General features: G+C 43.8%; 1 protein-coding gene across 1 annotated transcript; it reads right to left on the reverse strand.

Annotated features, from left to right (window-relative positions):
• Positions 1-6,891: 6,891 nt before the first annotated feature.
• On the reverse strand, positions 6,892-58,013 carry PTCHD1 (patched domain containing 1). The gene is made up of 3 exons (XM_052663762.1): positions 57,663-58,013; positions 20,562-21,222; positions 6,892-8,546 (listed from the first exon to the last, which is right to left on the reverse strand). The coding sequence occupies exons 1-3, from the start codon at positions 58,011-58,013 to the stop codon at positions 6,892-6,894; spliced, it is 2,667 nt and encodes an 888-aa protein (XP_052519722.1).
• Between the last annotated feature and the right edge of the window lie 14,076 nt (positions 58,014-72,089).

A 72,089-nucleotide genomic window follows, 5' to 3' on the forward strand; every position in this document is an offset into this window, starting at 1 on the left:
ATTGACCACCCCATATGTCCTTCTCCCTTCCTCTCCACTCCTTTTATCTGAATTGCAAAGGAGAAATTCTAGATAGATTTTCACAATTCCAGGCTTTGGGAGAGATCTCTATGGTGTTGGGTTACTGCTGTTCTCATCTGTGACTTAGAAAACTTCCATCAAATGCAGTTTTCCACTAGAAAGTTGTTAGTTAGCACTCTGTAAATTCCAAGAAACATTCACTTCCTTGGGTTTCTTTTTTTTTTAAGCTGTATTATCTGGCTGGTCTCAGACATGCTCATGTACAGGAAACATATAAAAGGAGAAGATAGTATTTTTTTATGGTTTCCTAAGATAGCTGAAGCCTTTGGCTTGCCAGACTCCACAGAACCACAGGACTGGGCCTGCTAAGGCATTTTAATGTGCCTCAAATGTGTCAGGTATGCTGTGAAAGGCAGTGTGCATGTGCAGGTATGTATCTATGCGTTTATGTTTGTACATGTGTTATAGTTGTGAGTGTACGTGCACTGTGTGTGTGTGTCTGGCAGCGCTAATGGGTCATTACCAATTTTGGCCAGTCACCTGTGGTCCTGGGAGGCAGGAGGAATCTGCCTTGGTGATTCTAGAAGTGGGCAAAGGAAATTTTGGCAGAATGTTAATTTGAAGGATAAAGATATGAAAATCTGCGCCAAACATGTTGAAGTTTCACCCTGGAAATTAAATACATTGTTTTGCCAAAGAGAATCCTATGGGTTTTCCCCAGGATGAACGTGGAATTGGTAATGGAAATGGGCTGAATCTTTGCCATTTTGTAGGAATTAAACAAAGCATTTTATAGACCTCAGTGAGCAAAGCCTTCAGGCTTCAAATAACATGCTACAAAGTGGGGCTCATACTCTTCCCCCTCATCAGAAGACTTCCCTCGTCATGGCTGGACAGAGGAATGTGTAAATGTCACCAGTGCCACCTCTCTGCTTCAGGGAGGGCCAAGCAGTGTTCCCTCAGCCTGGCCCTTTGGACAACCCAGCTGCATTCTGCTGTGCCTAAACTCGTTCCAGAAGAAGCACAACAAACAGTACGAGTAGAGTCATTTATTCTTCAGCTTGCTCCATCAATGGCCACTACATCTAACTTATGGCTGACAGTCAAGAGAACTGAGCTTCAATTTGCACATACACCTGTCCTTAAGTGGAATCATATGTCCATGGATATGATTTCCTGTTTGTTCACTGCAAATATCTCCAAGATGAATGAGACACATTCTCTCCCTATCTTGAATAGAGATCACTTGGGAGCAGCCCTTCAAGGCTGTGGCATGCTGCTGCCACAAGTGTAGACCTAGAAAGCTCAGAAATAAGTTGCTCAGCTCTTTCTTCTCTCACGTCCACGTGTATTCTTTCTGCCAATGAAAGCATGATGCAGAGGGGTCCTTTACCTGTCTTGCCCTTGAGTGTGTTTAACTGGTGCTGGAACATGAATTGGACAAGGAAAATGTATGCAGATTAAATGAATGAATGAATGAGGAAAAAAGAGTAGTGACAGGCACTTCACTGGGCATGAAGAGACCAATACCTAGAAGCAGTTCTGGCTCCTTGGAGAAAAGATGGTTGAGAAATTCTTGATTGCCCATTAGCCAAAATGAGGACACCAGGATGACATCCCCAATGAGGTCTTTATTAATTTAGGACAGTGGTTCTTCACTCCTTTTGGGTCGTAGACCTCTTTTGAAATCTGATGACAACTATGAACTCTCTTTAGGAAAATGCACATAGGGAACATATACACACATTTTTGCATATAATTTAATTTTAGGGAGTTCAGAGTCCACCCTCCCACCAACTCATCTATGTACCCAGGTGAAGACCCCATGATATAGACATATAGAATTTGGCAGTAAAGTGGCAGAGTGGAGAAAGGAGTGAGGCTAGGAACTAGGAGACTGCAGTCACAGCCCTGTATCTGCTTCTAACTAGCTCTGTGCATGTCATTTCACTTCTCCAGCTTTCCATTTTCTTAAGTGAGAAACAGGAGACTAAGCTTGATTCTCTCCAAAGGTTCATCTCATGTCAACATTTTGGAGGGAGGAGAGGCTGGTGCATCTCACAGCAACAGCATTCCATCCACCAAGGGCCCTTCATTGGTTGCCTCCTTGGTGGACATTGCTTTTTTTGTACTTTGCAAAGAAGCCTTCTTTCTCCAGATCAACTCCTCCAAACCTTTGCCATGCTAATTTTAATCTAACCTGAAAATTGACACACAGGCCAGAGCTCTCTGCTCCTTCACTTTGTCTTCCTTGCATGGCACCCTCACAGATATCAAAGAGGGCTTCAAACACATCACCTGGGCAGCAGTGGGGCAGGTGAGAAACAGGCTGGGGAGGACATCCTGACAACTGCCTATTCAGGTGAATGGATTTTAGCTCATTCACTTTCCTTTTTGCTTTTTCCTGGACTGGCATGAAACAGAAATAAACAGTTGTAACCACCACAGGGAGGAACTCTGCAATGTGTTGGCTGAAGCAATTCTCAGTTCTTTGCCAGAGAATCCAGTAGTACTAATTTAATGTTTTCCTTCCGTGTGGAAAATAGGAACTTTGTCTTCAAATACCTGATGCTTTTTATGTAGCTAAGACTCAAAAGCAAATTACCATAAAGGAGTGTCTTCAGACAAGCCAGGCACAGTAATGAAATATGTGCCGCCCCCAACTCCATCCCGGACTGCCTGTGCCTCTTTCTTTCAAGGATTACCATCCAACTCCACCATCTAGAGCCTGTGCCCTCTTCCCACTCGCCCCACTAAGTGATGATCTAGCCAAATTTTGAATGTCTTAAAATGACCAGGACAATTCATTGCATTTTTATATAGCCCTAATCCTGGGCTCAAGCCTACAGAAATCTGCTTCTCTGTAGCTTTACATCCTGAGCTCAAGTGCTACTGTGTGGGATGGACAAATTACAAATAATAATGTCTTGAGTTCCTTCTTTACACGAGGCCTTGCCACAAGTGCTTTCTGAACACCTTCTCATTTAATCCTTTCAGTAAATCTGCAACATCACTCAAATGTACACTCTCGAGAGCAGATTTTTTAACAGTCTCATTAGTTCACTGCTGTCTACAGTCTCCAGAACAGTACCTGGGTGATATTAGGCACTCAGTAAGTATTTGATGTATTGAAAGATAGTTACTGTATTATCGCCATTTTACAAATGAGAAAACAGATTCACAGAAATCAAACACTACTATAAGCTGCAGGGCTGCTTTAATAGGATCCGAAGGAATAAAAAGCCATTTGGAGGAGGATATCATTTGTGTCCAAGAGGCTCTGCCTCACACCACACCCCCCAGGGCAGCTGCCCAGTCCACCCGTTCTTGAGATAGACACAGCCACGCTTCATTGCTGGGGCTGGAGGAAAGTGATGTCATGGTCCCAGAATGCCACTTAGAACAATTGGGTGGTGGTTAGTTAAAATAAAAGAGTTATCAAGGGCCTTGTTCAGAGCAGCATATTGCATAAGTAACTGTAGCCATGGAGGATGGCATCAGATGGGATTATCTCACTTCTGCCTGAAAATTGAGGGAATAAAAATGGTAGGACAGACAGGAGGAAAACAAGCTAACACAAACATCACAGCCAAAGCAAAACAACCCCCCCAACCTTAAAATCCCCAAACCCCCAAACCCAAAACAAAACTTATGAGCTGGAACAGTGGAGAAGGAGTTGCATTGGCATTTATCTTATTTTTTGTTCCTGTGGAACAGACATACTCTTTTTAGCCTGAGGAGCCCTCATGCTGTTTGCTGGGCCATTGCTATAGGACTAACAATAACGCCCTATTTCAAGTATCATTTTCTTTCTTGCAAACCCCAAGTTTCTTGTGAATTTACACCTTCTGCTGTTTCACTCATTGAAAGAATATCACCCTTACCCTGATTTTTCTTTTTTTCCTTATGGATGGCCAAGAAAGCCCAAGTATCAGTTTTTTTCTTTTAGTTGAGCAGGAGAAATATTTCTGATGGATGGAATATTTTCTTTGGTAAACAAACAATAAATAGCAACTCAAAACCAACCAAATCAGTTTCTTTGGTAAAGTGAACATTAATGTCTTGGTTGGAATTAATTGAAAAAGAAAACTTTTGCAAGTGTTTGCTAGGATCGTTCCCTCCCTCTTGATAGCAATTGTAAAAGTAAAACTTCATGAAGTAAGGACTTAAATTTGCAGGAGATGTGATTCTGAGCTATTTCTAAAATGTCTTATCCATGGTGGGGCTAAACCAGTGTTATTAGAGCAATTATTAATAATCAATATTAACAAATAAATAATAATGATCTCACAATAAATAATAAGTAGTAAATCTTGGCATGCAGAGTCCCCCAGTAAAAATAATTCATTCTTTTCACAGTCAGAATTCCATAAGCTTTGATTTCAAGTGCTGAAAAGAGAAGTTGACAAGTTTTAAAATGCCCTTCATTTAAAAATACAATATCCCAAGGTATACAGAGACCCAGTCAAGCTGGAAAACTACTATCTGTCATAAAATAAAGTTCCACACTAAGTCATTCTGGTTGACCCAATTGAATGCTTAAATTCTCAACAAAATCCACTTAATTGGTGTGTGTGTTGTATCAATTTTATGGAGTCACTGTAACCCAAGGTACTCCACGTGGCCAACACTAAATCAATGGCTGATTTAGAACACATTTTTCAGAAAATGACTTAGCAACATATGATTTAGGAATAAAACCAATCCCCTCTTCAGCTGTGTTTTATCAGTAACCGCCTAGTTGCAGGCCCCTTGGAGAGAGAATTGATCGCAGATCTATTATGAGAACTTGCCCTTTCTCGAGGATTGCATTTGTCCTTAGATTAAAGCTCATTATCTTCTAGTAGAGTGCATAACACGTTGGTATGATCACTTAGTGTGTTTGCAGGAGAGATTGAACAAGTGTGTAATGCACTAGCTATGATCCCCTGCACATATATTTAGAACTGTGTGAACAACAGTACATGAAATAGAAAGCACAGGTTTGCACTTGGTGTAGTTACATCTGAATCATTTGGGCATTTTTGCTGTCTGGAAAGACAATGGTAAACCTAAATCCCAAACATTACCCAGACATTAAAAAAAAAAGTCTGCCTTGTGGCCAATAAGTCCTATGTTTCTTCCTTGGAAATGTACTTTGAAGGGAGTAATAGCCCTCTTATGAGAAGATCTAAAATTGGCCTGCCCTGTCTTAGGCATGCTGAAATGATGGAAACCCTCCAGTGGTGTGACCCTGGGTGAGTCGCTTTATTCTCCTAGGTCTCAGTTTCCTCCTCTGCAGGGATGGGGAAGTTGCACAGTACGTCCGCTAAGGTCCAGAAAGGCAAGGTGCTTTGGGGAAATGCTTATCACTACAGATGTCTAAATAAGCTACGTCTCTAAAAGGGAAAAATACTGTAGACATTTGCCTCAAGTGTGACCAGGTTTTAGCTTCATTTTTATAGACTGAAAGAAATGCAGGGATCTGGGGTGACATACACAGCCTCTTCAGATCAAACCATTTCTGTTTAGATCCTGTAGATACTGCAAGCCCACAGTATAAACATCTAGGCTTGATAATGTACAGAAAGGCCGTGCACGGAAGGAGAGGGGGGCACCAACGAAGGTGTAGGGGGGCCAGGAGGATTAAAGTGCAGCCGGGTGAGCAGGAAAGCTTGACTGTTATCATTGATAGATTTATATTGGTGATTACATCTTCCCATCAGTTCCATTTTTGTCATTTTCAGCCCTTTGTGTCTTTGCCTGAAGTTCTCAGTTTCAGGACTTACACAGTTTCAGGACTTTTCTTCTCTGTGTCTCTGAGCAGGCAGGTCTCCTGAGCAAAGGTGGACTGGCACTACAAGTGGCAAGCTGTGGCCGATAACTTTTCCTTCCTCAGCTCTGCGTGGGCAGATGTTGTTTCTGGGCATCCATGCAAAAATGCATGTAGGGCCAAACCACAAACAGCTGTACCAGCTGGCCATTTTTTGTTGTTAAAATGGAAACACTGTCTCTGGGTTCATTTAGACACCTGCTTTTTCTCCATCATGCCAGGTATTTGGGTTTGGCTCTGTGGTTCTGGGTACTCAGAGCCTCCTGCCAAAAGCTGCAATTACTATTGCAGATCCATTTGGTGACAAGCGACAAAATATTCCAAAATAGACTGGCCTTAACTTTGCATTACTGAAGCTGTCACTGGTTTAAAGGTATATTAACCAAATCATACAAACATTAAAAGTATATTGATGGTGGGTGCGTGGGGGGTATGATAAATTAACTCTTGACAAGAAAACTGCCTCACCCGGGTGACTTTAGAGGTGACTCAGTTTCAGCCCATAGGTGATGGCCATTCCACCGCGTGTCAGTTTCTGAGGTTCTGGCTGCTTTTTCTGGCCAGAACTTTTACAAGCATCTCCTTGGGGTGTTGGGGAGCTAGATGAGATGGTGAAGACCTTAAACCATAGACCCTGCTTGGAGTTACTGCTTTGCAAAAGTTCTGGAAGCCTTATTGTTTGAACAGTGCTCAAAGCTATTTCTGCCTTGGCAGCTGACCTTTCAATCAGAAGGGTTTTGTCACCATACCAGCAACATCTGCAGTGTGAATAAAATAGGATTCTGCTTGCTAATAAGCTTTCTCTTATTCAATCTTAGTTTAAGAGACTATGAGTCTCCTAGGGTGTGTGTGTGTGTGTGTGTAAGTAAATTTTCTCTGATGACAACCTTTTGTTTTAAAGGTTGACAATTTCCCCATTTCCCCTAGTCCTTTACTGTTTTTGGCAATGCCTGTTTCTTATCCTTAAAAACCAAAAAACAACTTTAAATGTGTTGCCATGAACATCATCCCTTTGCTCTTGATAAGACCTAGGGTGAAACTGTAACAGGCAGATGCCCTCACACTGTTGTAATCTGGTCAACCACTCGGGTGCTATCGATATCCACCATTTCGACACACTCAATTTCCTCCCGATTTTCAGGATTTTTCTTCTCTTTCCTTTTTTTCTTAGAGGGTGGCAGGAAAGTCAGTATCACAGGTAAAATGGCAAAGCAGTGAAAGAAGGTGACCAACGCTATTAAAAACAAGCACCTGAACAGTGTACAGGTCAGATTTGAAGGCACAGCTGCAAGAGGAATCAGACCAACAAGATAGCAGAGGTAACTCTGTAAAATCGCTACCCCATGCACTTCCAGGGCATTTTTTACCCACTTCGTTCTTGTGAAATCCTTGCCCAGAACAAAGGTGGATAAGAGTGGAGCACAGTTGTCAATTGTGTAGTTAATTCCATATATTAAGCATAGCACGGAAATGCAGTCCAGTTGCACTTTCCATAATGTCATGAAACCTATAACTCCAAACTCCACGGACACAACCGTTAGAGTGAGCCAGACGTTAATCAGAGAGTCTGCCACCAGGAATGCCGAGAAGAAGAGCAGGAACAAAGCACTGATGCAGGAGTTGTGCAGGGGGGCTCCCAGGGAGGAGGCGTATCGATCCATGTACACGAAGGACGGGTTGAAGACAATGAACTTCACCTTGGAGGTGACAGAAAGTCTCCTCAGGGTCTCCAGGAGATCATAGAGTTCTTCTCTGTTCGTTTCCATGGTCTTGGCCACCAAGAACATTCTGGAGGCCACTACGTCAACCTCATCATTATACTTTTTAGAGAAGATTATGTCCTCTTGAAAATGGGAAAATTGGGGGGCTTTCAGGAAGGAATTTCTCAACATGTCTGTGAAGTTTTTCTTAGGCAAGCCAGTGGACACATTGAGTTTCCGAAGGTAATTTAAGTAGCTCTCAAACCAGGATATTCGCACAAACCCCTTGGTGTATTCTAGCACGTCTTCTTGGACACTAGTGTTCCAGTATTCTATAGACTCATATATGTAAAATCCAATCACCGGACTGTAGTTGCTAAAGTACTTTTGCTGGGCAGTAGTGTACTCAATGGTTTGTGTCGCCGTCGCTACGATGTTACTAAGGTCTGACCCTTCACTGACCTGCAGATAGCCCATTAAGGCAAAGGAAATATAAATAAGGTAAAATAGAACTACAAAAGGCTTGACATAGGTGTTGGTTATCCAGTCACAGTAATAGCGTTTGAGGAAACATACCAATAGGTGACTCTCGTAAGTGTTCGCTTCCTCACCGTCTGCAGTGTCCTCGCTGAATCTGGCCGTTAGGAGAAACCTGTACCATGCCGGCTTCTCCTGCAATGCCTCAGGCTTTGGGACTTTCCTACAGAAGATACTATGCTGGTAATTGTTTTCTATGTAGCCAGTGAATACCAGGCTGGAACCATAAAACGAGAGTACATAGAGGTAGTTGAAGAAAATTGCGATACAAGAATTGCAGCAGAAAATCCTGGCTGCCTCAATGTTCGTGAAAGGGCTGGCCCCTATGCCGAAGGTGACCAGGTACATGGCAGTGGTGAGAGAAAAGGAGAGCATGGAGTCTGCATAGACTGCTGCAGTTCTCTCTTTAACATGTTGGTCTTCTCTAGTTTTCCTCCAGGAGGATAACATTTCAAAAGTCCCATATAATCCATGACCTGAGGGGGCAGAAAAAGACCAGATCAAAAGTTTAAAATACTAAGGTCTCTAAAGAGGGGAACCGACTTGGTCCTGGGGAACAACTGAGTCAAAGGACACGTAACCCATCCTAGCGGTGACAGGTCAATGTCAGTGCTTTCTCCTGTGGAGACCAGACTTGTGTTTTGGTGAGTCAGACATGTTAAGGGAGAGAGGGCAGATAGAGGAGCTAAGATCTTCATGCTTCCTTCTGGCTGAAGAAAGCTGGGTGGACTTTTGCCTAAGAGATCTGAGTAGACTTGCACCTGTGTCTCTTGGGGCTTATGCACATTGATGGTTTAGGACTCTGGTTGCAGTTTTCAGAGTATTTGGTTGGTCAACACTCCAGAGAGGATGCCTGGCCACTCAGCATTTGGCTTGTCATCCCCACAAGGCTGGAGGTTAGCACAGCAGAAGGCAGTGGGCAGGGGGTCTGAGTTAGTGTCTCATCACCTCATTTAAGTTTGGCCAAGTGGAAGGCTTTAGGGAGAAAGAAGCGCTGTATTTAATCTGAGCCTTGACAGGAACTAAATCACAGCCTCTTTTTTTTTTTTTTTCCTTCTTCTCCAAGAATCAATGCAGGATGCAATAAATCTGAGAAACAGAGGGGAACAAAATAAGTAGGGACAAGTTTGTGTGAACAGGAAGGATGGAAGAAGGAACAAGATTCACAGGAACTCTCCCTGCAGTGGATAAAAATGAATTCAGGTTGAAGGTTTATGGCTTGTCTCTGGTCTTCGGGGACCTGTCCAATCCATTTGGGTTGGATGATGTCTCAAGCTAGTGGTGACTGCTGGCTTCTTTACACTACTTGCCAATGGCCTCTGAGGGCCAGGGCCGGATCAGTAAACTCTCTCCTGAACTACTTAATGCCCTTCCTCCTTGGTTAGTATTCCAGTAACCCTGCAACAGCAGATTTACAGTAAGTGCTCCTGTTTGACTTTACTGCCTGCAACTAGATCTAGTTTAACTTCTCTCATCTCTCTTGGTGGGGGCCAGACATTTCCCAGAGGGGCTTCCCTGGGTTTCTAGGCCACCGTAACATTGAAACCCGCCCCCCCCCTCCCACAAGTGACCTGTTGTGGCTTTCTCTCACCCCTGTCTTGGCACTGGGATCTGCAGATCTCATTTTCTGCTTCTCTGCCTTGGCATATTCAATCCCATTATTGAGGATAATAAAATCTTTACCCTGTGGTACAATCGTCTTGTTTTTAAAAAGGAATTTAAAATCTCCAGCCAAGCGTAATGCTGAGTGAAGTGAGTCACTGTGCTCTTGTGTGTACAATAACTGAGTGCTCGTCTGCCCTCGTGCCCAGGCTGGTATTTATATACTGATTGTGAAGTCTTGGCCTCAAACCCACATACCCATTTCACAGTCATGATATAGGCCTGTTTCCTCAGAGGAATTTGGCATTTATCTTAATTTACTGGGCATCATTTTACAGCCACTTTTAGAGGTCAGGTCAAGACTGTCAATTTGATAACTAGCACCATGACCCCTATTAAAGTGAAGACACCTAAACTCCCTAGACAAGAAGTAAAAAGTCCACTTGTTGACTGGCATACTGTTTTTAATTATGTTTTAGATAGTTAACATCTAGTCTTAAGAGGGAAAACTGTTTATTAAGTTTGTTTCCACTGGGTTCTCTGGAAGGATCAGCCAACCTTTGATTAAAATAACTGATCCCTTGAAATGAGGGTAAAGAAAGTACCTCCGAGGCACCTGCCCCCTGGGGAAACAGTACTGACCATTTCATCTGGGGCCAGGGAGAATAAGTTCTGATAGGAAAACACACTTTAGAGTTTCACTGAAAAGGCAAATGGAATTGTATAAGTGTTTTCTTTCTAGAAAGAGAAAGAATTTTTAAAACAAGGCTTTGGTGCTGAGTCATTAAATGTGGTAAGAAAATAAAGATGCATAAAGCAGGATTAGAATTACTGGTATGGTAGGATTTAAATTAAATCTGTTTTGCAGCCCTTTTTACAGTGGGTATGTTTTATAATGACATTATCTGACCCTGACTCTTGTTGGAAAATACAATAAGAATTCCTTTATTACCTTGGTATTGAATAATCTTAGAAGCTAATTGAGAAAAGGATTTTGAATTAACAGAGCTATTAGGTAAAAAGAGTAAGACTTTTGAGGGTCCTGAATGAAAATAATCAAACTCAAGGAATGTGGAAGTAGGCTGTTAGTGTGTCTCTTGAGTTTTGTTGCTGCATTTTTTTGAATACTGCTACAAAATTTTAATATTATAGCAAAAAATTCAATACAATATTAAAAGAATATCATACCATATCAAAGATGTTTATATCAGGAAATCTCCTAATCAGCTGACTTTATTTTTTTTTAACTTTTTGGTTCATATTGGAGTATAACTGATTAACGGTGTTGTGATAGTATCAGGTGAACGGCAAAGGGACTCAGCCACATGGCTGCTGCATTTTAAATGCCTTGTCCTTCTGAGTCTGATCACTTTCCTTGCGCATGACATGTTCTTGGTTCTGGGGGCAGTTCCAGAAGATTCAGATTTTACTCATAGGGGCTTTTGGAAACTCTGCTTCTCCTTCATTCTTCTCAGGGGTGTGCCTGCATGACTTAGAGAGGCCAGAAGAGGAGGCCCTGAGAAAGAGTCTGTTTTACCTGATCATTCAGCCTTTGTTGCTAGTGGTTGTTGGCCCAGTGCCGAGGCCCCCACCATTACTTCTCTCTTGTTTCTCAAGCCCACCTTCCCACTAGCAGATGCCTACACCCTCAACTCCAAATTCTAGTTGTGCACTGTCTTTAGAGAACTCTTTGGATTTCAGGGACAACTGGTAACACTTTACCTGGGCCTCCTCACTGAAGCTCAGTCAGTCAAGGAGGGAAGGCATACCAACATGGCTGCCGGTGCCTCCCAGGGAAGAATAGCCTGGGGTGCCTAGCTAGCACCAGACCTGATTGACAGCTGGGCACTTGTGTTGAAGAGGTTAGCCTGTTACCATAATGGAAAGCTCAACTGTGGGGCTCCTGTTCTCTGGCCTGGACTCCAGGGAGACATGTTCCATAAGCTGTAGGACTTGAAGAATGCCCTGTTCCCCAAGAAGGCCTGCTCTGTCTGTCACCACAGCTGAATTCCCTTTGGTTTGACCTTCACGGGATTCTTTTAAATGCAACCCCCTGTGCAATAGTTGTCTATTGAAGCCACTTCCCTTTACTCAGGGGAGTGGGACAAAGAAGGGAGATGGGGAGGGAGGGCAGAGAACATCACAGGTAAGAGGATCTCACAGAGACTTAACTCCTTCACAGTGTTTCCTGCAGCCAGCCCTGGGCTTCATTTTGATATCCATGTCAGAAACTGGGACAGTGGAAACCAAGGAAAGGCAGGGAGGAAAGATTTGAGGAGATTCTGTTCCTCTCCACTTTCTTCTCTCAGCAGCTGCCTCCCAGCACCCAGGGATCCTCCTCTCTTTTGGTCACTGTACTTAAAGCTGAAGAGTTACCAGAGGGAACTGTTAAACTACACATACTGATGCTATCAAATTCTGAAGGTAAAGAAGACTTGAAAGCATTCAGTCTTTGAAAAGCACATTCAAGATGTTTGTTTCTGTTTTGGTTCAGTGCATGTCTGTATAGTTAAATGCATATGAACACGTCTATCAGTGTGCGTCAAGACATACACACACCAGTCCAAGTTCTAATTATTCACGAGTGACTGCTTTGTGGCAGCACAGGCTTTTAGCCAGGCCCTGGGTTAAGGACAGTAGAGCTCTTCGCTGGTGTTCAGACAGTTTGTACTAGGAATGCAATTTAAATTTTATTAGCAGTAGACTTTGGGATTTTCATCTAGTAAAATCAAATACTAAAGGGTTTAGGCTAATCAGTTTTATTCTTGTCCAAAGAATTTTCTATCTTTTTGTGCAGTTACGTTTCAGATTTTGGAGGCAATGAAAAGACAGCACAGATGATAAATAACACTAATGGTGGAAAATCCTCCAATCATTTAGAGTGAGTCTCAGGAACACTCACAAATTAAATAAAATCTCACTCTTACCCAGACTCTTTTCTGGGACCTGACTGAAGCCTTCAGGATTGTTTACAATCCACTGACCCAGGAATTGACAAATGAATAGTGTAGTGTTCACCTAACTTTACCCAGTAGATACACTTCTGGAAGGTTATTCATAAAGTCAATGATATTTTTAATGTATTTAATGGTTTTGCTATCAGAGGCAATCTGGGTGATTTGTTTATTTTTATTTTTTGTCAATGAATATCATAGGCAAATCAATCTACTTGGTACACTGGGATTTTGTAAGGCAGATTTTTCTTGAGGCCCGGAACCTCCTGCCTTCTCCAGCACACAGAGCCACAGCACAGAGGCTAATGCCTTTGGGCTCTCCTCGCATTTTAATCCTTTAATCCTAGCAGGATTTCCTCATCCTGAGTTCCTACAAGTAAGGAATAACTGAGAAGATGGGGAGGGGAAATGGGATGGCTCTAAGTTTCAATGTGAAAACATTTAATATCAGGAGATAATAAAGCCATTTATAGCATGCCTGGGCAGTGCCAGATTTCCTATATGAAAATAAAATTACTACATTCTTCTAGAAAATCCATAGAGTATAATGAATGCATGAGCAAAATCTGCTTAAAACATATTTTATTCTTAGACAAGCTCCACTAAGTAGCTCATGTTTATAAAAAGCTTTTCCTTCCATGACATCCACATAAATTCATGTTTTTTTTTTTTTTTAAAGAAATTTAAAGTGTGTATGTGTCTGGCTTGAGTAACATTTGTTTTTAGAGAGAAGTTCATTAATTGGGTTACATTTACACTTTTACTGTTATAAACATTTACTTTCTATGCTGAGTTGTTTGGTTTATCACAGCCTGTTTTGTCTCACAGTTAAGAGTGAGAGTAAAGGTGTACTTTGCTTAAGCTAAGACAGATGCTCACATCAGGGTGAATACATACAGCTAAACTCTTTCTACTAGAGGCTTGTCGCATTTTGGTAATTCTAATCACAGCATTGACTTTTAATCTGAGAAATGATTTCCTTCACTCAAGAGCTGCAAATAAGAGTCCAGGAAATGAATAGCTGTTTTGTGTTTAAAGATAAAGTATTTACATTCTCTGTGTGTGTGTGTGCGCGTGCACATGCACGCACTATATAAAATCAGTGTGTACAACTGAAGCTCATAATATACGCTACGGTCATTGTGTGATATCTCTTCATACAGAAGACATATGTAGTATTTATATATGTGGCATATCTTATTCAAATACATTTTATATATTTACATATAAAATGTGTGAATATATACTATATAATATAGAGAGAAATGTACTGAATTTCTCTTCAAACATTCAAACAATATGTATACATAATATGTTATAAACACATAAACTATATATACACAACATGAACTTATTATATAATATATCACATTACATATAATATAGGTAATGTGATGTATAATATATATTATACACCCAGATTATACACACACACACACAGATATATGCACAAAATGACTAGTAGGTTGATGTGCAATTTATTTTACTGGTGAGGAAGAGAAATGTTAGTGTTGTTCCATCTACATTTTGGTTCATGGCTGGTGATATAGTCTAGGTGAAATGCAGGGTTTCCTTGACAATGACTATGAATCTGCTTGCATCATGAGCTACTGCAAATCCATCTGGTCAATACTACCTGGCCCCAGCAATGACTTTCAGAGATGTTAATCCAAATGCAACAACCAACTAGGTGTCCCTCCTTCTGTTTTTTTTTTTTTTTTTTTTTTTTTTTACCAGCTCAGTGTCCTTGATTTCAGCTGTGATACCTTCATGGAATCGGCCACCCCCTATTCCCTAGACTAGCTGGCTAGACCATCCAGAGGATGCCCAGGAGACCTGGGTCAGAGACGAATAGCCTTGCATTCCTCTGCCTGATTGTTCTCTGCCTCCCTGGACTTATGCCCCTAGTCCCATTCTTGCCATCCTTTGTGGTTAAGGATAGAACAATAAAACGTGTCTGATCCATCCCCTCAGACCTATTTCTCCCCATCCACCTTGTACTGTAGTATGACTGGTGGAAGATAAGCATAAAAAGATGAGAACTAGACACAAAGTAACACAATATCCTTTTAAATTAGTCCCACAGTGATCATAGAGCATCACAAAAAGGATATTTGGGGGAAAAACACTTTGAAAATAGTATATGGAATTACTCTCTTATTTCAAATCAGATGTAAGCAACAATGGGAACAACAAAACACCTATAAATCAGTTTCTTTTTGCAGACACCATAGAACCTGTTAGTAATTTATACCTAAGCAGAGTATTTCCACAGCATTCTTAACATACTTTTACTCCATCATGTCGATTGTCATATTGTTGCAAGTAATGAACGTATACCATAATGTAGGAGATTGAATCTTAAGAAATTCCTGCTTTTGGACATCAAAAATAGCCAGATATTGGCACCAATTTTGTAGGTGAAGAATGGTTGAATATTGACAATTTTGTATTTGCTTTGAACTTTAAGAGTTCCAGTTTCTTAGAACTAAATTTCTTGTGCTGGACCTTTTACCTCTTTGTAAGCCTGAGCTCTGTATACTGCATCACATTCCAGTTGGCAGCAAATAAAAACAATTTCTCAGAGAACTGAACCTTATCTTCTGGTTTCTGCTAAATACAGATAATCTTAGGATGTATACCTGAAGGAAGCCAAACATCCTTGCTATTAGTCTCTTCCTAGCATTTAATCGGAGAAGGCAATGGCACCCCACTCCAGCACTCTTGCCTGGAAAATCCCATGGATGGAGGAGCCTGGTGGGCTGCAGTCCATGGGGTCGCTAAGAGTCGGACACGACTGAGCGACATCCCTTTCACTTTTCACTTTCATGCATTGGAGAAGGAAATGGCAACCCACTCCAGTGTTCTTGCCTGGAGAATCCCAGGGTGGGCTGCTGTCTGTGGGGTCGCACAGAGTCGGACATGACTGAAGTGACTTAGCAGCAGCAGCATTTAATCACATCCTTGCTTCTTTCCTATCCTTGAATTTGAATGGCCTGGCTGGGTAATTTAGAAGGAAGAGGGAACCTTGGATCTGACATTAGACCTTCTCAAAATCCCAAACATTTTAAAGGGCTTGAAGAACATTTTTCTTAAAGAATATTTTTCATCTCATCTGATCTTTGAGGCTCTTGTATCTTAATAAATGCAAAGCCACCCTTATAAATTAGATTACCACATATAAACTAATATTCAAAATACCTTTCAGCACGACTTCAATTTTCCCCTTTTAGCTGTACAGAATATACATGAAACACCAAACCTACCAGATGAAGAAGGAAGAAAACCTTCCTTCTGTTCCCTTCTATATTCCCCAACATTCCATTCCTTTCCTGATTTGTGTCTAATCAGCAAAGCTGTGGAAATATTAAGCCTGTAAGGAGAGCTGGCATGTACAAAACCTGTGCCAATTTCTTAAATCATACCCAGCTGCTGGGCAATGTTGTAAATCCTTATCCCTTAAAGGAAATTCCATAATAGATTAACATGATGAGTGTCAAATGTTTACAAATGGCAGTTCAAGTACCTCGATGCCTGGTGTTAATATAGTTTGGAAAGAAAAGATATTACTTTACACACAAAGGGTGTGGATGAAATAAGCTCCTCTCCAAAGTATAATAACTAAAAAATGTCAATGAGCATTTATGATACTGTAGACCTTTAAGAATTTCAGCTCTAAATAAACTGATCTGACTCATGGACAGGGGTTTTGGCAGAAGTAGGGCTGTCTAATATGCCTGACACTGATTAAAAACATTCTAAATCCTGATGTATCTATGCTTACATCATTGCCCAAATGATTCATCTGTGTAGGATATATTCTTATTGCCAGAGATGTCACGTATCGTCTTGGCTACAAACACACAGTCACATCCCATTATGGTGAACTCTCAAGAGTTTATCCAAATCCTTTCCTATTCTGGAATTTTGTCAGGTTAATACGGTTTGACACACGTGGTCTTAAAATTTTCCATTCTAAATCTGCTGCCATTTTGGCATTTGGCTGGGTCTGGCCTTAAGTGACCGGCATCACACTGAGAATGTTTAGTTTGTTGAATTTTAAATCTATAATTGTGTATCACATTATAGACCTATTGTCGGCCAAGGAAATTTCATCTGGAAAGGACTAAGAGATTTTTTTTCTAAGATACCTTTCCTTCTAAAAGAAGCCATATATTTTTTAGTTTTATTTGACTGTATATTAATACCACAGAAAATCAAGAAGTTTTGCTTAAATCTGCTTAGTTTAAGCATAACCATTTGATGCTATAGACGGGCAAATTTAGAAGCTGGACAAGTTTAGTGAGCCACACACTGCAAAACCCTTAGCACTGCATTTCTTCTTGGTCATTTGAAATATTTATTGGCATTTTAGGACTGGTCATCAAAAAAACAGAAACATTGGTACCGAACACAACATTTATGAACGTGCTCTTGCTTAGATTTCATTTTACAATCAAATCTGAGAATGATGAGTTTATCTGAGAAATACAGAAGGGCAGCCATCCTAAATCCAGGTGCTGCTGGCTTTACGAGCATATTAAGCACCCATTACATGGTGCAAAGTATTTATTGCAAATGGGCCTTAGCTACTAAAACACGTTGCTTCCTTTCATGTTGTGACTAAGTAATTTGAGATCTCTTTGAACTGAAAATGTACAGAAAGGTTGTCTACTGACTGTCAGCAGGGAAAACTGCCATCAAATCAATGCATGTGACATTCCTCACAAATTACAAACAAGGGTTTTTTGGGCACTGCAGCGCTTGGTCTCTTTCGCTACAGATGCTAGGTTTTTCTGAGTTGAATTAATGTGAAATTCACTGATACTAGGTCTTGGTGAAGTTGTGGGACTACTCTTTCTGAATTTGTCTTTCAAAGATGCTCCCTGGCTAGCAGCATCTTTCCATCTCTTCCATCCCATCCCTCCCCATACCAGTACTGTCTGGTGTATTCCTTTTTGCATTCAGTTTTGCTTACAATATTTAAAACTTCTTTAAAAAGGACAAAAATAAATTTTAAGAGATTTGAAATACTGTGATTTCTTTTACTTAATAAAATTCAAGACGTCTTGAATATTTAATTTCATTTTTACTTACAATGAAATTGATTTTTAGTGAAATTATGGGGAGAAGTTTTAATGTTACTATTGTATTTTGCGTAAAAATTAATTTTAAGAAGCTCTAAATATTGTAGTTTTACTGAATGCAATTAGTTTTTAGGAAGTTTTAAATATTGTACCCTTCTTTGAGCTCACGATAATTACTTAGTGAAGTTGCTCAGTCGTGTCTGACTCTTTGCGACCCCGTGGACTGTAGCCTACCAGGCTCCTCTGTCCATGGGATTTTCCAGGTGATAGTCCTGGAGTGGATTGCCATTGCCTTCTCCAGAGGATCTTCCCAACCCAGGGATCGAACCTGGGTCTCCCGCATTGTAGACAGACACTTTACCGTCTGAGCCACCAGGGAAGTCACTCAATAATTACTTAAGAGTGTCAAAAACCAGGAATGATACTTCTTTTTCTAGCCCTAACATCTTTTTTCCTCACCTAAGAACCTGTCTCCCTTCAGTTTCCTGTGAACCCTTATCCCTGTTTATCTTCCTCCCACAGAAACAATCACAGCAAAAAACGCTATTTTTAAAATAAAAAGCTAAAAAAAAAACAACCAAACACCCCAAGCATGTGACTAATCATGAGCAAAACATCTTAATTTAAATCTTGACTCAACCCTCTGTGGAAGCTACTCACAGCCACTCCTTACTCAGGCTGCAAGGAACCGCCCTGTATTCCACCATTGACCCACATCATCTTGAGGTTATTTTAAAGAGGCAAGTTATGCTGCCATCTTAGCAGACTGATTTCAGGAGGAAGTATAGCAGCCTCCTCTGCTGTGTTCGGCAGAGATGAGTAAACTGATCTGGTAAATTCACAGCTCTCTCAGTCTCCACACAGTGCCCCACTTTTCCACAAAAGCTACTAGTATATGTTTATTGCTTGGGTCTCAGTTCCTGCAGCAGCTGCTGCTGCTGCTAAGTCGCTTCAGTTGTGTCCGACTCTGTGTGACCCCATAGACGGCAGCCCACCAGGCTCCCCCGTCCCTGGGATTCTCCAGGCAAGAACACTGGAGTGGGTTGCCATTCCTTCTCCAATGCATGAAGGTGAAAAGTGAAAGTGAAGTTGCTCAGTCGTGTCTGACTCTTAGCGACCCCATGGACTACAGCCTACCAGGCTCCTCTGTCCATGGGATTTTCCAGGCAAGAGTACTAGAGTGCTTTGCCATTACCTTCTCCACAGTTCCTGCAGAGCATGGAGTAAAAGTGAAAGTGAAAGTGGCTCAGTTGTGTCCAACTCTTTGTGACCCCATGGACTGTAGTCTGCCAGGCATCTCCATCCATGGAATTCTCCAGGCCAGAATAACTCAGGGATCAAACCCAGGTTTCCCGCATTGCAGGCTGATTCTTTACTGGCTGAGCCACCAGGGAAGTCCAGAATACTGGAGTTGGTAGCCTATCCCTTCTCCAACAGATCTTCCCGACCCAGGCATTGAACTGAGGTCTCCTGCATTGCAGGCGAATTCTTTACCAGCTGAGCTACTAGAGCAGAGCATGGAGGGCAGCACATAATTCTGTGGCCCCACCAGCCCCTGTGTATTATCATTTAACCATCATGCAGTTAAGATGTCCTGAGTAAATTCCTTTTTTTCCTACTACCTCTAAACAGGGCATCAGGCATACTAATGAACTAAAGCAGAGTTATTTCTCAGCCAGTTAGAAATGCCACTTCATTTGTCATGTCAGTATCTGATTCCAAATGACATTTTAATTCTGCTAAAGGAATTGATGAGAAGTTGCCAAAGAAGAGGGAGAAGCTAAGTGTTCGGGTCCTTGGCCCATGAGAAACTCGGTACCAGGCTTGCTGGACCTCTGCCATCATCAATATCAGATCGACAGAGCAACTGACATTATATTATGAGCACTGTGGCTTTCCATATACCAGAATCTCCATGAGGAAATTTCTGCAGCCCCCAAGAGACTACATAATAGGATTCATTTTAAAATATTCTCCTAAGTTCATAGCAAAGACAAGAAAAAGTTACCTTCCTATTTATGTCTAGCTTGTTGCCTTCAGAGTTCTTGTCTACTGACCATATCCTTCCGTGTGATGTTCACATCCACCCTGCCCATTGGGTAGGGAAACCAAGGGCTCGTGGACACTGTTGGTGCCCCACTCGTGGCCCTCCAAGTCCTCGTTCTTGAGCTCACAGAAGCCTTCTTACTCCAAATACTGGTAACCTGAGAGATTTCTCCAGCTTCAGGAATGTGATCAGTCTTTCCCGGGAAGTGCTGGGGAGCTAATGACCCAGGGGAGAACCCTCAATGAATCATACATAGGGTTTCTGGGTCCATACTGCAGCTTAAAGAGTCCTCACCCCTCAAGGACACCTCAGGTCTCTCCAAGGTCCCCAGTGGGATTGAACCACAGATGCCCACAGTGGTAACCTGCTGATTAACATACCTCAGATCGTCTTCCTTCCCCGTCTCATGTCCCTGCTTCCAGGTTGTGGTCTCCTGGGCTAACCTCCCCAATAAACTTATTTGTATCCAGATCCTTGTCTCAGGGTCTGCTCCTGGGGAAGCCCGACCTAAAACACTGGTACACAGAGATTAATATCTGCTGAATTTAAATTAATATCTACAGCTACTTCATGGAGGTCCAGGACTAGAAGCCAGGGCTTTGGGCTTCTGGCACATCAACCAGATAAGGTTGCTTCTTGAGACCCAGCACCACCTTACAGAATTTGTCCCAGGGCTTCTGGACTAAAGGAAGATGCTATAAATGAAACAAAGTTGTTAGACAGCTGCTCCTAGCCTTTCAGGAACCCTGTCACCACCACAAGAAGGAGGAAATAGAAGGAAAAAAAAAGGACAATAATTACCTAGCATGACGAAAGGGACTCCCAGGAAGGTGGAATTGTATTTCCCACCAGTCAGATTGATGATCCCAGCCGCAGTGAGGGTGGCGAGGCTTATGGTCACCAGCCCGAGCAGGCCCAGCCAGGGTTTGCTGCGGACGCAGTCTTGCATGGAGCAGCAGAGGATGGCCATGGTGACCACCAGGATCAGGCTGGTGACCAGGTAACGTTCTGATACACGGCTGGTCTTCTGGAAGTCTTCCCTCAGCGAGGAGGATGTGTAAGGGTACATTTTGACTTTGCTGTTAGATTTCTGGAACAGTCGGACGGTGTCACAGAAGCTGGACTCCCACCTCTCCGCCACCATGTCGTTGAGACTGTTGATGGACTGCAGGTAGTAGGTGAGCTGGACGGCCTCTGCGGATTTCACTCGATCCTTGCTGTGCACAGTGACGCCTCCCAGCTGGTGCCCATTATAAACTGCCCTCCCATCTTTTAAGTGAGTGATCGGGTACGTGATAGCAAAATTGGTCCGGTTGGTGGCCCGAGCATTCTTTAGCTCCTCTAGGACATGCACGATGTCATCCACAATGCAAGTCTTATCGTTATTCAGGATACAGATGTGAGCAAATGTGTAATTAAATCCAGGCCTTGGAACCTGGATCCTGGTCACAGCAGCATGCAACTATGGGGAAAAAAATGAAAGTCAGTGTTGATGACCAAAAATAAGACATTCCTAACTGACAGCTCTGTGGACCCAAAGGTCTCTATTTTTTTTGTAGGGGAAGGGAAAGGGAGTCACTCATGCCATCTCCAAGCTAAAGAGTTCAAATGAAATGTTAGGACCTTACATCAGAACTGAGTAGTAAGGATGTAGGACACCCATCTGACTCGAGGGCCTCCTAGTGTGGTCCCTGGACCAGCAGCATCAGCACCACTTGGGGACTTGTCAGAAATGAAAATTCCCAGGCCCCATCTCAGATCTGGTAAGTCACACTCTCTGGGGTGGGGCCTAGGAATCTGGGTTTTCACAAGCCCTCCAAGGGAGGCCGATACAAAAGTTGGAGAAGCACAGCATTATTTCTCCATGTTGTGTTCTTTAAGTGTGATTCAGTGGGTCTGTAACTATCTGAGAATCTCAACAGGTCTACCATTCAGTCTCCTCCTTGAAAATATAATGGCAAAAGTGAATTAAAGCACAAGTCCAAGCACAGAGGTCCTGTGTAGGCCCATCCCTTGTGGCTGATTTGGAGGGCAGTGAAATGTTTTCCCCATTCAGTGCAATCACTTTGAGGCATACAAGACAAGCAGTTCACCTTGAGGATCCTCATAGTCCTGCTTCTACAGGAAGGGACCTGTAGTTGCAGAGCTTGGCTGGGGTACAGGGCAGTCATGCTAAGGAAGTGCAGCAGGATTTATTCTGTAAAGCTTGCCCTAAGTCAAACATGCCATGCCCTGGTTCTGTATGCCTGTGATCCAGGTGCCCGTGGGAATACAGACACTCATGTAACATCACCTACTACATACCAGGCACAGTTCCATGTCCTTCCTACAGATTATGTCATTTAATCCTTACAAGAAACTGCAGTAGCTACAAGTACCCGCCTTGTGTTACAAATGAGGAAACTGAGGCACAGAGAGGCCAAGTCACCTGCCCAAAGTTGCACAGAGCTGGGCTGCCCCAGGCAGTCTGGCTCTAATACTTGTCCTCCTAGCTCCTCACCAGACACCTCCAGGTTGGCAATGCCAGCAGCTGGATAAATCCTGATTTGGGGCTTTCACCACCTCACCCCTAAGAAATTACAAGTGCTCCATCAAGTTCAGATATGTAGGAACATGTGTATTCTGTGGTCTAAAGTGAGAAAATAAGGCCTTCTCCCTGTCAAATGAGGCCAGTTTCCAAAATGAGGCCAGTGGTGGCCGTGAGAATTACATGAGCACACCTAGGACCATGCCGAGTGCAGAGCACTCTCCTGAGCAGAGCTGGCCATTGTTCCACACCTGGTGAGTGGAGAACACTCCCCACAGAAAGGGAATGAAAGCCTCACACCCAGAGTTGCCATACTGTTGCTGCACCATTGTGATTCATAACCTTCTGAGTGTCTTCATGACCCTGATAGATTTGCTTGGAAATCTGCTGTAGCTGGTTTATTTGCTAAGACATTTTGCTGTGCATGCCTGTGGCAGGGTGAATGGGATATTGATTATGGTTTTAGAAAATGTCTGAGGGGCACCAGCTATCAAAGTCCTTTAATTTGTGCAGAGCATGAGTTGTTAATCCTAATTCTCAGTGTCTCCTCCCTCACATCTCCTCATAGGCCACAACCCTGAGGTTCAGGAAACACTTCACTGTATTACATTTGGCTGAAATATTCTGAGTCCTTTCCTACACACACACACACACACACACACACACACACACGCAGAGTTGATGTCCCAGAGATAGCTAGGAGACTGTTTTCACCAAACTCTAACCATATACTAAATTTTTGTTTTGATGCTTTGGGATTGATGGGGAGCAGAATGACTCAAATGGTTTTAAACATCGAGAGTGTGTTTAGACACACCAAGAGTGTGTTCTAAGCTTGGTCCAGTGAGTTTTGATTAAAAGAACTCCTAACTAAAAAAGAAAATTCCCAAATATGAAAGGTTACTGAGGAGGAGGGAAGAACCAAGAGGAATTTAGTGACAAGAGGGAGTTAAAAGAAAGACTTTGGGGGAAAGATTCAGAATAGGCTAGAAAAGGAGTGGTATTGAAAGCATGCATATGTGTAATATTTAGTGCATTGTTTGTTCCCATGAACGGTCTAATAAATCTCCCTTGGAGTGATTACTAAATATGTCAAGAGAAAAAGATTGCCAAATAAGATGGTGTTAAGCCACAGGGCTGAACCCAATTATAGCAAGGGGATATTTTCCATCCATTCTCTGAGGCGACCATGCCACGCTGGGTGGGGAGTTGTAAACCATTTAGTGATCTGGCAGCTCTGGGACCCCTGGGACCACAGACCAAAGAAAGCAGACACGCTGTTAACCCCTGTACCACCAGCACATAGGAGGGAGGCTTGGAAAGTGAGAACCTCAGTGAAATTAGAGAGGGGAGGTTTCTTAACTCTCAGTACCAAAGCTTCTGTGGGGTTCACCTGCTTTGAATTTCTGAAGGTCAGGTGGGTAGAACATGTGGCACTCTCGCTTCTCAGTGGCAGGGACATGCTGGGTGACAAAGCAGCCAGAGACGGGGTGTTGGCTGAAGCCACCCACCTGGCAGGGGGCGTCTGCGTGATTCTCCTGGGGGTAAGAGGGGAGTGGATAGTGGGAGGCTTGGGAAAGGAGAGTGGAGATTCCCTCCTGGGACTTCTGGAGTGTGTGTGGCTCTTCCCGGAGCCATGTGCAGACACACTGCACATGCTACTTGGGCTTCTTCCTGTATAGCGTTTTAGAATGCCCAGATTTACTTTCCTAAAGGAGCCCCACTCAGGACAGCAGACACATTAGTAGATGATCTTAGTCCATTCACAGGGGAGAATAGAAACCAGAGATCACAGCTATGTGTTGTCGTCATTGGTCTATACTTACTTTAAATTTCTGTACTGGAAAAGAAAAGCAAGATGAAAATGATGACAAGTTAGTTTACAGTGACTTCATCTTAGCCTTTAAGTAAAATTTTGTTCTTAGGGGCAGAAGAGGGAAAGAAAGATAGGAAAACATCAAAGCATGATAGTAAAATGGTTACAACACACTTCAGTCTACAGAATGGACAGTCTCAGTTGCTGCAAGCTTATTATTAGTTACAGACGCTTGGAAAAGAAAAGGAGAGGGAAACATCATGATGTAATAGTCCTGACCCTTAATATAGTCTGGATCTGTCATGTGGCTCAACATAGAATCCGTTTCTATAACTCTGTATAAGTTTTTAGATTATTCACTCAACACATATTCAATAAGTACTCATCAAATCTACTCTGTTGTCAATAATAGGATAAATTCCATGAATTTAGGGTGCTCACACTTACATATGGAAAATCACATAAAAGATCTGATGTCCAAAACAAAGGAATGATCCTAACAATAGACAATGCTGAGCACTCTAGCAAAGCATAATCCAGTGTCAGTCTTGATCACAAAATGTTTATTGTAATTTGCTGCCAAAGAGGCCAGTGTTTGTACATGTGTGTGCTCAGTTGTGTCTGACTCTTGTGATCCTATGAACAGTAGCCCAGTGGGCTCCTCTGTCCATGGGATTTCCCAGGGAAGAATAGTGGAGTGGGTTGCCATTTTCTTCTTCAGGGGATCTTCCCAACCCAGGGATCAAACCCATATATACTGCATTGGCAGGCGGATTCTTTAGCACTGAGCCACCTGGGAAGCCCCTCAAAGAGGCCAGACTGAATGTTAAATTGAGATTCATTCTAAGGCTCTGTTTACATTGTTATATTCTTTGCTCTCATTACCCTTCAGGTTAAGAATGATGATAGTAACAGTAACTAGTCGGCTTAGTACTGTCTATACAGTTTTCAAATTTTATTGAATACAAGACTCTATGGAAATGGTTAAATCATTATTTTCATGTTATAACTGGAGCAACTGAGGCCTAGAGAATCTAGACCAGGACAGCTTTAGAACTTTAGTAAGGTTGAAGAGGACGTGGGGAAGAATGAAGAATTGTCTGCCCACCTGGTTCACATGACCCGCCTTCATGTGACTGAGCTGCGGGGCAGCTGCACCTGGGTTTATGGGGTCCATTGAGAGAGACCAGAAATAATCCAAAGAGCCAACTTCATGTTTAGGCAGCAACCGAATGTGGTGATGTGAACAAGTAATGAAGGATGGGTTTGAACTTACTGACTTTGCTTATTCTCCATCCAGCCTCTTCAGTTGCCCAAGAAAACTTTTAAAACAGACTTACCAAGCAAAGAGACTGTGGGGCATAATGGAATTCAGTAATAAGTTTCGAGTTGAAATCTGGCTTTTGCTGCTGAGATAGGAATGTCAGAAACCCTAGGAATGTCACTCTACTTCATATCTCAGATTTTTCAGTAAAAAACGGAGGTTGGTCCCACTAATCTCTGAGGACAGACCGTTTGGTTCTAACATGACATAATTCTAAGGTGAGTGACATCCACAAAGTATACAATCAGATCCTCAGCAAGAGAAAGTTAACTCCATAAATATCAATTTGAGATTTATTACAGCTGCTTGAAGTATGCTTTTTCAACACACTGAAGTACTTTTTAGGTCAATGACAGATCTGATAGTAGATGAAACCCAGAAAGAAAACCACATGGTAGGGAAAAATAGGTTTACTGGAGAGAAAAAAAAAAAATTCCCTCCTCTGAGTGATTTCCCGGGCTGGGGAGGCACTGACTCTTATAATCCCCTTCTGCCAGAGCCTGGGACAAAGCCAGTGTGGGCTGCTGGGCACGACAGGCCAGAGTCTCATTTCCTCTCTGCCTCTCCTTGGCACAGGCAGATCTTCCTCAGAAGACAGCAGGGGCACCTTGTCGAGGAGAGTACAGAGGGATCCGGGAGGAAGTGTCTGCTCCTGAGTGGTAATTAACATAGGAAAAATACCTGTGGGTTCAGAAGAGCTCTTCTGACACCTTCCAGCTTTTTTTGTATTTGTTTCATGTTGAAAAGGGGGGACAGATAAAGGTGGAAGGCCATCCTGCCAGGCAGGGCAATTAACACCCTCTTGCTGTCCCCCAGAAAGCTCAGCTGCACTGAGGCTGTGAGGAGGGTGCAGGTCCCCAGGGGTATCAGTCTGGTGACACCACCTTTATGGGCTCCCTTCCTTTCCCTATCTTACCTTGCTGCTCCCTCCTTTTGCTACTCCCAAATAAGCTGCTCACAGGAAAATAGTTGAAAAGGGGAAATTGTTGGTTTGCTTGACTAACCTAACCTATATTATTTGCCCCCAAATACTTCCTTCGAAGTGACACGAGATCAAAATTGCTTCAGAATGCTTTCAAGGAATATCAGGATTTCACCCCAAAGTGAAGCATTTTATTCACTGAACCCCTCCACATTCCATGCCTTGATCAAGGTTGATATTCTGCCCCTGTTAAGGGAGTAGGAACAGACTGGCAAGGTGTTCTCCCCCAGGACACAAGAAAACACCTTGAAGTGGATGGGTCTGGTCGCTGCAGTTCATCAATTACGCTAGTTCCCTTGGTGTTCTGTTCTGTAGCTGCATGATCTCACTCTCACCCACTCTCTTTCCTCTTCTTTTAATAGAAATGCATTACATCAGAACATCAGTCGCAAGTTGGGGATTGTTACTGTGATTCATTTGTAGTGCAGCCAAAAGCAAGTTAGTCATCCCTTAATAAGTGAACAGAAATATCATTCTGCCTTTGAAACATAACAAGTTCAGAGGATACCGAATTTAAGCTGTGGATATAGCTAAACAAATGACTGTCTATCCACACGCTTCTTCTACCCATGCGTGCCCGCTGTCATGCTGACCAGCTCCAGTGACAGGAGACAAATGGTCACCTTTGTCAGTACTGCAGAGCCAGTGCAGGTCTGAGAGAGTGGAATGTTTCTGTTTTTCTCCTTGTTTTACCAGGGGGTAAACACTGTACTGTGGGTACTGACACTTTTAAAAGCCCCACATTATAATTCCCTGAACAGGTTGTTTTGTCTTTGCAGCTCTGACTGGAAAGACACTGTAGCTCTGGATTTGAAGCAAATAAATCTGAGATTTTCAAAACAAAATATAGTCATGACGAAGGAAAAGACAACTGCAATATCTCATTGTGACTTTTGCCTGACTCCACGTTGCTCTGGATGAGAAAGAATGCAATGAACCACAGGTTCAATACTCTCTTTTTTCCCCATAGCCTGGGAAGAAATTTGATTTGTTCTTGACTATTAAAATTCCTTGATAGGAAGACTTCTGGAGATCTGTAAAGTTAAACTTTCTGATTAGAGTGGTTATTTTTGAATCCTGCTGTTCTTACTTGACTTTCATGGTCAAGCTTAAACTCTGCTTGAGCAAGTTTGTGGGTCATGAGTTTTGCTAGGTAACTCTAAGAGAACAGGACACTCTCAGAAATGGGAGAATGTTAAAGCTGATTGGCTAAGAGGCAAAGAGAAGTCCCAAAGAGCCAAATGCCTGGGGAACTGGCAACAACAGTTTTAGGATTTGATCAGGAGATCACAAATAACTATGCAAGGGACAGGAAAACAAAAAGAACACCAAGGACATCTAGGTATGGAGAACAACTGTGAACTTAAGTGGGAAAACCACTGGACTGGAAGTCAGAAGAATTCCATTTGGGTCCCTGTTCTGGCTCTTGTTGGCCACATGAGTTAGAGATAAATAAAAAATGAACTTTTGAAAACATATACCATGCCACTTCGCTGCCCTCAATTCTCCAGTGATTCCTCATCATGCTGAGAGCAAAAGTCCAAGTCCTGACTGTAGCCAGCAAGATGAGACATTGCCCTGGGTGATTTCTCCGGATTCGTATCTCATGGTGCCCTAGTTATATGGCCTTTGTCATGACTCTGCCTGGAACATCTTTATTTCACTTCCCTCCTCAAATTTAATCATCTTCTCTGACCTCAGCCTGAATTAAAAAAAAACAACAGTGTCCCTGGCCATCACCATCTTGGCTTAAGTTTTTCATGACACCTGTTATGATATGGCATTCCATGATGCACCCCTTTGTTTCTTTTTTCTGCTGGCCCCACTAGAATTGGTGTTTTACCATGCTGGAGTGTTTATCTCTTTGGTCCACTTCTACCTCTCTATTACCTAGGATAGTTCCTGGAATGTATACTCAATAGTTATATAATATACACGTGACTATAATAATCTTGTGAGTGAGTAGATTTTAGTCTGTCTCATGGGCATGATGAGGGTCCATGAGGTGATAGATCTGCATGCATTTTGTAAACTCTGGAGGGCCACACACATGTAGTTATTCTTCAGCAGGGAAGCATGGAGTGGTGATTGTCTTCTAGCTGTCCAGCTACAACCCTAAAATTGATTCCCAGTTTTCCTGGAGCTTGTGATATTTCCTGTGATTTGACATCTTGTGCTTTAGTGGGGAAGGACATGAGGTCAGAAAACCACCAGTTCATACCCTGTCTATTGTTCTAGCTATGAGACCATAGCAAACACAGATAGCTGCCCTGTCTCCTTACCACTTCAGTGCACACCAGCCCTCTTTCCAGCCTGATGTGGAAATAATGAGGTATTAACATACTGTCCCAATCCCAAGAGGCCTGGATTGATGACTAAAAACAGTTTGTGTATAAACAGCCCAGCTCCCTTGTCCCCAGGGTGGGTTGACTCTGTGGCATATGTTCCTCATTGGCTCCTGGAGTTTCCCAGTGGGATTGGGCTCCAGTTGCCCACAGAGCCACCAGCTGGACAGTCTCCCCATAACTCACCTCTTCCCTTCCCTGTCTTACGCAGCCATTCTCTGACCAGAGCTTTACAAAGTTGTATTCCAAGATACTACTCGCATCAATTTCTTGACTCTGCGACAACTTCGGGGGTAACCCAAACTAAGACAGCTACTTTAGGCATTTAATTCAGTTTCATTATCTGTAAAGGGGGGATAAACCTGATCTCATAGGATCATTGTGAAGATCAAATGTGATAACATATAAAAGGTGTCTGATCTAGCATTCAATATTGGGTTAAACCATATGAAGTTGCTACTTCTGTAGGTAAAAGAGTGGGTCAGTGTTGGCAATTTTATGTGGCTCACCTAACTAACCTTCAGTGAGGGTCTCTTCTTTCCCCGTTCTAGCCCCTCCTCCTTTCCAAAAGACCTGTCAGAACCAGAGCTCCCTGTGGGGTGGGGGGAACAGATTTATATTTGGTTTCCAAGGGCCAGTTTGGTGGTTGCAGGACAGGCTTTTAGGAAAAAGACAACAGTTTCGGGTAGAATATCAACTCATTCCCTTTTACATGAGGAGAAGTAAGGCTTGGAGATACTGTGGCCATGAGTCCCTGCATGCAACTGCAATGCATGCTTTTAGCAGATTTATCTTAAGAGAAAAAATGCCATATAACCCATACCCTTGAAATATTTGAAACTGCAGATAATTAATAACAACATTAAATCTACAAAATGATGAGCAAGTGTCTCCATCAGATGAGATCTTTGACAATTGTTTTTCTCCTTCAAAGGATTCACTGTTTCTAAGGGGCACGGAGCAAGGAAGAAGTTCCACCTTATGACGTGGTGATGGCACTCCTGAACGGTGGGCCAGAGTGAGTACTTGATTTAGTTCAGAAAGAGTGTGCTACTTGACAGCAGTTTTTCTTCCTGAAATATTTTTTTTCTCTGTCTCCCAATCTGCTGACCTTACAAAGCTACTGACCTTAAAAGTCACAGGGATGTTTCCTTCCTTTTGGGGATCTGAAAAGAGGTCCTACAGAGCAAATGGTTGATGCCATGACAGTTTCTGTGATTCAGCTTGCCAGGGCTTTGACCTTTCTGGGAGGTGTGAATGTTGGTGGCCTAGTGTGGGTGCAATTGCCAGTCGTGACTCTTAGTAGATGTGGGATCCTGAACACTAAGCTGTTAGTAGCTCTTCCTGTGCCTCAGCTTCCTCATCAGTAAGATGGGGTCAGTCATAGGACCCATCTCCTTATGGTTGCTAGAGGATAAGTGAGAAACTGAATATAAACTACTCAATATGGTCTCTGACACACAAGTGGTACCCAGTAGAAGTTTGTTAGCAAAAATGATAATGAGCCAGCGAAAAACCCCTTTTCTATCCTCTGGTTTGACTTGTCTCCCTTAATATTTTTCTTTAACCCATAGAACTTTCTCAGTTGTTCTTGAAAAGTCGGCCAAAACGTTCATTCAGTTACTGAATGTATTGTTCAATGAAGTTCTTGGTGAAAACAAAAAATGTCTTTTATGTTTACTTAAAATCAAAGGAACTTTTTGGCCAACCCAATATAGTCAATGAAATGTGTAGGTGACAGAGTTTGGGTTAATAGCATGCATCCATACAAATATCTTAAGACCTGGATGGTACATGTTTATAAGTTAGGACTCCCTAATTCCAGATAAGCTCCCAGCCTAAAACCACTCCACCTTTTCCATGTTAGCTCCCAGTTAGATTACCATGAGCATCCAACTAGGCTCTATGGCAGGTGGGCAAAAGGAGGAAACTAAAAGGTGTTAATTGCCTGCAAAGGGTTGGGCTTTGTAAGAGGTCACTGCTATACTGAATTTACAGGGAGGAAACTGAGCCTCAAGGAACTTATGTAACTTGCCCACAGTCACACATTTAGTAAGGCTTCCCAGGTGGCTTAGTGGTGAAGAATCCACCTGCCAATGCAGGAGACACAGGATCGGGAAGATCCTCTGGTGAAGGGAATGGCAACCCACTCCAGTACTGTTGCCTGGAAAATGCCATGGACAGAGGACCCACGGATTGGCAGGCTATAATCCATGGAGTTGCAAAGAGTTGGACATGATTGAGAGCGCATGCACACATTTAGTAAGAGGATTGGCCCAGACTGAAATCCTGGGCTCAGAAAATTGTCCCCTCATGGGAGTTCTTTTGACAGTGTCAAGACTTTACCCCTCTTCTCTCTGCTTTGACCATCTGAATATTGATAAACCTGTTTAGTGGTATTAGACCTAAGCACAGTCAAGCCACAGGATGACATGGTTAGCGGCAGCTATGAATTAAAAGTGGTGATGATGTAACAAAGTCAAGGGGTCAAACATGACTGAGCAGCAGGACCCCAACGTTTACTGACCAGTGAGGCCCAGTGAATGCCAGGTATCTGTGACAGAGACTTCAGAGGGAAGCCACATTCTTGGTCCCAGTCACCGGCACATTGTCCCGAGCTGGAGATGAGCACCATAGGTGTATGAAGAAACAAGTGTCTCATCAGTCCAGATAGCATCCTTTGCATCCTGTATGTTTTCTGTGTGACCCCACCCCTACCCCATACACACACACACACGCGGAAAAAGAAAAAAAAATATATTACAGAACATATTTATGGAAAGAGCTGGCGATTGGGGGATTTTTTTGCAAAACATCAGGTTGCAGCTGGGGGTTCCTACAGGATTTGAGTATTATCCCTCCCCAAAGGCAGTTTAACATCAGAATATAAATGCTCCGTGAGGGCAGGGACTCTGTTTCCCTCCATCCTGTCTCCCTGGCACATAAAGGAAGCCCAGCAAAGCCATGCCACCTGAGCCTTCAATGTTTGTTCCTTCTTGATGATTTATATTTTCTCTGGTGACATTGAATGATACTTCATTTGTACCCAAAGGCTACTGTGCTACATGCATATCATTTCCATCTTAAATAAACAGATGACATTGAATTTAATCCTGTCACTTACACACTGCAGACAAATGGCTGACCTCATTACACAAATGGATATGGTTAGACTATAATCTACAAAATATAAACGCAGAGAAACAATTTAGGTAGAAGAGATTGGGTTCTGAAATAATTATGTGTTATGCTTAATTATAGAGTAGTTTGAAGTTTTTCTAGTGTTTTTGTTTGTTGGATTTCTTTTTTTGGAGAGGGGTAAGTTTTTTTAAAACACAGAAAAGTTTAGAGACTAATATAAAAAACTCCCATGTACCTATATCCAGTGTCATGTCTGCTTGAAGATTCTGGCCCTGTTGTTAATGCTGTCCATGGGTAGGGTGACCATATAATTTATCATGCAAACTAGAACACTTTTGAGAGTGCAAGAGATGGGCAGTAATTTCACAGGAACACCAGGCACAGAGTGGGATCATCATAAGCAAAGCAGAATGTTCTCCCTACTTGTGCAGTCTCGGAGGATGTGAGCATTGATGTTACTTCATCTATTTATGCCTCACAGTGGCTGTAAAATGGCAGTCCTTTGGTTTTTTGTTTTGGCTGTGTTGGGTCTTCATTGTGGTGCATGAGCTCTCCACTGAAGCATGTAGGCTTCTCATTGCAGTGGCTTCTCTTGTTGCAGAACGCAGGCTCTAGAGTGCGTGGGTTCAGGAGGTGTAGCATGCAGGTAGAGTTGCCCTGCGGCATGTGGGATTTTAGTTCCCTGACGAGGGATCAAACCCATTTTCCCTGCATTGGAAGGCAGATTCTTAACCACTGGACCACAAGGGAAGTACTGAGATGGCAGTCCTTTGGTTTGCAGACCCATCACTGCTGATGGAACCTAGACTATTGCATGTGATGCTATCCTGTCATTAGACAGGCCTCTGGGAATCTGGAGAAACTCCTTCTGTCTCTTAACTACTTCCAATCACACCTCCCTTCCCAGTGTTGTGAATTCCTTCCATCCACGTCAAGGCTCTGATGTTTTACAAGATTCAGCTCTCACGTAGCCTAGTTCTTTTCACTACTGCAGAGGCAGGGTGCATCCACAGCACCCTTAGAACATTCCATCCACCTGCCCTGAGCACACTGACCTTTCTGGAATCCACAGAGCACTTCCCCTTGGTTGTCTCAGTGACATGTGGCTTCATCCAGCCAGGAGCAGAGGTTGCTTTTATGTCCAAAGGTGTCACTCTGGGTGATTCTATCTTGATGTAATATGCCAACAGTGGCTCACAGACTTGGCTGATAAAGTTTCTAAATGGCTTCCAGATGTGAAGTCTGTGATGAGTCTCAGGCAGGTGGCAGGTGGGAGGCCAGAGAATTTTTGCTTTGTTGGGAGTTAGAGGTCATAGAGAGAAAGGCATTTGATCACCAATTAGAGCAATGGGCCATCTACTCAACAGGTACTAAGTCTCTACACTATGCTGGACATTAATATAAACCCTGGGGAGGTAAAGAATATTATGATGTAGTTTTAACCTCAATAAACTTAGAGTCTAGTGGAAGGACTTTAGACAGATTTTCAGAATTGGTTAGTAGAATGAAGTGTTACAATTCTGTGATAGGAGTAGCCAAAGGATGTAACGGGTACAGGGAGTCTAACATGATGGGATGTGTGTATTTGTTTGTGTGTAGCCATGGTGGGGGTGCAATGAAATACAAATATGGAGAGAAGATGGGCCAGGTGATGAAGGATCTTCCCATTCAACCATTTAATGCATATGTTTTAGTCACTGTTAGTAAATCTTATATCAAGCTATGTGAACAAGATAGATATGGCTTCATCCATGCCTGCCAATGCAGGAGACACAAGAGACATGGGTTAAATCCTTGGGTTGGGAAGATACCTTGAAGAAAGAAATGGCAACCTACTCCAGTATTCTTGCCTGGAGAATCCCCATGGACAGAGGAGCCTGGTGAGCTACAGTCCATGGGGTTAAAAAGAGTTAGACATGACTGAGCGACTAAATAACCACAACAACCTACACGAACCTTGCTGACACCAGATAGATATGGCTTTCCCCTCAGAGAATATCCACCCTATGGGAGACAGACAAGCAGTGAGGCAATAACAAAATCTGCATGGAGTTCTAGGATGTGGGAAATACTGGATATTAAGGGAAGGGCACCTCTCCCAGGTGGCTCAGTGGTGAAGAACCTGCCATGATCCGCTGGATCACATGCCCTTTGAATCTCCTTCCCCTTTGTCTCATTACCCTGCATCCCTTCTGGTTGCCCTGTAACTCCCAAATAAACTACCTTTACTTGATTACTTGATTTCCAATACTTTGACAATCTAATATGAAGAGCTGACTCACTGGAAAAGACTCTGATTCTGGGAAAGACTGAAGGCAGGAGGAGAAGGGGATGACAGAGGATGAGATGGTTAGATAGCATTACCAACTCAATGGACATGAGTTTGGGCAAACTCCAGGAGATAGTGAAGGACAGGGAAGCCTGGTGTGCTACAGTCCATGGGGTCACAAAAAGCTGGACACAACTGAGTGACTGAACAAGAACAACAACAAAAACAACTTGATTTAAGGTCTGCTTCTGGGGGACCCCAAACCAAGACGTCTAATAATGCTCAAAGTGACTTAGCTGGTGATCGAGTGGTTCAAATTCTACACTTCCAATGTAGGGGGCATGGGTTCGATCCCTGGTTGGGGGAAGGGAGTCCCAGATGCCACACTGCACTGCCAGAAAACAAAACAAAATCCTTCAAGAAGACAGAGCAATCCTAATAATGCTCAAAGCCTCTGGAATTAATGTTTTCTAATATCCTCAAAACACCGCACCATTCTAAAACCACCCAACCCCCAGTTTCCTGTATATTCAAGAATTGGTTATGTCAAAACTCAACCCTTAGGGAGTAAATTCATGATCTTTTGAGCTTCTCTTCATATTGTCTTTTGATGGTGGAAACATTTCTTTGATGTTGGCAACTTGTGTGCAGTAGGTATGCAGCAAACATTTCTCAAGGGGCTCTGCTGTGTTCATAAATGTCAATGTCTGGGTGCTGCCAACAGCACTTCTCCCTTGTCTGGGGCATAGTCCAGTCTTTTCATTAAGGTTGAGTCCCAGGTATATTAATGACAAGAATGCACCATAACCCCTCAAGAAAGGACAAGGCCTGCATCCTGCCAGGAATGGAGAGCTATGAGATGACATGCTCTCTCATCTTTCTTCTTGCTGATGATAAAGGAAGCAGGCATTTCTTTATTTGAAAAAAAAAAGACCACTCGGAGACACAGTTAACAGCCTCTTTGCATCCTTCTAGACCATCTTAGTAGGTGAGGTCTTGGGCTTCAGTGTTCTCTGTTGACAGCAAGTGTTGGAATATTGCCCAAGTTGGATGAGAATCTCTATCTTTACATTTCTGGATTTCTGCTCTCACGGAGGTAGGTGTGTGGGAGAGACAGCTGATGTGTTCACTGGATTCCTTCCCAGGCAGTGATGTGCCTGGGGAGGATGTGCTGGTGGAGGCAAATTCTTCATGCATCGGCAACGCTGCCAGGACAGGTGTTGAAAGCCTCCATGATGGCGGCATGTTGGATGTCAGTAAAACTGAGCTGACTGGTCTGCCAAGATTCAGACAGCTTTCCTTCATGTTGGTCCTCACCACTGGGGAACACTCTGCACTGCTGGGAGGGTGGTCACGTCTGCCTTAATTAACAGGGTCACTGAATAAAATGTGTATGTGTGTTCACTGTTCATTACTGAGGCATAACCTGTATACAGGGATGGGCACAAATCATAAATGGACAGCTCAATGAATTTTATATGTGCCTACCTATATAAATATTGCTCGGATCAAGACACTGAACATCCACAGCACCCAGAAGGCCCCCTTGTGCCCCTTCTGGTCAGTACCTGCACAAACCCCCAGAGGAAAGTTATTCTGACTTCTATCAACATTGATTACCTTTGCTTATTCTTGAGTTTCCAATCAATGGAATCAGGCATTATGTACAGCTGACCCCTGAATAACATAGGTTTGAACTGCATGGATCCACATACATTCAGGTTTTTTTCAGGAAATATCAATATATTCTATAGTACTGCATGACCTGTGGTTGGCTGAATCTGTGGATGCAGAACCACGACTTTGGGAGGTCAAACTGTAAAGTTATATATGGATTTTCAATCATGCCGAGGGTTGGCGTCCCTAATCCCTGTGTTGTTCAAAGGTCAACTGTACTCTTTTGTGTCTGCCTTCTTTGACTCAGACCGTGGCCTAAGATTCATCCATATTGTGTTTATCTATAGCTTACAGTTTAATTTTTACTGCAGAGTATTTTATTGCATGAAACAATGCATTTGTTTCATTCTCTCATTAGTGGACCTTTAGGGCTGTTATCAATACAGCTGTAATGGCCATTCTTGTAAAGTCCTTTTGTGGACATCTGCACTCATTTCTCTCAGGTATACACAGTGGCATGTTAGTAAATGTGCAAAAGTAAGTTCTCTAACAAAAATAGCTCTGACTTGTACCATTAGTAAACAACCCCCACCATGGTCAATGTCAGGGGGATGTAGGATGTAGAAAGAGAAGTGCCCAGTTAGCTTTTAGGAGCCAGCCTCAGCATACCACTGGGTGTAGAGACCCAGGAGTGGAAGTTCAGAATGGGAGAGTAGGCATATATTTTGTTGAAGTCTTCCAAGGTGACTGTACAATTTTAAGTTCCCACCATCAATGCATACAGGTTCCAGTTGCCCTATATCCTCAGCAACACTTGGATTCCCAGTCTTTAAAAGTTGTATCATTCTGGAGGGTATGTGTAGTGGTATCTCACTTTGGTTTAAGGTACATTTCCATGATGTCTGAAGCCAAGCACCTCTGCATATGCTCACTAGCCATGTGGCTATACTCTTTCCCAAAGTGTCCCTTCAAGCTGTTTGTCCCTTTGGTTATAGGGTTGTTGTATCTTTATTGATTTGTAAGAGAATATCTAAGTTCAAGACAAGTGGGGCTGGCTGTAAAGAAAGCCAAAAAGAAGTGCTCCAGGGGAAGCCTGGCATGCTAAAAAGAGCCTGACATTGGGGTCACACAGACATGCGTTCATATCCATCCAAATTGGTGACCACTTGACAATGTTGAGCATATCTCCTTCTTGAGCCTCAGTTTCAACATCATCAAAATGGGCTTATTATCTAGAGTGTTGTTGATTTCTGAATGGGACAATGAAGACAGAGTGCCTGGCAGAGAGACATATCACAGGTTCTTAGTGTTGGAACCTCTAAGAGTCCAACACATCTCAGTCAGAATGTGAATCTGGCATCTTAACCTGTGAGCTTCTATTCATGAGGCATGTGATGGTTTTAATGCCTAGAAATCCCATGTTCTTCCTGGCTGTCTAGTAGTGTTCCTGTCATAGAGCTACCACCTGTCTCCTGATGTAGGGTTTAATTCTTCATGAGAAATAGCATTTCTTTTTGTGGGAGGCATGATGGCAAGGTTTACTAAACATAATATTCTACAGTACTTTATTTGATGTGAGGCGGGAAGCATCTGCAGGGCACTTTTTAGAGCAATACTCTGTTTAGGGGGAGAAGGTGCTGCGGAGCAGGAATAATAAATAAGCAAGTGAGGCTGATTCAGAAAGGGCTGCAGAGTGAGTAAGCAGCCTGATCGTGGTCCCCAGTCCTCCCTTCTCGGAGGGGTGATGGGCTCAGCTCCTGCATCACCTCCTCCAGGAAGCCTGCCCTGGAAATGCAGATGAGGTCCTCTCTGGTCCCCCTGCGTGTGGACACATCTGTCTTCTTTCTGCTCTTTGAGTTTTATTCTTTGTTACAGCTGCATGCCCCACACAGTGCAGGCACACAGTACTCAAGACAGAAATGTTCAGACAAGCCAACACACTGTGTCCAATCGCCTTGGCATCACTAGCATGCATTAAACAGCTTCCATTTGCATGGCCTGAAACCTAGTTAAATACTGAGAAGTGATCAAGCAGAAGAACTACCTAGTTCTCAAATACTCAGGGGGAAAAAAGAAAACAAACAGAAAGGCAAACACACAGCAAGAGGAACCAGAACATGTGGGGAGAGATGATGACTGTTACAAGGAGTGTACGTACTTTTATGTCTAAAAGTAAAGATGCTGTGACAATTTAAACACAAAACAAAACAGCACTGTAATGCCTTTCCAGCTCAGCTCTCAAGGGAATACCCAGGCAGTTATTAATAAAGGCAGTTCTAGAAAGAATAGGATATTGGAATTAGGAATAAAGAGATTTAAAATTTTCAGTCTATCATTTCCTCTCTTCTTTTTCAAGCTGAAGTGGCTGCATCAGAATCAATCTAAAATAGCCTTCAGATCTCAAACTAAGTTTGAGTTTATTTAAAAAATGCATAAACTTAGACATTACTCTGTTACCTTGTAAATAACATAGTTAGTAGAAAGCTGAGACATAAACACAGTAGTAGCCCTGTAAATGCCACTTTAGTGTTTTCTATCTCACATTAACCATTTAAATAACTATTATACTCCATAGTGTATGTCTTATATGTTACGAGGTGCTTCTGCATTATTATGGAATAATAGTGAGCTTTGGATAGTAGTGAGCTTTGTAACTTTTTAAGTTCAAAAAGGGGCAGAAATATCTTAATGGGGAAAGTAGAAATGCTAAAAAAAAAAAAAAACCAGACTGTTTTGAGATGGAAACATATTCATGGTGTTTTGCGCACAAGTTTAGTTTAGGAAGACAGAGAGCTCCCAGTAGGGAGCAAGGGCCTCTCAGTGGGGAAACTCCAGATTGTTTATGTGAGGTGGGGACTGGTGGCTTTGGGGGGGGGGTCACCCTGAAAAAGATAAACCATTAGCTGCTTCTGACTCGAAGCTCTGAGGGCATAGTGAGTGCCCCTTGAAGCCCGTCCCTGGAATCTGGGGTTTATTAGCAGTGAGTGCTGACTGCAGAGGCTTCAATGCACCTGCTGCCCTGTTGGCCCAGGAGATTGGGGGGGGCGAGGAGTAGTGAGTGAGTGGGTGAATTCCAAAAAAACAGCCACACCAACCCCAAAGGAGAGACTCATTCAGAAGTAAATGAGAGCGATATCTGCAAAGATTTGGGAGAAAGGTGAGGAGGGGCATTCCAGAATATGTAGACAGGCCACTAGCAGTCAAGACAAGGACTCTCACCTTGTTCTCAAAGCATTGAGCCTAGCTTCCTGAAGATTTGTTTGTATAAATCCTTCAGAATTGGGGGTTAACAGAATGTTGCTGTTGTCGTTGGTTTTTCTTTTTAACTGAAGTATAATTGATGTACAACACTATGTTAATTTCTGCTGTTGTCGTTTTTAAATAAGCCGAAGTTATGTTTGGATGGCAGAAACGACTGAACTAAGGTTTTATTTTCATTTAAAAGCATATGCTTAGATAAGCCATGGGAAGACAGCTAGGTTGCAAGGATAATGGCTTTACACATTTTAACTCAAGCGTTTTACAAATTTTACCCAAAACAAACGGGAGAGGACGGACTACCTCCCTAATTTATCCTGGCTGTCTCTCTGCTGCCTCCTCCTCATCCTCTGTTGGTTCCAGCACGACTGGATTGAAAACCTGTGAGGTTTACCCTGCACTTCCCGCCTCCTCAGTCGGAGCCAGCTGCTCTCAGCCCTGCCCATCTGAACCACCTGTGGAGTCCACAAACTCACATGCCTGGTCTCCCCTCACACCTTTCCATCAGCACCCCTTGGCAAAGGCTTGGGTATCTCTGAAAAAGATTTCCAGGGCGGGTACATGCAGCCAAGGTTGACAATCCTAGAACCATTCATCAAATCCTGCTGATCTTCCCTGCCGGTCGCTCCAGTCCATCCTCGTGTGCTCTGTTTCCATTGCTCCTGATTTGGTTCTAGCCCTCATCACCTATCTGAATGACAGAAACAGGTTCCTAACTCATCTTTTTTGCTTTAAGTCAATCCTCCAAACTGCCACCAGATTTATTTTTCTAGAACACAAATCCCAACCTGTCATCCCTCCACTTTAAATCCTCCAATGGCTCCGCTCCGAGTGAATGATGGAGCCTGTTTATTTCTTAGATGATGATGGAGAACAGCTGCTTCTTATCCTAGGCAGGCTTTCTCTTAGCTTAAAATGCTTTCTCTTTAACTTTTTATTTTAAAGTCATTTAAGACTCACAAGAAGTTGTAGCTACAGTTCAGAGTTCCTATGTATCCATCACTCAGCTTTCCCCTAATGAAAACATCTTACATAACCAGAGTATACGATAAAAGGCATGAAACAGATTTGGTACAAGCCTGTTAACTACAGATGTTTGGATTTCACCAGTTTTTACATATACTCTTTGTGTGTGTGTGTAATACCATGCCATTTTATCATGTGAGGTTAATTAAGACAGTGGCAAAAGAATCTCATTTTGTATGTAGCAGTGGTGCTCAAGTCTGGTTGGATATTAGAAATTCCTAGGGGAATTTAAAAAGGACCCATGATTGGCCCTGCTCTATACCATGCTTCAATCCAGCATTTCTCAGAGTTTAATATGTACACAACTCAGCTGGGGTGGAGCCTTGGTGGCGTCGGCAGACCTAACAAAGTCCCAGATGCTGCTGCTGTTGCTGTCAGTATGTAGACCACGTTTCGAGTAGGCCACCCTGTTTTCAGACCAGTGGGATGAGAATCCCTGGGTGTGAGACCTAGGCATGGTATGTCTGAATTCCTCCAGGATTCTACCATGTAGTCAGTGCTGAAAACCATTAAGATATGTGATGGAATTCTAAGGCCATATCACCCTTGGAGATCACACCATCCCAATCTCTGTTTGAACCATTCAAGGTCATTTCAGTCTTCTCTGATGAGCCATTCAAATGCCAGACAACTCTTGGAGTTAAGAAATCCTTGCTTTTATATGATTTATATTCTTCTGAAATTTAAATGTACTCAGTGTGAATTCTAACCTACCTGGTGGCTTAAACAGTAAAGAAGCTGCCTGCAGTGCAGGAGATGCAGGTTTGATCCCTGGGTCAGGAAGATCCCCTGGAGAAGGGAATGGCTACCCACTTCAGTACTGTTGCTTGGGAAATCCCATGGACAGAAGAGCCTGGCAGGCTACAGTCCATGGGGTCAGAGAGTCTGACATGACTAAGCGACTCACACCACCAACAGTGTGAGCTCTCTCAACTTGCCTCTCACTTGCACTTCAATTTCTTCTTTATATTGGCCTGCCCAAAAATTTCGTGTGAGTTTTTCCATGAGATGTTACAGAAAAACCTGAACAAACGTTTTCACCAACCCGATACTTTTTGCCCATCTTAAGAAAAAGGGAGGAAGAGAGTGTCCCTTTACTTTCATACCCAAATTCCAGACAGCCTCCAATTTACCACTTGGTCTCATTCCCTTGTCAACTGGCCTCCAAGCCCATAGCTATTATGGCAGAGGCTCACTTTCTTCAGCACTTGACAAGACTTTCAGCTGCTGACCTTGAGTATCTTGCAGAGAAAATCCCAAGCCATCAAATGAAAATTATCTACAACTGGCTGCCACTGTATCTCTAAAAATACCCACATCCATCTGTTTCTCTCCTCCCCTCATGTGAAAACCAAGGCCATGACCCTCCCTCTAAGAACAATTGTTTCCATTGGCTTCTGGCTTTCCTTTCCTTCTTCATCTCTTCTTCTCCTGTGTCCTCAAGCTTTTTCTACTAGTTCTTTCCCGTGAGCTTTGAAATGTGCTTGTCTTTTCCCATATTAAAAAAGCCTCATTGACCCCACTCCCCTTCCAACTCTTGCCATTGCTCTCCTTTAAAAAGCTCTTTACACATGCTGTCTCTTACTGCACTTGAAAGAGTGATTCATGCTTGCTAACTTCATTTCCTCACCTCCTACTCACTTCTCAAACCACTCCGTTCTGGACTCTGTCCCAGCACTCTACCAAAGTCCACGACGACTTCAAAGCAGGTAAATCCAATGACAACTTTTCACTCCTCATTCTCCTAAACTCTCAGCAGATATACACAGTGAAGTCAATCATGCAGAGCTTAAATAGTATTTTCAACATACTTAAGATGGTTAAGCATTTTGAGGTTTTCATGTGAATCCAGTAGGCCCCATTAAGGCATGGGGTTGGTTTCCTCACTGCTATATCCTTGACTATGCACCTGACAGACAAAGGTGCTTAATATGTGTGGTTTGACCAAAACCCTCCTTCTCAGCTATAATGAATTCCACGGTACAACTTTATCCTCTCCTCCTACCTCTCAACCTGGCTTTCCAGTATCTACCTAACTGAAAATATACCTTGTAAATTTAATATTACTCAAGATTCTATCTCTAGCACTTCTGATATTGTCACCTTCATCAACTCTTCTTGGGCAGTGAGTTCCATCTCACAGTTTGGCTTGTCATCTTTCTGCTGACCAATCCCCAGTTCACATCAATACTTCCCCTCTCTTCCAAACTCCTAATCTGAATTTCCATCTGCCTTCTAAAGATTTGCAAATACATATTACAGCAATATTTCAACTGGCATATATCCAACAGCTGAATCTTTTCCTGCAAATTTTTTCATCTGTTTCCTGTTATGGTTAACATCCTTCTCCTCTTTCTCCTTAGCCAGGTATGAAACTTCTAACCCGACATTATCCTTTTCCCTTTGTTTATACACCCTGATGCTGGGAAAGATTGAGGGCAGGAGGAGAAGGGGGTGACAGAGGATGAGATGGTTGGATGGCATCATTAACTCAATGGACATGAGTTCGAGCAGACTCCATCCAAGAGATAGTGAAGGACAGGGAAGCCTGGCATGCTACAGTCTATGGGGTTGCAAAGAGTTGGGCACGACTTAGCAACTGAACAACAACAACAGCAATACACAGATCCAGTGAATGTCAAATCCTGTTGATTCCATTTCCCTATTTTGGGGATGGTATTTTCAGTCTATATTCAGAAGCACATTAGTTCCTTGGGATATTAATAAGGGTCACCAAAAAAGCAAAAAGTATCCATGACCAAAACAAATTTCAGAAATGCTGAACTGGGTAGAGTTAAATAGATTTCTTTACAAAGGAACTTTTTAAAGCTTTTGATATGCTAATGTGCATTCAATATGGCCATCTGATATAGACTACTACATGCATTGTCTCCCAAAGTTATTTGGTCACAGAACCCAATTTTTTTTTGCAGTATCACAGAAAATTTTACTAAACACATTTTGGAAAATGGTGGTCTAATCTAGCCCCATTTTTCTCCTTCTGCAGCTATTCTACTCAAAGCCTATTACTTACAAACTTACATTAAGTCTCATGGGTGGAGGAGCAGATGGCCCCCTCTCTAACATCTTGCCTCTCCAACTTAACCTCTATACTTCTGTAAGAACTATCCTTATAAAATTTGGGTCATGACTCTCCCCAGAGTATTAGACATCCTGGCCCTTACTTCTGTCACAGTCATCCATATCCTTACTGATTTTCTGCCTGCTTGCTCTGTCAGTTACTAACAGAGGAATGTTGAAGTCTCTAGCTGTAACACTGGGTTTGTCTGTTTCTCCTCTTAGTTCTTCCCTCACGTATTTTAATGCTGTTTTTAAAGTGTATATATGTTTAGGGTTGTTATGTCTTCTTGGAGAATTAATCTCTTTATCATTATGTAATGCCCCTCTTTATTCCTGATAATTTTCCTTGTTCTGAAGTCAGCTGTACCTGACATTAATACAGCTACTCTAGCTTTCTTTTGATTAGTGTTAGCAAGATACATACAAATTTCTCTATCCCTTCATTTTTAACCTGAGTCTTTATATTTAAAGTAGGTTCCTTGTAGACAGCACTGAATTGGGTCTTGTTTTCTCTTGATCCACTCTGATAATCACTGCCTTTTAATTGGTATATTTATACCATTCATGTTTAAAATAGTTATTGATATGGTTGGATTAATATCTACCATAGTTGTAACTATTCTCTATTTATTGCATTTGTTCATTATTTTTTCCCCTTTACTTTTTTGCCTTGTCTGGTTTTAATATATGATTAAAATAGAATGATTCTTTTTTGGGCTGTATTGAGTGTTCTGATGATAGCCAATCAAAGCCATTCTTCATTTTTGTTACACTTTTGATTTCTAGCATTTCCTTTTGATTCATCTGGAGAGTTTCCATCTCTCTGCTTACAGCATCTATCTGTTATTGATGTTGTCTCCTTTTTCCATTAAAGTTCATGATATATTGTAGTTAAATTTCTTGTCTGATAATGCTAACATCTGTATTATATCTGAGTATAGTTTTGATGCTTCCTTTGTCTCTTCAGACTATATTTTTTTCTTTTTTGCATGTCTTGTAATTAGTGGGAACTGAGGTAAATAGAGTTTTATAGTAAAGACTTACGCTATTCTAAGAGGTTGGATGTATTTAATGTTTCTTGTGGCTCTAGGTGCCAGGAATTTCAAATTTCTCTGTTGTTATTCTTTTCGTCTCTTCTCTTAACTCTGTCTTCCCTAAGTACTCCTTCTCAGAGAGAATCTGTCTTGCAGCTCTTCACCTGTAACTCACTGTGATTATAACTGGAGCCCTGTTGCTGTGGTGGTAAGGTGTTGGGAAGGGAAATGCTTTGTAATCTTTTGAAGAAATCTCAGTCTTTAATGGGCCTTGCCCTGGGGCTATGGCCTTCACAGATATTTCTCCAGTGGTATAGTTTTCTTCCCTTGCCTTCTACTCCTTTTCCTGGCTGCAGCATCTACTCTATTTCCTTAAATTCCTGACACCTGTGAACTCCCCATCTTCAACTTATCTGAGACAGAAAAGCTACAGGGGCTTCTGTGGGAAGGAGAAACTTAGGATAAAGTTTTAGAATTGTGCTCTGGCAAAGTCCTCTTCCCTAGAGTGTAGCCCTTTGTTATGGAGAAGACAGGGTGAATTTCAGGAGGATGACTTCTCTTCCACTTCTTGCCAGATCTTTTCCTTGGGTATCTGGTGGGGTTTCTGGAGGGGAAGCTTAAGAAAGTATAAGCTCCCTCATCCCTCAGAGACTGCAACCCACTCTCCTGTTACTCCACCCTAAGGTTCATGCACTTTGTCAAAATTACCATTTAAGTGTTTCTACCAGTGACATCTGTTCCAGGTAAGCAGATTGTTTCTTTATGGAAGTGACTGCCTCTGCAGATTTTGGGATGTCAGTTTGCCCCGTGACCTCAGTTCTCCGATGTGCTCAAGAAAAATCATTTATTTTCAGTTTGTCTAGAGTTTTCCTTTTGTAAGGATGGGGATGACAACTTCCAAGCTCTTTACATGTTGAAACTGAAAGCTTCAGCTTACTCTGCTGCTAACTGAAATATTATTTCCAGGCCATCCAACACAAGGAGCCATGCCTTACTTGTCTATTTCCTGGGGGCAGTGTGGGGTAGTTATTTTTTAATGATTCTTTCGAAGTCTGCTGGACTCCTCTGCTTGTTTGTTGGACTATGTGATGTATCAGTTTTTCATTGGTGAAAAGCAGCACTGTCGAGTAGAACTTTTCTGGTGATGAAAATGTTACCTGTTCTCTCTATTAGAGAAACATGGGGCTATTGAGCATTTGAAAAGTGGCTAGTGCAAGTGAGGAAATGAATTTCTCATTTTAGCTAATTTAGATTTAAATCAGCTAGCGCCACATGGCTAGTGGCTTCTGAATCGGACAGTGTAGGTCTAAGGCTTTAGAAGTGTAGATGATGGATGATCAGATATGCTATTTTAAAATTCTCCTTGGGTAATTCAAAGTAAAAACACAGACTAATGTAATATTACATCATCTGGGAGCATGAGGCCATGTCAACAAAGCTTCTTGTTAGTAAAAGGCAGTCACTGATGGTACAGGCACTTTTTATAAAAGGAGATGGGAATGTGGAATGTGTCAGCTGAGTGACTAAGGTGGTTAGTTGTCTCCCCTAGGAATCCCCAGGAGCTTGTATTCTTGCCCCAGACAAACACGTGTGCATTCAGTGCAGCTCCTGGGAGATGTGTGTGGCTTTAGGCATGCTGCACTTTACAGAGTTTGTTTACACATTGTGTCTCCTTCTCTCTTCCAACACCATGATGATGATATTGCCAATCCAGTTTTATGGGTGAGGAAATTAAGACCCCAGGGAGGATAAATGACTTTATCATGGACACTTTGATGGTTCATAGCATCAAACACAGAACTTCAGGGCTCTGAAACAATGCTAATTCTACTGTTCCAAAATCAGTACTCACTAACCTTAGCCCCAGCTCGACTTCACCTCTCTCTAACTGTACCTGACATCAGTCAGTTGTCAAAGCTGAACAGTAGCTTCCAGGGCCCTCCCCATGGACCCTTCACCTCTGGCAACCACAGAGCTGGGCCCTTGTCTCAGAAACACAGCATGTAGCTCCTATTTGTACCTGCTGTGCCTTCTGGTCTGATGTAAATTATGTTTCTGCAACAGCAAATGGCAGGTGGCCCTGTGTGGGAAGCTTCTGGAAGGAAGGAAGCTTTGGGAATCATACAGTGATGGTAGCAACACCATCCATACTGTATATGTGTGGAGTGGGGGCTCTCTCTCTCCCTCATCTCTGAGCATCTTTTCTTCTACTCAGCCCCTTTCTCCTAAACTCCAACTCCTGGAGATAGACAGCAGGGGCAGGTCCCTCTGTTCAATACGCATGTGTTAAACTGCCAGCTTCAAGGTTTAGGCTTAAACAGTATCCTTTGCATAATAGCTATGACAATATCACCCAGAATTAACGGCTAAACAAATAACTCTTTCATCCTGCTGTATATGTTGTCCAGGTTTCAACTGAGAGAAAAATGGCATTTTTAGGTTTAGTCCTGGCAGCTAATTACTAGGATGCTTTATAGCAGTGGTTCTCAAATTGTGGTCCTTGGACCAGCAGGTACAGCATCACCTTGTGAACCTGTTTGAAATGCATGTTCTCAGGCCCCACTCCAGACTCAAAGAATTGGAAACTCTGAGGTGAGATCTGAAATCTCTGTTTGGACAAGCCCTCCATGGGATATCCACTCAAGGTGAGGAACCACTGCTTCAGAGTATGGAGGCAATTAAATGGTACTAGTTAGTCAGGATACACAAAGGCTCTTCAGGTCCACCAATTCACTGATCTAGTCGGCATGGCTCTCAGACCAGCAGCAGCGCTGGGAGTGTGTTCAAAATGCACACAGGCCTATTGTCTCAGACCTACTGAATCAGAATATGAACGTTAATAAAATTCCCAGGGAATTTGAAAGCATATTCAAATTTGAGAAGAATTGCTCATCTTCTCTTAACCTGAGGTTAGTTTCATTTGAAGAGTTTAGGTGTAGAGAATCAGGAAGGCTGAGACGTTTTCTTTGGTGGATTTGATTTTGATCCTAAATAATTGTAGATTTCTTTCCTAACCCTTTGAAAAGAAATTGTAGAAAAGGGAAGATGGGGAAATGCACTGACCTAAATGGCAAAATTTTCCATTTCACAGTTTCAAAGGTCTTCACAATTATCACTTTGCCTGGTTCTCCTGGTCTCTGGCCATTCTGACACACTCCTCCCTTTGAAGTGCTTGCAGATCTACTTATGTGAGCATGATCCCAGGGAAGCACTGTAGTCATGTAAATTAAGTGAGAGGGGAGAGTTACTGACTCTCTTAACTAAGTTTCGGGAGAATCCCTTTCTAGCATGCGGTCTGTGTAAAATAGTGAAGAGAACCTTGACACAGGACCCCTCAGCCTCCCAGAGCTTTTCATCCCAAAGATACTTCTGGACAGGAAGTGAATGCTTCCTTTTTATGCAAAGCCCTGGCAAGCGTGAAGAAGAGGTTCTGAGCCCTGAGAAACCACCTCAATGAGCTGGGATGCAATCTGCCCATCTCCACTGACAGGCTCTGCCCACTGGCGAACTTAGGAGCTGTATGCTCAGCATACGATGAATCCAGTCATGTGTAATGACTCAGATGGAGTCATTAAAGACCAACAAATTGCCAATCTGAGTATTGAGAATGTAGATTGAGCACCCATTATTGCCTCCTGGATCAAAGGAAAAAAATGCCTATGTGTATTTACTCAACAGGCAATAATGGCTCTGAAAGAGCTGGCATATATGCAGAAATAACAGCCATTTTCAAAGTAAATACGAATGATGGTAACACACTTACAGAAGGAAATGGTTACGCAGTGCCTTCACATATGTTATCGTGCCACACCCTTCACCTTGAGCGGGTGTGCAGGATGCTGTTACACTCAGTGCAGATAGGAACCTGCTTCTCACGGAGGTTAGGCTACTTCCGCAAAGTCACAATCCTTAGGAGAAATGGGATTTGAGCTTGGCTTTCCAGCTCCAGTGCTTTGTTCACAACAGCCAGATCTGAGCCCTGCTCCTCAATGTTGTGCTCCACTGACCAGCAGCATCATCAGAGAGTTTGTCAGAAATGCTGAACAGCAGCTCCTACCCCAGGCTGATTCAGAATCTGTATTTTCACGAGATGCCCAGGTGATGTGTGGGCATAAAGCATCTAAGAGCAGCCAATCTTTACTCAATATGACTACTTGCCTACATGCTGTACCAAAACTAGAATAAAAACAGGAGACAACAATGCAGAACCCAAAAAGTTAAGGTACTGAGCATCTGAAAAAAATTTTTTTGAGCATTTATGCTAGTTGTTTAGTAGAGATGCATTTTTATTGAGACAGTTATAAGAAACTGAGAAAGCCATGGTATTTGACAAATTTGTGGAGCCCATGGAAGAATGGGCAAAGGAATCTCACTTTGAATGCTGAGAAATGAACAGTTCTAGTGAGATGGTTGGATAGTATCACTGACTCAATGGATGTGAATTTGAGCAAACTCCGGGAGATAGTGAAGGACAGGGAAGCCTGGTGTGCTGCAGTCCATGGTGTCACAGTCAGACATGCCTTAGCAACTGAACAACAAGTGTGCCTGTTAAACTCACCAGAGATGCACTGGTTTTGTACCAGCATCATTTTTAAAGTTTATCTCTAAGAACAAGTCTTTCTGTTACCCTGGGCTCCCTCTTGAAAAATGAAAGGCTGAATGACATCACAACAGTGATCTCTTGAACTCTGATACTAATAGCTGTGAAAACCACTTGTTCTTGATTTTTTTTTAAAAAAATGTGTTTCATGTTTACATTTGAGTATGGGTTTGGCCAGTGGTTTTTGAGACTTCATTTTATGCAAGTAAGGATGTGTGTAGTGGAGAGCTGACTTTGAGGGTGTTTGCTGGGAACTGCAGAGTGCTCTGCTCTCCCAAATGGGAATGGACCCCTGGAGACCAAGGTCAAGTTTACACCTTCCCAAACTACTTGAACCAAAAGAGGTGTTCAGGGTTTGGGCTTGGTTTTTCTTTATATGAGTTTCTCCTCATATAAAGTAAGTGTCAGCAGATCCTGAGGCAGAATGGATGCTTATTGCTTATCATCAAGTTTGAAACCAAAATTTATCAAGGATGAGAAATAAAGACAGATCTGAAAAAATCACATGGTCATGCTATCTGGCAAAATTATATTTGAGCAAAATAAATGAATAGGGAAGGCCTATCACATTCTATACACTATGAGCTGTCAAGCAGCAACAATTTATTAAGCACCTGCTGCACACTCCATATTATACTGGTATCTAGGAGAGATTTGGGTGTATAAGACATGGTGCTACCCTTGAAGAGCTTTATGATGTTGCTTAAGAGAAAGTATCACATGACATTACAGCAAATTATATGAAAGAAAGTGAAAGTCACTCAGTCATGTCCGGCTCTTTGAGACCCCATGGACTATACAGTCCATGGAAGTCTCCAGGCCAGAATACTGGAGTGGGTAGCCTTTCCCTTCTCTAGGGAATCTTCCCAACCCAGGGATCGAACCCAGGTCTCCCACATTGCAGGCGGATTCTTTACCAGGTGAGCCACAAGGGAAGCCCAAGAATACTGGAGTGGGTAGCCTGTCCCTTCTCCAGGGGATCTTCCCGACCTAGGAATTGAACCGGGGTCTCCTGCATTGCAGACAGATTCTTTACCAACTGAGTTATCAGGGAAGCAAATTATATAATACTATCTAATTCAGCATTAAAGAATGTGGATACAACTGAAAGACAGATGGATTTAAGGGAAGGAGGGAGCCCTGAATTTGGGAAGGCCTATAAAGTAGGAGGCATGTAAGTCTGACCTCATGATAAGGAGTGAATGCATTTCTAGGGGAGAGAACAAGGCAGGTACATGTGTGAAGAAGGGGACTGTGGGAGGGGAAGAGGGGCTGGACACCGGCCACTCAAGTGTGGGGGCCTGTCTTATAAAACCACACATCCGGGTAGTGTCCAGGTCCAGCCTGGAATCCTCTTTACCACCATCCAGTGGCAAAACTGAAAATGGCAGTTACATCAAAATTCAGGAATAAGTGAACAGCTATGCTAGATGATTCTTGCCCAGAAGCGAGGAACACCCCTTAGCAATGCAGGCCCTACACTCCTAGCTGTCTGTCTCTAGATGGGTGGAGATGCTCTCGGAGTCCCACCCACATTCTCTCCTCTCACTCACCTCTACAGGTCAAGGCCACTCACCAGAACGTCTGCAGCTCTTTGCCTGTGCCTTGGTTAAAGCGTCTGCCTGCAATGCGGGAGATCTGGGTTTGACCCCTGGGTCGGGAAGATCCCCTAGAGAAGGAAATGGCAACCCACTCCAGTATTCTTGCCTGGAGAATCCCATGGACGGAGGAGCTTGGCGGGCTACAGCCCATGGGGTCGCAAAGAGTCGGACACGACTGAGCGACTTCACTTTCACTTTCGTTTCATTTTCATAAAAGAGCAACCACAAAAACAATTCTGATTACAGGGACACATGTGGCATCTCGGATCGCTAGAGGCTATTTCATGTCCCAGATCAACTAATGGTTGCTGGAGACGTGGCAGGGGATGGGGGGGTGGTGGTGAACAGCCAGGTCCTTTACCCATAGCTGGGCTAAGTTGGACAGAAGTTATCCAGCATCGTCCAAAGTTCCCCAGTGAGGCTGGGCGCCAGGTGCTCACAGTGGATGCTTGTTTGAGAACACTCCCTTGACTGCTTCCCGCTACTCTACTTCACGTCCTCACTTCTTTGCCGATGTTTTGGGATATCACATCCCAAGGCGGCACTCCAGTCCTCACCTTGACTGTATCTGAAGCCCACAAGGTAAACCTAAAGTAGAAGACCTAACAAAGAGGCTCATTCAAAATACCCAAAACAATTTTCTCAGGAGGACTTCTTAGAGAGCACGAAGATAAAAATAGCTTCTCTGCTCTCTCACTGCCTTCTTTTGTTCAAAATATGACTTCTGGAGTCAAAGGTATGACATATTATTCAGGGCTTCCCATATGAAATAACAACTGGTGTTGATTTCCTTTTTTTTTTTTTTTTTTTTTTTGTCTTTTAAAGGTTAGAGATTACTCACCTCCCCTGCTGGTCATTAAATCAGTCTGGCAGGATTCCTCGGAAGTTCTGTGGCCTTCCGGGCATGTGGCGGCAGCACAGGCAGGGCTGCAGACAGGCCTGCTTGCTGTGATGTGCTAGCAAGCAGGTGACTTCAAAGGTCTGCTTCAAGCCTATCTCAGGTATCACTTGGGGCTCACACTGAGCCCCAAAGTCAGGTACCAGATGGTGTATACCACAGAGTCACAGCTGATTAGATCCCCAAGCTCGTGTGCCAGGGATGCTGCAACCTCTCAGGCAGGAAGCAAATAACTTCTGTTAGCTTTCTTCTCCTTCTCTTAGTTATTATCACAGGAAGTCACCGGCTAAATGCTCAGCTGCTGTAGTAGGGTTGTAAGTCTGGTGAATCCTGAGAGGTTCAGTCTTTGTGTTGGTAAAAAAAAAAAAAAAGCCTCCGTCTCTAACTCTAATGTGGCATCTGTCAAGATACTCTGAGCCATTAAAAAGGTGGGCTTCCTCTCACACGACAGCTTTATATTTAAATTCCAGTTTAAATTAGCAGTTTACCTGAAGTTTGGCCCCAATGCTTATCTACACAGGAGAGTAAAAGATGGCACCTCAAATCTAAATGAGACAAACAGGGTGGGCACTGGAGGATGCTATTCACACACATGACATGTGCTTAGAAGTCAGACAACCCTAGAATGACACTGAACTTGGATTTTTCGGATGCACCTTCTATGAAATGCAAGGTGAATGAAACGAGATCTCATCCTCCCCTTACTTTGCTCCTGGTGCAGCTGACATACACACACGCCACTCTTTCAGGCCTGGCCTCAGTCTTCTCTAAGAGTATCTGCCACTTGGGTCACTCATTGAAGGGACTTGGGCTACCCAAAGCATCGTAGTACCTGTCACCAGACAAAGCACCCTGAGATTCTAAGAGCACATTCCAGCGTCAGTGGAGGTGACCTTTAAGGTGCCTTCTAAACCCAAGGGTCTTCCATCTCTGTCCTCTGGATACAAGCCCTTCCTTTGTCACTTAATGTTCAGCAAAGCAAAGCAGCTAGGCCAGGCAATAAAGTGCTGCCTTCTGCCTCCTCGGCAGGTCACTGCTCACAGTGGGAGCTTACGTACCATCAGGAGAAGCCGGGCCTAGTGGGTGACGGCCAGGACTGGGGGCCAGGCCTGCCAGTAATAGACACTCTGACCAGTCTCAAGGCCAGCTTTACCATTCAGGCAGTTAGACTGTATTCAGTTTCCTGGGTTCCTCTGTAGTGGGATTTGGACCATAAAGGACAGAGCTGTACGAGAGCAAGACAGCTGTCTCTTGGGGAATGTTACGCTGGCAAATCTGGTCTTTGCCTCACCACCCATACGAGCATGCCCTCAGAGGTTGTACTATTTGTCCCCAGTCAAACTTCTATAAAATTTTTGGATGTGAACTTCTCTTTGGCATTTTTTCATTTTACATAATCAATGCAGATGAAAAAATCCTGACAGAACAAAAGAAATATACAAATGAACCCTTTCAGGCAGGACTTGGGACCAAATCATTCTTTGCTGTGGGAAGTGGCGGGGGGCTATTCTGCACTCAGAGGATGTTTAACAGCATCCATGACCTCCACCCACTAAACGCCGGGAGCAAGTCACCCCCAGATGTGAGCTAAAATGTCTCCAACCATTGCTAAATGTCCCCTGTAGGGCACAGTGCCCCCTGGTTCAGAACCACTGCCTTAGAGATGATTTAACAGCATTAACTTCTGAAATCGTTCCAGTCAGGGAGGTTTGGAATACAGTATAGAAGGTTTGGAATACAGTAGAGGAACTTCTTTATGTAAATATTATGAGCAAATATTTTAGGCTTTGAGAGACATGGGCTATCTCTGTCTCATATTATTCTTTGTTTTTGTTACAATTTTTTAAAAATGTAAAAATGCCTAAGCTCAAAAAAAGGCTGGCATTTGCCGATCCTTAGACTGGAGAGAAAGAAATGATGGCGCTTCCTGTAATGATTGAAAGTGCTGAGACAGTATTTGGAAAAACTGAGATCTTGATCCAGCTACCAGGTCTCTGTGACCCTGAGCTAGCAGTTGTGCTGCCCTTCGTGGAAAGCTTGAGTTAAAGAGTTCCAACTTAAATTCTATTAATCTTATTTCACAACTTTTTTTCTCCTTAGTACATTTAAACATAAAAAGTTTGTATAACATAGACACTTGATATTTGAACAAAATGAGATTCCCCAGTAAAAGAAAGAATGTCTGTAGAGTGAGTACGTGACCTCCCCTTGGTTTGGAGTCAAACAGCCTATGAGGTTCTTCTGAAGAAGGGGACAAGATGTGAAGGAGATGCCCCTACCCAATCTCAAAATTGAGATGGGTTTTGATATGACTACAGAGGTGATCTTGGAAAAAGAGAAAGGGAGAATGGAAGGAAGGATGGTATCTTGGAAGAAGAAAAGCCTTAGAAGCTGCCTGTAAAGTTGTAAACATAAAAATGTCATTTTGAAAATACCTTTCAGAGTAGTTCTGGTGGCATTTTCTTTGCCCATCACGTAAACATCTGAGCAGATGGGGGCAGATCCCTTAGACAGTTACTGAAGGTCTGTCATGTGGTGGGGACTGTGTTAGTGAGCACTGGGGTTCAATCCACCCCGACCTGGCCTGTGGACAGCACTCAAACAGGAAATCGCGGTTCAATCATCCAGAGATTTTTCCCCTAAAATATTCTCTCTTTGTATATTGCTAATGATAAATGTATTACTTTGGGCATGTGGACTTTCTATTAGTGGATTTCCATTGACACGGGGCAGCATCAGTCAAGAGAATGTCCCTATGATTCTACTGTCGCTGTTAGATGGCGATGAGATTTTGATCGAATATATTTGGATACCAGAAATGTACATTTTAAATCACTCAAGGAGTTTATTATATGATAGTGAGAAGAGCAGTGGGCTGGGAGTCAAAATCCTGGGTCACAGTCCTGGTTCTGTCCTTGGTTTTTTATTTTTTCTATAGTATGTCAGTTAATTTCTAAGGAGCAGTTTTCTCAACTGTATAATGGAACCACACCATTTTTCCTGCCTGCCTACCCTTTGGTGTTTGCTGTATTTAAATGTATTACAGGTTTATAACTAAGCTGTTATAAAGGTGATATCATTATTAGAAGGAGTAAGCTGAACTGGTTCTTTACACAGATGATCCTGGAAGAAATCAAGTACTGTCGTAGTTACAGCCAGATCAGTTATCAACTAGGTCTTGCTCACACTTCACTTTAGGTGATCAGAAAGAAGCATGTCCATATAAGCCCGTGAGGCACTATTCTGAAAGTTGCTCTGAGATGAACATCCTGGATTTTTTGTTAAGATATAATAATGAGCTAAATTTAATCTTCTAGCAAAAATGAAGACTTTTGAAGATCAACCTGTATTTAAAAGGGTTCAAAAATTAATGGCTGGCTTCTTACCAGCATTATCAGGCCCCACCTACTTTCACCCCAAATTACATCTTTGCTTTGTAGCCTTCAGAGGAAACCGTTGCTAGGGAGAATCCCTCTTCTTGTAGTTTGTGATCAGATTCTACACTGCAGAGGTCAGTGTATGGCAGTCGTGTCACTTGCACGAATTTGAGAAAGCTCCTCCAAGGCAGATGAGCTGAGTTTGCAAATGTGGATTATTTTTTTTTTTCTGTGATACTCCCAATTATATTGGGTTGGCCAAAAAGTTCATTTGGGTTTTCTTGTAGCAGCATGCTGAAAACCCAAATGAACTTTTGGGCCAGCCCAATATTTTAAAAAACACCAAACGGGTGTTCACTTTTTGTCATCATCCCTTCCTCAGTCTGTTTTGGATCAGAAAGTGGCTGGACTAATATTCCAAGCCGGCTCGCCTTCATTGCATAGGTACACCCCCAGAGCCTGAGGAGGAGTAAATGACACAACCCTGGGAGCTACTTCTTCAGTTTTGTCATGGGGCCTGAGAAAGCCTCAAAGCCTGGTTCTGCTTTGTCCACTTCACTTCCCCTGTGATGTGATAAAACAGGCAGGGGCGGGCTGGTGTTGTGTACAATGTTAAGCGTCAGGTCTCCTTGATGCCAGCCACGAAGTATCAGAGAAACACCAGAAAGGGTAGAAAACCGTGACTCTCACTCCTAACACCTTTTGTAAAGGACTAATCTATCATGTCTCTCATAGAAAAAGAGTGGAAGAAAGTCAGTGCTTGTTCCTACACTTTTCATTACCATGACTACCAAGGGTCCATTTTTCTGGTCCTCAGCTCCACACCTACCACATAGAGAGGTTGGATATAAGAAGAAAACAATGGGTATATAAAATTGAAGGCAATACCCTCAGTTGCCCGAGTCTGGGTTTTCATAAGCTCTGTGAATTCATTTTCACCAGAGAGCCATCAGCTAGAAATGAGTTTTCACCACTATTCTACTTGGATTGATCTTCCCCAGAAACCTAGAGCATGAAAAAACACCCAATTTCTTAAAACAATTCACTCACAAGACCGCAGTCCTTTAAAGTTGCCCTTTAGGTATGAAGCAAAGCCAGCCTCCCTGTCTCTCCACTCCCAACTTCCTCGTCTAATACTGTTTTCTGTCCTGAACAGATCAAAATCAAATCCGAGAGAAACAATCCAGTTGAAAAGAGATCTGACGTGCCTGTTGATGTCTCATTAACCTTGAGAATCAATGTAACTGGTGACTGCCCATCACAGTTGCGTGACGGATTGTTAGGGGAAATAAACAGCCAGTGGAACCATCACCTCAAAAAATAAAATAAAAACAAAGAGAAACATCATTTAAATAGATCATATATCAAAAAATGGAGCAGTTTTCTAACTGTCAGGACTGGCTAAAGTATAGTTTCCTTAAGCCTATGGTGAAATTATTACATATTTTCTGGGAAAAGCATTTGTAGCAGTATTTATGTGTGTGTCAAAATACATTAACTGAAGGATGGGGGGGAACACTTTGATGTTGGGAGTGTAATCATCAGAAAAGCAAACAACTCAGGATTGATGTTACTAAGGTTCTGTGATGAGTATGTGTGATGATGTGTGTGTCGTTAAAAATATCACGAGCCACCCAATGTGGGAAGGTCCTAATTCCATTGAGTCTCTACTCAGATTCCCCTCATTACTAATTACTGATGTCAACAAATAGACGGTGGAAAATTATAGAGGAAAAAGAGCTTGTCTCTAGGGGGTTACCTGCAGAGGGAAAGAGAAGGAAAGAGTTCCCTGGGCTCACTGGCTGACTCCCAGTGGGAGAAGTAGATTAGAAATCTACCCAGCCTCCAGTCCTAGATCTGGACCCACACAAGACCAGCACCTTCCACCCCTCCACCCCAGGGTTCCAGCAGGACTGGTTCCTGTGTGCCCTCCCCAGAGGAGGACCTTCAGTAAACAAGACCCAGAATCCCCACCAGGACTGGGATGGAACATTCTAACCTATCTTGGCTTTTCTTTCCTAAGGTCTTCACTTTTCCATCTCTAGTCCTCACTCTTCTGCTTTTCTTGGGAACTTCCTGAAAGTTATCACCACTGACCTCACTTTTTACACCAAATCCTCACCTAGGGCTGTGGCACAGCCTGTTTCTCCCAGTGTCACCCTTTAAGCAGCTGCTCGGACTACTGTGCTCTTGTCATGGCCACGCAGCCTGGCTTCTGTCCTTACTCTCTTGCTCTGACTCTCACCCTCACCCCCAAACGCACCCACATACAAGTGGATCAGTGAACCACCCCCCCCACCCCTTCCCAGAGAACTTTTTGCATCTTGAAGGAGGAGAGCTACTGTGAAATATGAACCGACTGCGAATTACAAACATCATTTCCCACTCGGGAAAACAGAGATGGCCACCTTGCCCGGGGAAGAGGGGAAGAGGGCAGCCCCTGCTTTCCGGGAACACACTTCTTTACCTTCCCGCTTCACATTCCTCGGCCCACCCACAGCCCCTCGGAGCAGCCTTTTCCAAAACACTCCACTACCTGACTGGAGCAATGAAGAAGAAACGAGGACAAGGGGAGCAGGCTCTCTGAATCCGCCCCCCGCCCCCCTCCCAGAGAGTATTTTGTTTTCAAGTAGCAGGACTTTCTAGAATGTCTTCTCTAGTTGGGCTCCTTCTGGCCCAGTTACCCCACAGCCTCCCCGCCCCCAAGACCACTGCATCCAAAACAAGCGCACCGATCACAGCACGGTGGCTGCCGCCGCCCCAACTGTTGCAGCGACTGCTGGGGTGGCGGCGACGGCGGCCAGGGCCGGGCCGGGCCCGGACACTACCCGTCCGGGAGGCTGGGAGGCTCCGGGCGGCCTTCGAGGGGCGCGCGGTGCAGCAGAGCCCCTGCGGCAGTCGCCTGGGATGGGAGAGGCGGCGCTCTCAGCCCGGACCCCTGCGCACAGCCAGCCCCACAGCAGCAGCGGCGCCGGCAGAGGCTGCCCGCGCCCGCCCCCCTCTCACCTTTAAGATCAGGTCAGTGTGATGCTGGTCCAGCATGTTGGCTTTCTGGAAGGAGGTGACGATGACCCGGCCGTAGCGCCCAGGGGTCTGCAGGTCCGAGTACAGCCGGTGCTTGGAGCGGTTGACCGGGAAGAGGCTGTTGACGAGGTTGCGCTCGATCTTGGCGAGGCTGTGCTGGGGCGCCAGCAGGTGCTCCACGCTCTCCTCGACCTGGTAGCGGCTGAAGCTGGCGCCGAGCAGGATGGAGATGAGCACCGGCGCCGAGGCGAAGAAGACAGGGTGACTGGCAATGAAGTGGCCGAGCCGGGAGAAACACGTCCTCAAGCCCCTGTGTAGAACCTGCCGCAGCATCCTAGAGCAGAGCGGGCGCGGGAGGAGGGCGAGGCGCACGCTCGGCGCGGGCTCGGGCGGCGGCGGCGGCGGCGGCGGCGGCGGTGGTGGCGCCCGCGGCGGCGACGGCGGCGGCGGCGGCGGCGGCGGAGGCGAGACCCGGTGCTCTCCCGGAGCCGCGGCACCACCATCGGGGAGTCCCGCGCCGCGCCTCGGGAGGGTCCCCTCGGGCCGGAGACACGCCCTCCTGCCCGCGGCCGCGCCCGCCCGGAGAGCCCCCCAGCTTGGCGGCCTCCGCGCCGCCCCCACCCCGCCCTACCGCGTGCGCCCTCCCCACCCCCCGCCGCCTCCCCGTCCGAGGGGCTCCTCGCGGCGGGGCAGCGTCCCGGCTCAGCGCGGGAGGGGCCCGGGGCGGCCCCCGCGGCGCGTCATGACCCCACTCACCCGACCCCCGAAGCCAACGACGGGGTGGCGCGGGGAGCGGCGGCGGCGCTATCGCGGGGAGACTCTGCGCGCCAGCCTAGGAACACGAGGACGGAGAATTCCAGGCTACACCCAGTCCCCTCCCCTCCCAGCACTCCCCTCCCCTGGCCCGGCCCGCCGCGCGCGCCCTCCCCTCCCCTGTCCTCCTCCGGGGAGACCCAGAGACGAATAAAGAAATGGCCCCGATTTTCCAAACAAAAAGTAAAGAGTTGTCCCTGGGGGCGTCGGGCAGACGGGCTTAGAGCCGAATCCCCCCCAGAGGCGAAAAGGAGGAGGCTGAAGACTGCGTGCGCCCCGGCTCTCGCCAGGCTCAGGTGGTGGCGCGCACTGGCTGGTGCGGAGAGGGGGTGGGGAGCGAAGACGCTCGAACGTGGAAATCACGCCTCCTCTCAAGTAAGAGCCATTTAAAATATCCCCAACACTGCAGCTTCCGCGGGACCAGAGTCCGCTTGTGCGTCTGGGACACGTCCACTCCGAAGGCGCCTGTAGAGAGTCTCCTCGTTCTCCATGAGGGTGTCTCCAGAGTGGGTTAGACAGTTCTGCTGTGCGCCCCTCAACCTCCCCACCCCGACCCCAGTAATAAAAGTGGCTGATAATGGTGTTCAGTCCGTGGAGCCGCCAGTCTCCAGGGCTCTGGTGCTGCCGGACTCCCGCCTCTCCGCACTGCCTCCTCCTCTCTTTGTCGTCACTGGCGAGTCTGGGGGACCTGGCGGGGCTGGAGCGGGCGCCCCTGCGGGCGTAGAGTGTTTGTGAACAGCTGGTCAGGGAGTCAGTAGCGTTACTTCCCTTCTCTCCTCCACCCTGCCCTCTCCTCCTCAAATGCGAGAGTGTGGGAGTGGGGAACCCCTTATCTCAGACCTGGAGAGCTCTGGTCTCCGAGAGTGCCGAGCCGCAGGGGGCGCGGGGGAACTCGGGGGGGGGGCGCTGACAGCTCGGCAAAGTTGGGCGTGTGCTTGTGCGCGCCAGGCGTGAGCTAGCAGGCGGCCACGGTGGTTCCCCTCGCACACCCCCTCCAGAGAATTCCCCGAGAAGGCGGGCGCCGGCTTCGGGCCCGGGATAGACCTGCGGCGGCGGCGGGAACGGCCACGCACAGGTACAATTTAGCGCGGTTTGTTGCGCGCTCCAAGCCGCGGGATCCATCCATTGCCACGCAGACCGAGCGGAACCTCGGAGTCTGGGCCACTGAGGCGCTCTGTCCAGCTAGGGGGGTGGGGACCGGGGCGCGGAGAGGGGTCCCCGGGCTTCGCGCTCTGAGTGCTCGGTCTTCTCATCCCACGCCTCCAGCCTTTCCCGCTTGGCCTCTTGGTGCCAAGGGTCTAGCGAACGGTGGCGGTGACAGGAGGCGCGGTCCCTGGAGTGTGGCCCGCACTACTGAGCATGGACATGCATATTAATCAAAGCTGAAGGAAGACGGGATAGGGAGAGGAGGACGAGGAAGAGGAAGAAGCCGGAGAGAGAGAGAGGAGAAAGAAGAGAGGGACAGGGGAACGGATGGGAGAACGCGACTGAGGGAGGTATTTCCCTAACGTTCCCATCGCAGATTCCCCAATGCCTAGCGGCCCTCCACTTCTCCAACTGAACTTGGGAACTTGCACGTTAGAAACAGGAAGTCGTGGGCCGGGAAATCCTCCTTTTTTTGGTTCCTCTCCTCCCTTCCCCCACTCCAGACCCTCCATCCTATATTCCCTCAGCAACACCTGCAGCGGCCGGGCTGCCTACCCCGGGGGCGCACCGGCTCAGCTCAGCCTGCGCTCCCGGGGTCCTCCTGCCTAGCCAGACTCCCGTCCACTTTCTCAGCTTAGCCTCACTCTTCCCCACACCGCTCTCTGTTTCCAAAGGCTCCCTCTGGTTCATCGCTCTCGATTTCCAAAGGTTCCCTCTGGCAGCTTCCAGCTGACATCGCCCCCCGCCCCCTTCAACCCCGAACTGCCATTCCCGGGAGGGGCTAGAAATTCCCCTGCAACACTCTACTTGTGCCCTTCCCCCATCATCTTAATTTCTGCCCGCGGAGACGCCGCGGCTCTGCAGCGCTTTGCTGATTCACGATGATCGCGGAGGGAAAAGCCTCATTGACTTGTGCCCCTGCAAGCGGCGACTCGAGCGCGAGCGGCTGCGAGGGCACACGTTTTGGGAAACCACCCACCATTGCGCAGCCGAGGTGTTAAATGGCAGGGAGGCTGCCTCTCGTGGCTCTCGGCCGGGGCAGACGGAAAGAAGGAAAGGGTCGGGGGAGTGGGGTGGAGGGGGGGGGTGCGATGGCAGCGGGAATGACTGCGAGCCCAGTTCTTTGCGGCCAAGCCAGCGGCAGCTGGTGGGTGGGCACCTCTCAGGAGGCCTGAAGTCGGTCTCTGCGCGGGGAGCAAACAAAGATGTTTCGTGTGCTCTGCCGCCAGCGCAGTGAGAGAAGGGAAAGCAGCCGACAGGTCTGATCGGGAGCCTTTAACATTTCCACAAAGCTCTTTTCATTTCCACAAAGCTCTTTTCATTCTGAAGTCTGAAACCCTCCCAATGGTTCCCGCCTAACCTCGGTTCACTGCCCTCCCTAGAATTTTCAGCCCTTTCATGTAAGCCCTCACGCAGGCCGCAGTGCTGGCGTCCCGCTCTCAGTGCCTGGGCTGCGTCCTAGAGCGGGACAAACTCAGCAGAGCTCACCTGACGAGTGGGAGTGTTGTTCTCCCACCAGGAAAGGGTCTTTAGTTGGAGACCAAGGTATTTGGTTCTAGTCCTCCCAATTCAATTCCTAATTGTTCTTCTGTATATGGGGCATGTTGGGGGACTTCCACTCTCCCGGCTTTAATTCAGAGACACGGAATGGCCCCAGAGTGGGTCTTCCTGCCACTTTTTAATGCGGGAAATCCAGTTAATATGATCTAAACTGAGTTGGAGTAATTGAGTTGGAGTAAGAGAGAGAGAGAGAAAGCGCGTGTGCAGAGAGGGCGTTGCCTCCTCCCCATTTGATGTCTTCTCTTTTGATTCAGACATTCAGGGGAGCTTTGACAGCACCCAAGACTTGGGTTTGCATTAGGACGGTGACCTTGGCTTGAGTACAGAGCTTCCATAAGTACATTCATAAATTATTCCTTTTTCTGATTGAAAATGAATACGTATTAATTGTAGATAATATAGAAAATAAGGACAAGAAAGAGAAGAGAAAAAGGCACCTGTATCCCTGTACTCCCATTGTCTTTGAAAGGTAATCTCTGCTCGTAATTTATTGTACACATAGACAGTAACCTCTACAATAGGTAGAGGTTGAGGCTGTTGGTCTATAGCCGCTAAGTTGAATTCTTGCTCTATTGCTTATATTGGGTAGTAACTTAACCTCTTTATGCCACACTTTTCACTTCTGGAAAATGGGAATATTGGTTGTACTTACTCCATAGAGTCGCTGTGAAGATTAAATAGGTTAAAGATGTAGGGCACTTAACACTGTGCTGCTGCTGCTAAGTCACTTCAGTCGTGTCCGACTCTGTGTGACCCCATAGACGGCAGCCCACCAGGCTTCTCTGTCCATGGGACACTGTGCTGGAGTATCACAAACAGTAAATGATATTTGTTACATTCTAGTCTTTTCTGACTGAATATGTTCAGTTCAGTTCAGTTGCTCAGTCGTGTCCGACTCTTTGCGATCCCATGAATCGCAGTACGCCAGGCCTCCCTGTCCATCACCACCTCCCGGAGTTCACTCAGACTCACGTCCATCGAGTCCATGATGCCATCCAGCCATCTCATCCTCTGTTGTCCCCTTCTCCTCCTGCCCCCAATCCCTCCCAGCATCAGAGTCTTTTCCAGTGAGTCAACTCTTCTCATGAGGTGGCCAAAGTACTGGAGCTTCAGCTTTAGCATCATTCCTTCCAAAGAAATCCCAGAGCTGATCTCCTTCAGAATAGACTGGTTGGATCTCCTTGCAGTCCAAGGGACTCTCAAGAGTCTTCGCCAACACCACAGTTCAAAAGCATCAATTCTTCAGCGCTCAGCTTTCTTCACAGTCCAACTCTCACATCCATACATGACCAGTGGAAAAACCATAGCCTTGACTAGACGGACCTTTGTTGGCAAAGTAATGTCTCTGCTTTTGAATATGCTATCTAGGTTGGTCATAACTTTTCTTCCAAGGAGTAAGCGTCTTTTATTTCATGGCTGCAGTCACCATCTGCAGTGATTTTGGAGCCCCTCAAAATAAAGTCTGACACTGTTTCCACTGTTTTCCCATCTATTTGCCACGAAGTGATGGGACCGGATGCCATGATCTTCGTTTTCTGAATGTTGAGCTTTAAGCCAACTTTTTCACTCTCCTCTTTCACTTTCATCAAGAGGCTTTTTAGTTCCTCTTCACTTTCTGCCATAAGGGTGGTGTCATCTGCATATCTGAGGTGATTGATATTTCTCCCAGCAATCTTCCAGCTTGTGCTTCCTCCAGCCCAGCATTTCTCATGATGTACTCTGCATATAAGTTAAATAAGCAGGGTGACAATATACAGCCTTGACATACTCCTTTTCCTATTTGGAACCAGTCTGTTGTTCCATGTCCAGTTCTAACTATTGCTTCCTGACCTGCATATAGGTTTCTCAAGAGGCAGATCAGGTGGTCTGGTATTCCTGTCTCTTTCAGAAGTTTCTGAAATGTGTGTGTGGGAAAAAGAAAATCAGTCCCTGCCATCCACAAGTTGGCCTGGTATAACCTGCTGGGACTTGGGGTTACTAGGACCTGTCCTGGTACTTCACAGCTAAGCTTTGGTGTTCTGTGGAGCAATATCCATTCCCGCAAACACTAATGGCAGATAAGGTCATTTTGTAACTGTGTTGGATCTAGACAAAATTAGAAACACTCCATAATCATGTCTGAACATGGACAAAACAGGAGCTTTATCCAAGCCACAGAAATGATCAAACATGTTTCTACCCTGGCTAATAAGAGAGACTACTGTGGCATGTTGAAAAACACATTATAGCTTTAGCCTTGCTCTAGTCTTCTGTCCCTCCAGATAAAGATTCAGTAAGATACCCAGTGATAAAACTATGCAATTTCTGAAGAGCACTGAAACCAGAACAAGCCCCACTGCCTTAAACTTTATCCCAAATCTTTAACATGAGCTCATATCCGCTAATAAGTCCTTTCTAACAACTACTTCTTGAGACGCCCTTCAGTTCTCCATGGTGCAAGTTCTCCATGGCTGCAAAGAAAAATGAAACCAACTTGTGCAATTACTGGCATGGTCCTGGTGGTCTTTGGCAGGAGAGATTTGCCAGGGCATATGCAATGTTTGTTGCTGTTTGGTCACTCAGTCGTGTTTTACTCCTTTCAACCCCATGGACTGCAGCACGCCAGGCTTCCCTGTCCTTCATCATCTCCTGGAGCTTGCTCAAACTCATATCCATTGAATTGGTGATGCCATCCAACCATCTCATCCTCTGTTGTCCCCTTCTCCTCCTGTCTTCAATCTTTCCCAGCATCAGAGTCTTTTCTAATAAATCGGCTCTTCACATCAGGTAGCCAGAGTATTGGAGCTTCAACTTTAGCATCAGTCCTTCCAATGAATATTCAGGATCTATTTCCTTTAGGATCGACTGGTTTGATCTCCTTGCAGTCCAAGTGACTTTCAAGAGTGTTCTCCAACACCACAGTTCAAAAGCATCAGTTCTTCGGTGCTCAGCCTTCTTTATGGTCCAAGTCTCACATCCATACATGACTACTGGAAACACCATGTTGTTTAGTCACTGAGTCATGTCTGACTCTTTGTGACCCCATGGACTGTAGCCTGCCAGGCTTCTCTGTCCATGGGATTTACCAGGCAAGAATACTGGAGTGGGTTGCCATTTCCTTCTTCAGGGAATCTTCTTGGCCCAGGGATCGAACCCGAGTCTCATTCTTTGCAGGTGGATTCTTTACCATGAACCACCTGGGAAGCTAAATTCCTTGGTCAAATGAGTGAAGAATTCCTGCTTGGAGGGCAAGATGGGGAATTTCTGTCATCTGTTACATTTGGAATCAGTGTCTTGGCTCACTATTGCTCAGAGATGGTAGAGGGATTGATCATGGTGTGGAGGGAATGTGGACCCAAAACAAAAGTTTTTTTGGTTTGAAAAGGTTAGAAACAAGTATGTCAAGCACTAGCTTTCAATAATCACACCATCATTGTCTGCCTGAGAAACAACAAAATATTTTCATGTGTTAATATATCTCTTAAACCTAAACTGATCTCTGTCAACCATGAAGTCATTGTGCATAGCAGGGTCATGCAAAGGATATTTGGGTGGCTGCAATTTAGGGTGGTTCTTAGCATAGTGTGTTTATCATCACTTTATGCTATCCTAATCTCAAGAACCCTGATAGATTTCTAAGTGTTGGGTGCTTCTGCCATCCTAAAAGATGCCATCCAGGTAAGATTTCTGGAGAATGGGAACACATTCTTTACATGCAGGGAAGGAAAGAGTGTAACTTTTTTTTTTTCAGAATGGGGAAGGTCCCCTGGCAAATATCAGGGTTTTTTGTTGTTGTTGTTGTTGTTTTTTGTGTGTGTATGTCTGAGGATGCCTGTATAAAATATCTACTGGCACTCAGCCCTGTTTTGACCGAAAAAAAATTTTATGTAAAGCAACACTGTATTCACAGAAGTTTACACAAAGGGGGACTTGCAAAGAGAGAACTTGCAGCTGAAGAGAGAACCTGTGTGTGGCATGTCCTAATAGATTGCTTAAGATAAAGAGGTACACTGCTTTGTGTAGATGATTCCTTCTCAAAAGTGTGCTGATTGGATATCTGAGTCTTTCAGGATATCCTGCCAACTCAGTAGGCTCTCCTATCATCATGAGTCTTTTAGAAAAATGATCAGTCATGACAAAAGAAAAAAAGTCATGCAAAATTATTTTTTGAATAAACATAGGACTCAGGGCTAAGGGAATGAATGATATTTCATGCACTGATTCAGGAAGAAACATTTTGAAAGACACTATTTGGATGTCTGGGCTCACTATGTCATCATTAGGTTCCAGATCTTTGCTTCGCTTTTTTTTCCTCCTAAAAAGCTGAAAGCATGGCCTTAACATTTTTCTGTATCTTTCAAAATTCTTCCGTCCTTCAAGATTCTCTTAAAATCCTAGCTTGTATATCTAATAAGATTTTTCTGACTGCCAAAACAACATTGATTAATTTAACTCAATTGAACAATTTTACTTGAATTATTTCAGTGAGAAAGTTTCTACTGTGGTCAACAGCTAGGAGAAACTGAGCAAGGGATTCCCTACTGTTATGAAATTTTTAGTCTAATGGGTTGAATAAATATACTGAGTGTTAAAATAGGAACCAGAGTAAGGGAAATGTTTAGAGGAGAGGTCACAACCAAAAAGACATAAATGATATCTGGTTGGTCTCCAGTCTTAGAATACTTTTAGCCCAGAGTTAACATCTTTCTGTTTTGAGCTTCTTTATTATCTAGTGTTATAGATATCTACATGTTAATGAGATGTAAATATTATGTCAGTTTTTGATAGGCTTTTGATTGCTGGACTAGGCTGATAGATGTCCCCTTCTCTCTTCCCTTGGAATGGTCCTAAAGTTTTGAGCTTGGTCAAAGAAGATGACCACTTCTCATTCTGGGAATTCCTGAGTAATGCCACTTTGTTGAAATCTAAGTGCAACTTAGGTTTTTCTTTAAGTTAAACTAGCTTTCCTTCCACTGTATCTAAATGAGGAGAGTTTAGGTACTTTATTAACTTCCAGCACCATGGACAGATCCATTCAAACCGAGTTACTCCTTCCTTTTCAAGCCTCTATCACTTTTTAAGGAAATTATAGAGCTAAAGAGTTTCTTTGAACTAACATTATCAGGGAGTTGATAACTTTTTCTAAACCAGGTTAATTAGAGTGAAAATAAATTTAAACACAGCTAAATTCAATATGATCATATTTAAAATTGTGTCTAATAATTTTATTCATTTGTGATATGTTTGTATTGGGGGCAACATTTAAAGGAAAACATTAGAACTAATTCTAAAATATAATCTTTTGAAGTTTGGGAGTGATTATTCTGAAAGCTCACAGGAATGATAGAAAATTGGGAAAATGATATTTTCATGTGTTTTATGTGCAAAGTTTAACCCTAGGCACTTTCCCCTATCTTAGCCGATGCAATTTGCAAAAATCACTCTGTGAGCTATTAAGTATTGTCAAACCCATTTTAAAGAGAGGAAATTGAGGATTAAGGAGATTAACTGTCTTGTGCAGTGTTGTAGTGTAATGGAAGTATAAATAGAACCCAGGCCTATCTGATATAAAAATCCATGTTTTTCTGTTGAATCATTCTTTTAAGCAGAAAATCACTTAATTCCTTTTCTAAAATACCTTGACTTGATATCATACTTGTCAGTCAGAAATATTGTAATCAGATAATATAATGTGCCCTGAATATTATAAAAAATTTGATGCTATTTCTGTATTTGCCACTCATTTAATAGTGTTGTAAAGTGGCAATATCAATGGCTGATCCATTAATCAGTTTTTCAGTGTTTGTATTCATTTCTGATGTTGGTACTCCTTAGAGGAGTTCTGTGGACCAACAAAAATATTGTTGTGGAACCCAAAGTGTTTGCTGATCTAATCCAACCCACTCTTTTTGCAGATGGCAAAACTTCTGCAGTCCTTGTCTGGATTCTACCAAGGAAAATCCCTCAAAATATTAAAATGGAAAACTTTCAAGTGGTTTCCAAAATACATAGCAGAAAAAGCAACCAAATAGACTCTGATCTTATGCCCGTTGAAATTCTTCCATTTTTTAGTGGTTCACCACTAGTCATTAGAATGCAAAGGGAAAGATTCTTTAATTCTCTTCCTTTGCTTTGCTGTATAAAGTGAACAGAGACCATTATAATCACCAGATGCATTGTCTTATGTATGAGCATAGGGGACATAAGAAAGCAGGGGGTTTCCTGATACAGTTCTTAGCTTCAGGGCAGTCTTTCTTTGATGTTTATATACTTAATCCCTTTAAAAATTGGACTCCAGAGCATAACCTAAGAACAAAGCACTTCACCCCTTCTGTTATTAGAACTGTGTACTTCTTGCTTTGACTTTTAAAAATACAGAGCTATAAGGCATTCTGTTCCCCATGGCTGATCACTTCCTTCTAGTGAATGGCATGATGCTGGTGAATTAATTAATAGTAAAATCTGATTTACATATTCACAAATATTAGAATTGTAGAAAAGTTACATCAGGAGGCAGCTCCTAGGAGAGTGTAAATGAGAGAAGAAAAAAAAAATCAAAGAATCCTTTTTCAGACAAAGCACACGACTTGGCATTTCTAGGGCTGCTTTGCTTCCACCTTCAGGCATCTTCTGATATTGTAAAGGGGACTATTCTAGATGTGAAAAGCCTTTTCTACTGTGAGTTGAAAGGTTTAGCCTCGGGTAAATGCCATTACCTCCTGTGGTCCACCTTCAGCAGAAACTGAAGTTGTTTGGCTACTGGCCTAGCCATCAGCAAATATGGTCTTCCATCTAGCTCTCTCTCATCACTGGATTTCAGAATTCTATCCATAAAAATCAGAATAATAAAGATGATGATGTCTCCAGAGCAGGGAGATTTTGGGGTATAAAACATGATAATGAATATGAAGTGCTTTGAAACAACCATATCCATTATTGAACTTGATAAGTCCAAGGTATCTTGCTAAATATGGAGAATGAAGACATGTAAAGACCTTGCTTTTGAGATGTCTACATTACAGTGGCCAGAGGTCAACTAGTGAAACAAGAAAATTGTGTAGTGTGGCAAGGATATTGGTGTTATGGGTCCAGTGAGAAGGGTCCTCTAACCCAATCTGAAAGGCAGAGGTAGGATTTGGAAAGGCTGCAAAGAGTGTGTGTGGAGCTGCTATCTGGTGCTCCATCCGTATCCTCTTGGCCTGCTCTAGAAGTTCACTCTAGGTAGTTCCTATGTATACTGATGGCTTCCTCTCTCTGGCTGAGATATTCTCTGACGACGGCAGGCATGCTGGAAGTGCCAGAGAGCCAACACCTCTAGGAGTGACCCTCAATTAATGAGGGACAGAAAAAAAAATACCCCAATGTCTTTGGCTCTGTAGGACAACTCAGAGAGGTGTTTCACACAGGCCCTCAAAGACACTGCAGTGAATTGACCACCTCCCTCAGTTGCCCACAGTAAGAACCCAATTGTGAACACACCCTTTACTGACTTTTCTCTCTTCTCTATCTCCCTTTTCCACTCCCTCACTCTGTTTTCTGAAAATCCCATCCAAAATAAACCACCCACCCCCACATCTTGGTTTCAGGATCTGTCTTTGAGGGAACCCATATGAAAACAGGAGATGACATCCAAATGGACTCTCAAAGGTTAGTGGTTAGTCAAGCCTAGTGAATTTTATGGTATGTAAATTATACTTTAGTAAATCTGTTTGGGGAAAAAAAAAAAGGAATTGGCCAACCTACCATGGAGGGAAAGAATATTTCCTGTAGAGAGAATAACATTTGAAATGATAAGGGTGGCCATAGAGAGTTTAGCTTCTGCAGGCAGTGAATTGTCATTTTTTTGGTCTAAGAAAGTTTTTATATCTCCTTCACCTTGAAGCATAGCCTGTTGTGGGAACTACAGATAGCTCAAGATGGATGGGCAGTAGTTTGCAACAGTAGAGAGGAGCTGGGTTAAAAAAGGACTTAGAAGCCTAGATGAAGAGCTTTGTGTTGATTCTGAAGGTCTTAGGGAGTCATTTCAGGGCTTTAAATGGGAGAGTTTATGGCCAGGTTTATGGAGAAGGCAATGGCAACCCACTCCAGCACTCTTGCCTGGAAAATCCCATGGATGGAGGAGCCTGGTAGGCTGCAGTCCAAAGGGTCGCGAAGAGTCGGACACGACTTGAGCGACTTCACTTTCACTTTTCACTTTCATGCATTGGAGAAGGAAATAGCAACCCACTCCAGTGTTCTTGCCTGAAGAATACCAAGGAAGAGGGAGCCTGGTGGGCTGCCGTCTATGGGATGGCGCAGAGTCGGACGTGACTGAAGCGACTTAGCAGCAGCATGCTTTGTGAAGTTATACCAGTGGCCATGTGGAAGGTGGATAAAGGGACAGCAGGATTGGAGGTCATGATAATAATTAGGACAAGAAGAGATTAATGCCTGAAGCAAGGTGGAGGTTAGTGGGATGGAGAGCAAGAGAGGGACTGATACATTTTTAGGGAGATAGAACTGATAGGACTGATGTGATTGCAGAATGGAGCTAAGTCACTGCATCATGAGTTTTGAAGACAGTTTCATTCCAAAGAGCTAGTCTAAACTATATCCAACCTTAGAACTTTTAGTTTGTTTTGCCAAATTCTTTTGGAGAACAGGGCTTCTTGCCAGGGTAAAGGAAGAAGGGAAAAATGGACTGTGCTAAACTCTAAGCTACACCAAGTAGAGATTGAATGTAATAGTTTGGGCATAAGAGTTGGACAAGAGAGGTCAGTAACCTGGAGGAGACAACAGTGTGGAGGCTAAAGTCAATTAGGTCAAATCCATAATATGGTGATTCATGTGGATTGAATTGTATCCTAAGGCCAGTTTGCTTAAATGAGACAACTTCATTGTGGGGAGAAAGAAAAGGAGATAAATAAGGAGGAGGTGCTGGGGGTGGGGAGGAAAGTGAAATGTATGGCTTTCATGAGTGGAATTTCCCAGAAACCTCCCTCTTTGGTTCATCTCATTTCTCTTCTTCTTTGTAGTGCACCCCTGAGGATTTCCCCTCTGATAACCTTTTAGAACCCATCCCTGAAGGGGACCAAAGACCATACCCTAAATATAAGGCCCCATTCCTTGGTGGAAACTTATATTTTTGTTAGGAAATGCACATGCAGGCAACATGTGGGTACTTTTATGGATGAAACTGGAGCTGATTATACAGAGTGAAGTAAGCCAGAAAGAAAAACACCAATACAGTATACTAATGCATATATATAGAATTTAGAAAGATGGCAATGACGACCCTGTATGCAAGACAGCAAAAAGACACAGATGTGTATAATGGACTTTTGGACTCAGAGGGAGAGGGAGAGGGTGGGATGATTTGGGAGAATGGCATTGTAACATGTATACTATCATGTAAGAATCGAATCGCCAGTCTATGTCCAACGCAGGATACAGCATGCTTGGGGCTGGTGCACGGTGATGACCCAGAGAGATGTTATGGGGAGGGAGGTGGGAGGGGGGTTCATGTCTGGGAACGCATGTACACCCGTGGTGGATTCATGTCAATGTATGGCAAAACCAATACAGTATTGTAAAGTAAAATAAAGTAAAAATAAAAATTAAAAAAAAGAAAAATATGTTTTCCTGGAAAAAAAATTTATACAATTAGCAATCACATTGAAGAGAATAGAAACCAACATTTTATAGTATTAGACCTCATTCTTTTATTGATGTCTGTATGGGGGCACTGTAAATATTAGACCATTTTAATGAAATATTTTTAATCCTATTATGAGTTATGCTGCTATCAACATTTGTGTACAAGTTTTTGTATGGACGTGTGTTCTTTCTTCTTTTGGTTACAAATAGAAATGTAATAGCTGGGTCATGTAGTAACTCCATGCTTAACACTTTGAGGGACTACTGAACTGTTTTCCAAAGGGCTTGAACCATTTTACATTAGCACCAGCAATGTTTTTTTTGTTTCTTTGATTGTTTGTTTTAATCATTATTTATACTAGTTTTTTCTCTACTTATTATTAGATGGTGAGTGAATGTGAGTGAAGACTCTTTGTGACCCTGTGGACTATAGCCGACCAGGCTCCTCTGTCCATGGTACTTTCCAGGCAAGAGTACTGGAGTGGGGTGCCATTTCCTTCTCCAGGGAATCTTCCCGACCCAGGGATTGAAACCAGGTCTCCTGTGCTGTAGGCAGACACTTAACCATCTGAGCCACAAGGGAAGACCATTATTAGATGGTAGTTTCACAAAACCTTTGCAATTTCTTTCTGGATTTGTCTGTCTTTTAAATTCTCCCTTTTTGGTGAAAGAGGCTTTTTTTTTTTTTTTTTTTTTACATCTCCAAATGTTACTTGAAAATCCCCATGATATCATAAGAAAAATTCAAATAATGAGATTGTCTAGAAAATACACTAGATTACTACTAGTTGGACTACTGTATTAGTTAGATACATGTGGAAGCTCATTGTTTGGGGATTTTGAATTTCAGATTGTGAGGGCTACATCTTACCAGAAATGCCCAAACCTCCACAGAATCTCCAATCTGAGGGCATTCCTTTAAGTCATGCAACAGCAAAGATGGCAGTTGGGGCCACTGGGGCCACTATCTTTGCTCTCTCATTTTCCAATCAGAAGGGGAAAAAAAGGAGGGGGAGGCCAAAAGAAGATGAAAAACTCAGAGAGAGCTGTGGGAAGATCATAAAGACCTAATGTGCCAACTATCCTTTATAGCTCTGAAGGTAGCCAGAGGCGTTAGTGCCTGAGGTACCATAGCGGGTCTGGTTTGAATCTACTTGGAAGCTTGTCAAATTCACTTCTTACCCTTTCTCCAGTTGAAACTACTTACCCCAGTTTACTCCTTCCAGTTCCACCCTGCATTTATGCATCCAGTCCCCATCAATCTGGCCCATGGGT

This window comes from Budorcas taxicolor, chromosome X (genome assembly GCF_023091745.1).
Source record: "Budorcas taxicolor isolate Tak-1 chromosome X, Takin1.1, whole genome shotgun sequence".
NCBI classification, from domain to species: domain Eukaryota; kingdom Metazoa; phylum Chordata; class Mammalia; order Artiodactyla; family Bovidae; genus Budorcas; species Budorcas taxicolor.

Coding starts and splice junctions, on each gene's coding strand:
- PTCHD1 (XM_052663762.1), bottom strand. CDS start 58,013: ATGCTGCGGCAGGTTCTACACAGGGGCTTGAGGACGTGTTTCTCCCGG. Junction 21,223..57,662: donor ACACTGACCTGATCTTAAAG/GTGAGAGGGGGG, acceptor TTTTCCCCATAG/TTGCATGCTGCTGTGACCAG. Junction 8,547..20,561: donor AGTCCCTTTCGTCATGCTAG/GTAATTATTGTC, acceptor CTGCCCCCTCAG/GTCATGGATTATATGGGACT.